Consider the following 72,089-nt stretch of genomic DNA (forward strand, 5'->3'; position numbering starts at 1 on the left):
AAAATGAGAAATCCCATAGCATATTCAGTTGGAGCCCTACCTAATATGTTGAAATAATTCAAATAAATGTGTTTAGTTGTGATAGATCTATACTTACTTTAGGCACTAATAATAATGTTTTTTTATGAAAGCCTATCAAAAATTCGATCGTGACTGCGGTTATCTTGAAATTTTAAGGCGACATACAACCACGAGAAATAAACAAAACCAGCAAATAAATGACTAAATAATAACCAATATTTTTCGTTAATAATAAGATGTAAGCTTTGAAAAGGCAAATGATTTAATTTAATATGATATTACTAGTTTTATATACTATATTTAATTAAAAATGCATTTATTAAAAGTTTTTGGTAAGATCGCTTTTCACAAAATATTTCATAGTGTGTTAATTACGTCAATTTATTAAAACAGCAGTTGATGGCCTTATTTATTTGGATATATAAGGATGCATAATTTGGATTTTTTCATTAATAACAAATTTAAATTTTACAGTGCAGGCATTACTTGGATATCAAACTACAAGCAAATAGTGCTTTCAAAACCTAAATATTCCAGACAACACTTGGACAATTTAAGAGCGGTTATTATTGGAGTATTAGGTAATTTCAAGTTGAATAAAATAATTTTAAACTTTAATTACAGATCAAAATTAAAAATCTAAGGAACCGGTATTTTAAAAATATTTTGCTGAATTTAAGAAGACATAATCAGATTTTGACCTTACTGCAGAAATGTCAAATTTAGACGACTGTTCAAATCCAGTTGTTTCTAGTATTGCCGAGTGTCGGAGTTTGAATGCAATGAATATATTTGAAGAATATGTGTACTAAATTTTTTTAATATATATGAAATATGCTTTAAGAATTTTCGTTGTTTTTAATGTATTAAATTACTTAATTAATATTTAAAATATGTTTGTCATAACTGAACCAAAACGCTGCAGCCTCATAAGTATATTTAAATAATTTTTTGAATATTTAAATTTAGCCAACATTAAAAAATATATTAAGCATAACATAAAATTTTTATACTCGGGCAACCAGTTGCTGTATTATAGTTTTTTACCTAATGGCTGTACGTATAAATAATCAGGGTGACGAGAGACGTTGAAATCCGGTTGATTGTCTGTCTGTCCGTCCGTCCGTCAGTGCAAGCTGTAACTTGAGTAAAAATTGAGTTATTTGGATGAAACTTGGTATGCAGGTGCCTTAGTACAACAAAACTATTGAGTTCGTAAATGGGCGCAATCGGAATATGGCAACCTCAGTCCCTACAGTTACTTTTTGTTCGAAAATATCGATCAATGTGTGAGATATACAATAGGAATTTAGACTGAATATTTTTCCTGCAGTAGTAATTCTGTGTATCCAAAATGGGTTGAATCGGGTCAATACTTCCCTGAGCCCCCATATAGCTAAATAAAGATTTTCGAACTTCCTGGTGACTTTATGCTGAATATATCAGCCAATATTTGTGCTATCTCAATGAAAATTTCAGAACGTATTTGCCTCATAATAGTATATCACTGTGCCCTTGTACAAAACCTTCACCTAGCCCCCATATGACCATTACCAGGTTTTTTAAACATCCGGCTGATTTGGGTTTTTCTAACAAATCTTATGGCGAATATATACGTAGGTCAGTGTATAAGTTACTATATATGGTGTATGTATACATATATAAAATTTCTTAGATTCTGATCTTCTGGTTGACGTTTTACATCGAAAGATATTTCCCTGACTTTGATTCCAGCATGTTGCAAGAGTATAAAATATTCGGTTGCACCCGAACTTAGCCCCTTCTTACTTGTTAATTTTACCGTATTTGTTTTCCATTTATTTATCTTTCGTTTTTCGATTTCCACCAAACATTTTAATCAGTACTTTACAAAAATATAAAATGAGATTTTCAAGTATACTAGCTTCAGTAGACATTCGTAAAACAAAAATACTGATAAAGCCACCAGGGCAACTATACCGGCAACTGCAACTCAGTAGCATTTCTCAATTTTATTAAGTGCTTGAATATGTACGTACTTATATAGGACCAGATAAGAAGTAAATTATGTAAACCAATTTAACATAATCCTCTTAAAATGTTACAGTGTATTTGGCACATAGTCGAGACGGATCTTGTATTCTTTGTGCATTAACTAATGTTTCTTCAAAATAATGGATTCTAGTGAAATTCATAATGTCAATCACTTTAGCCACCAAAGAACGAGTACGAGCATCGAGGCCAACCAATAATACCAAAAAATATACAAAATCTGTTAGAGATTGGAACCCCACAGTCTTTTTAAAATATTTTTAAACCATAGATGCCTCTCCTCACCTTAAACCCCTGTACCATTGCAGAAGAATGAAATCATAGCATTGCCACGCCTTTAGGACTTGACGCTGCTCAGATTTAGGTGAAGACTTTTCGGGACCTACTCGACGATTTGAATCAAATTTAGTAGGTAACATTAATTGTATGTTCCGCTCTAATATGGGCGAAAAAGAACTACAACCACGCCTACTTTTCATATAGCACAATTTTATCAATGCATCCGCCCCCAAAAGTTCTAGTCCTGGTGGCAAAGGCTTTTCGTACCATCTCGAGTGTCAAATTATAATTCTTTGACTTCTTTAGTTAAAGATTCATCGTACTTTAAGTAATTTTTAAGGAAACCGTTATATGGGAACTGGTTATATTTGGGTGACGTTAATCGTTATGAGGATATACTTGTATAGTGACGTATTCTGCCATACCCACACGGTTTACAAAATTTGTTTACAGTATTTCGATCTTAATGCTCTAAGTGATCTGAGTACGGCTGTGGCAAACCTGCTTTGCTTGCAGTTTTGGTAGCAACATTTGTTTACAGTATTTTGATCTTAATGCTCCATTGCTCTGAGTGCGGCTATGGCTAAACTGCTTTGTTTGCAGTTTTGATTTATATTTCAACAGAAAGAATTAAGATTCATTGCTGCGGATGATAAAATGTAAATTTAGTCTTAAGTCACCATCTAACAAATAAAGACGCACTCAAATTTTAAACAATTTCGAGTTTTTTTATAGCATAGGGTAAGTGGCGCAGTCGGTCGTGATAACTTCAATGTTATCAGAAACAAAAAAATTACGCTTATAGACGCCCACGCAATGGTTAATATCGTGCTACATACGCTGACGACACTGCTCTATTGTCGTCAAGCCAGTGTCCTGTTGAAGCAACTAATTTGGTGCAAGAAGAATTGAATAAGATACAAACTTGGTTAGATTGCTGGAGAATGAAAGGAAACGTGAATAAATCAATGCATATTTTATTTACATTAAGGCGAAGCGATAGCCCTTCCTTGCTTTTAAATGGCAATGCAATACCTAAAAGTGATTGCGTTAAATACCTCGGCATGCACTTGGACAAACGGTTAACATGGAAACAGCACATACAAGCAAAAAATAAGCAATTAAAAACAAAAATCAATCAACTGTATTGGCTACTCCGATATAAATCGCCGTTACATCTTGAAAATAAATTGCTATTACATAAAAGCATATTAAAACCTATCAGGACCTACGGTGTGCAGCTTTGGAGCACTGCTTGTAATTCAAATATTGAAATTTTACAAAGATTTCAGTCAAAAACCTTAGGACTAATTACAAACGTGAGAACGTTACAAGTTCTAACAGAATCTTTGACAATAGTGCGACACTGTATAACGCAAAGTCTATTACGGCATAGATAAAACCTGAATAAAAATCAGGAAGACGCTACAGAATTCGGGAGAGGACGTAAATCCAAAAGGTTACCTAAATAAAACCGCGAAAGTGCTGCGGTGCAACCAAATTAAAACATAAAATAAATAAAATTAAAAATTTCAACAAAGTAAAACAAATTAAGAATAAAACAAATAAAATTAATAAATCATCAACTAGAATTTCAAAATAAATAAAATTAAGAAATCAACAACTAGAAATTTCAAAAAAGTAAAACAAATTAAGAATAAAATTGTAACGAAGCTTTTTTCTGCCCCTGCTTCTTTCAAGTATAAATTGCTGTAGATACTGGGGCTCCTCTGCGAATCGTACTTTATTTCATTCAACTTATATTAATATGTAAAATGTAATATACATATATTAATCTATGTTACAGAATAGTCTTCTGCGTCGCCCGGGGACGACGCTGTCAGGGTAACGGTTCTGTGTGGCCCGTTAGGGCAATACCGTTTCCCGCTCTGTTGCGCTTCTGGGCGCTAGACGACTTACTGCCCTGTACCGCGACGATCACACGCGGCTACTTCTGCCGGCGCTCGCGTTGGCTTCGCTGACACTATCCTCTGATTTACGTTGACGCTCCCGTGTAGCCTTCCTTGCGTACACGTTGACACTCCTCTGTTACGACGACTGCGCCCGGCTATTTCTGCCAGCGCTCCTGTAAACTTCGATGACGATGTCCTGGCTTATACGTTGACGCTCGCGTGTTACGACGACTACGCTCGGCTACTTCTGCCGGCGCTCGTGTAGGCTTCGATGACGCTGTCCTGATGTACACGTTAGCACTCGCGTGCTACGACGACTACGTCCGGCTACTTCTGCCGACGCTCGTGTAGGCTTCAATAACGCTGCACTGTTATACCCGTTTACGCTCCTCTGCGACGCTGGAGAGGTCCTTTTAATCACTTTGCCGCGTAAAGATCCCGGATCACGGAAGACTGTGTTAGCGACCGCGATGTTAAAGGTTGAGTTGGCCAGAGGATAAACTCACTACCAAGCTCACCCTCAACAGACGGCGTTCACAAGTCAGGGTACCAAGACTAGCCAGAGGATAAACTCACTGCGTAGTCTGATGCCAAACGTGCGTACGCTGTCACAGTCCCGTGCTGACTCTCTGATCATCCGTCTCCTAACTCCCCAGCAAGCCTGTGCTGCGTGCTAAAACATTCGCAACATGTTGCGTTGGGATGGCGTGTGTTGCTGGGACGGCGTATGTTGCTGGCAGTGGCGTGGTTTTACCGCTGCGTATGCGTTGTTGTTGTCATTTCATCTGCATGTCTGGTTTCTCGATCTTCTTATGTTTCTGGAAGTGGCGTGGTTTTCCCGTTGTGTTGTGAACAATAGGGTGTGCCTTTGTGGGTTGTGTGGGTTAAATTCTGTATAGATATTTAGTTCTCACAAAATAAATAAAATAAAGAAATCAACAATTAAGAATTTCAACCAAGTAAAAAAAAGTAAGAAAACACATATAACAACATTAAATAAAACAAAATACCAGACCCTGAAGCAGCACCGACGGCTCTCTCAGACAGCAACATGAGCCAGGTCGCATACCAGATTGCTAATGTTGAGAAGTTCGAATGAGATCCAAACACGTTGTACACCTTTATTAGCCGAATCGACTACATATTGGGTCTTTATGTTACCGGAGACGCACGCCAACAGCAGATCCTGTTCGGACATATCAAGCGCGGTATCAGTGGAGATGTTATGCGCTGCATGGGAGTTAATGACATGAGAACTTGGGCAGACCTCATACGACAGCTAATACTCAACTACAAGCCCCAGACCCCAAACCACATCTTTTTGGAGGAATTTCGCCGGACCCCATACAAAGGCAATGTATGAGCATTTTTGGAAGAAGCAGAGAACCGCAGGCAAATACTAACCAGTAAGCTTGAATTAGAACAAAACTTTGAAACAAAAACATTATACTTTAGATTAATCAAATCAAGCATAGAATCTCTAATAGATAAGTTGCCCCCGCACATTTATTTAAAATCAGCAATCATAACATACCAGATTTGAGAACACTTATAAATCTCTTACAGGAAAAAGGCATTTATGAACAGCCTAATTATTCAAATAAAAATTTTCAGAAACAAAACTCTTCTGATAAGGCGAAAAAAATTTCAAAACCATAACACCAATCAGATCAACTATAACACCCAAAAATATCCAACACTTTTCCAACCAATTTATCATTCACCAATATCATACCCTACTTGGCGAATGCCACCATTTTATCAACAATCATATCAACACCCAATACCCATCTAAATTATAATCCTCAAACAACCACCAAACACACCTCGAACTAACCCAATCAACAATCGACAAGCTACATTTGACCAGAACCGTTTTAGACAACAGTTCCAATACCAAAATCAACATCCATCATATTCAAATTCTGTTGTACCCAATCAACCCACTAACCGAGTGAGACCATCCAATAGCGATCAGAGTAGGATGAGTATTGAAGAGTTAAGACATCAGCAACAAATATCACTTTACTATCCGACTTATGACTATTCGAGTTATTATCCGGAACACCATGACCAAACAGACAACAGCAACCAGAATTTACCATAATTCCAACATACCGATATAAACGTGACAGATGAGGACACACAAGAACCAGATACCGAGCAAGCAGAAAATTTTCGGCTACCAGCCCCGGAAGCCCCCAATATATAATAATAATACAATACAAAGACACAACCTCAAAGTGCCTTATTGACACCGGTTCCACGATCAACATGATATCCCAGAACATATTCGTTCAGAATACAACATGTCTGATGCACACCAGCAACAGATCACTTATCTTAGATAAAAGCATAACCATACCATCAAAATTTTTGTTCCCAACCCCAGAGACATTTTTACTGCACCCTTTTTCTGAGAATAACGATTTTTTGCTGGGAAGAAAGTTGTTAGCACGGGCAGAGGCCGTGATGAATTATCATAAGCTAGAGCTGACTCTTTATAATAACATATATCCAATGATAAACCACAACACAATACCGGAACAAAACCACTTCCAACACACACCTAATAATATACTAAACCAGCAGGACAATAATACACCAACTCCAATTTTCTTAGGGCATGATGCACAATTCACAAAACTGAGCCCATTCAGACTGGAACATCTTAATTTCGAGGAAAAACAAAAATTGTGCTCACTTTTGCAGAGGCACCATCATATACAATATCATGAAGGTGACAAGTTGACATTTACCAATCAAACCAAACATACTATCAATACCAAACACAAGTTACCCATTTATTCTAAATCATACAGTTATCCTCAATCCTACGAGCAAGAGGTTGAGACGTAAAGGACATGTTGAATCAAGAAATAATACACACAAGTAACTCGCCCTATAGTAGCCTCAAAAAAACAAGACGCATCAGGCAAACAAATATATAGAATTATAATAGCAACCGAAAATTAAATGAAATATTTTAACAGTTAGTGACAGACATCCAATCCCGAACATGGACGAAATCTAGGGAAGTTGCAATTATTTCATCACTATTGATTTGGCCAAGGCTTTCCACCAAATGCAGATGGACCCGGAATCTATTTCATTCATATTTTATTTCAAACGGCCTCGTCCACTAAACACGTCAATTACGAGTATTAGCGTATGCCATTCGGACTTAAAAATGCTCAATCCACCTCTCCACGTTGCATGAATGACATTTTACGCCCACTTTTAAATAAACACTGTCTCGTATACCTAGACGACATAATATTGTTTTCAGCATCCCTCGACGAACACTTGAGGTCACTCGAGTTGGTTTTTGAAAAACTAGCCGAAGCTACAACTCGACAAATGTGAGTTTTTAAAACAAGAAACAAAATTTTTGGGACACATTCTGACACCAGGCGGTATAAAACCTAACCCCGAGAAAATTAAAGCCATACAAAAATACCCAATCCTCACTAAACCAAAGGAAATAAAAGCTTTCCTGGGACTTACAGGGTATTACCGCAAATTCATTCCGAATTTTGCAGACATAGCCAAACCCTTGACTAGGTGTTTGAAAAAAGACACAAAGCTTGACTTTTCAAACGCGGAATGTGTCTCTGCATTTAAAAAATTAAAATGTCTAATTTCAGAGGATCCTACTCTTAAGGTACCCGATTTTTCGAAAAAAATTCATTCTAACCACAGACGCCAGTAATCTTGCTTTGCGAGCAGTGCTCTCACAAGACGGACATCCAATCATCTACATTAGTCGAACTCTTAACGAACACGAAATCAATTACAGCACAATTGAGGAGGAACTATTGGCAATTGTATGGGCCACAAAAACTTTTCGTCACTATCTACTGGGATAACACTTTGAAATATCTAGTGATCACCAGCCTCTAAGCTGGTTATGCAGCATGAAAGAGCCAAATTCAAAGCTAACCCGATGGAGGGTCAAACTGTCAAGTACGATTTTGACATCAAGTACATAAAAGGAAAAGAAAACCATGTGGTGGACGCTTTGTCTCGAGTAAAATTGGAGGAGACATATTTTAGTGAACAGACCCAGCACAGTGCAGAAGAAGACAACGGGGACTTGATTTTTATAACAGAAAAACCAATTAACTTATTTAACAGATAAGTAATACAGTGAAACTTCGATAACTCGTATTTGCAAGGGACCACAATTTAAATACGAGTTATGGAGTTTTTCAAGTTATCAAGTTATGCAACTTATAGAAGCAACATACAGAATATACGAATTATAGAGTTTTTTTTTATTTATTTTTTCAATTTTACATAAAAACAAGAAATGATTGTACATATGTACTATGTTTTCGTCACGCACGGTTTTTTGTGGAAAAAAAATACGAGTTGTAGAGGCTTTTGAGGAAAAAATACGAGTTGTAGAGGCTTTTGATACACATTTTTCAATTTTTGTCTCAAGAAAAATACGAGTTATCAAAGGGACCAAAATACATGCATTTTTCGCGAATTTTTCTAGGGACCGAAGAAATACTATGAAATATCAAGGTTTTTCGCTTATCGAGGTTACGACTTATCGAAGTTTCACTGAATTTTCTAAAGGCTCACCAAATATCAAAACTACAAAATATTTCAGAAACCACATAACGCAAATCTTTTATGACACTATGACCAAAGAAAAAGCTAAAGAGTATTTGATCAACTATTTTTGTTGCAAGAATAGCGCGTTGTATATTGAAAGCGACGCAGATTTCGAAATCATTCAAACCGCACACAGGGAGATCATAAACAAGAATTATGCAAAAATTCTTCGCAGCCTGATTTTGTTGAAAAACGTAAATACTTAGGCAGAATTCAAGGAGCTGGTCCTGACTACTCATGAAAAACTTCTACACCCCGGAATTCAGAAAACCACTAAACTTTTCGGTGAAACTTACTATTTCCCTAACAACTAATTACTTATCCAAAACATTATAAATGAATGCCACATTTGCAATTTGGCAAAGACAGAACACCGTAACATAAACATGCCAATGAAAACTACACCTTAACCAGAACATTGCCGCGAAAAATTCATGATAGATATTTATTCATCCGAAGGCAAACATTATTTGAGCTGCATGGACATTTATTCGAAGTTCGCTACGTTGGACCAGATAAGGACGAAGGACTGGATGGAATGTAAAAATGCACTTATGCGCATATTTAACCAACTGGGCAAGCCTAGATTATTGAAGGCAGACAGAGGCGGCGCATTCTGCAGCCTGGCACTTAAGCGATAGCTCGGAAGTGAGGAGGTTGATTTACAGCTCAACACCTCATAGTCAGGGATAGCAGACATAGAAAGACTTCATAAAACAATTAATGAAAAGATCCGCATAATTAATACATCTGACAATGACGAAGCCAAGTTGAGCAAGATGGAAACAACACACAACAAATTCAAATAAATGACATTATCACCGGCTACGGATATCTCCTTTTTCGGATAAACCAATCCAGATACCATCATCCTTTGAACACAAAGCATGGAAAACACTATAAACATTCAGAAGCGAATTAACGCACTTTTATACGAACTAATGCAATTTTTGGAATACATAGAAATGGGAATGCAACACTCTGGACTAGGACTGTTTAATCCCAAACTATTGAATTACGACAAACTCGAAAACGTTGACAGCCAAACTATTTTAAGCATTAAAACATCCACTTGGATAAATTACGATGATAATCAATTATTAATTATATCGCTAACCTACTAACTATTTATTAACAAACACACTTAAAATAATCCCCTATCCCAGGGATGGGCACATTTTTAGCCCGCAAAGTTAGCAAAGTGCGCACGAGGGCTAGATGAGGGGAATATCAGTTTACGGAGGGAAGGGCATAAAATGTTGCGAAAAAAATCAATTACATTCATCCTTAACTTAATGTTCATCGCAGAATTGTTGCGGCAATACTGACATTGTATGTACACAAATTAAAGAGCGGAAGTTTACTTCGTATCGGAATTGTACAGTTGTGTGAACAAAAAAAAGGTAAACATAATTTGCAGGTTCTAATCACTTTCACGATGTTAAATAAAAATGCGCACTTATTTAAAGTATAAAATAATTTAACATTTATTTAGATCTTATGAAAAATATAATGTTCTGTTTGAAATCCGAGTACACGTATACGGAGCGGGGAGGATGTAAACCTTAACGCTGAGCTTCGGAGGAGGTGATGTTTCAATAACCCCAGTGCGCAAGAGTTGTAGAAAGACGTTGAGTTCTGGCGAATTTGGTACAACGAACGAAAGCTGCTCACAGCGCAGTATAGAGCGGAATGTTGATGGTCGAATTATGAGGAGCGAATTGTGTTGAAAGGTGTCGACGCGGCGCAGTGTAGAAGCGAAAGTCCTGCAGATGAAAGTTGATGTACGGCGTGTATTGGTGTGTGTGTAGGTGTAGACTTCTGCTTCCAGTCGATGAGTGTTGTTTCCAAGTGTGGTGAGTGTGCCAGTGTTGCTTTGTGAGTGGTGTGTTGTGTGGTGTAGTGGTGTATGAGGGCGGGAAGCTTAACTAATTTAGCCATCCCGGCCCCCCTAGGCGAATGTTCAGCCTAGCAATCGCTGGAGTTGTTGCAACGTTGCAACCTGGTGAGTGCTGCGTCTTTCTGACGCCATCGACGGGACTCAGGAGGTGGTGCCCGTCTTCGTCGTCGTGCCACAAGGTTGATTTGCTGCGGTTTGCTGTGGTCTCACGTCTTGGGGTGCGGTGAAGCAGCGTGTGATGCTGCCTGCCGCACATTTGGCACAAAGCCCCAGAGTCACAGTCCTGAGTCGCGTGCGTGTGTGCCAGACAATTTTGGCAATGCCCATGCGCCTGTGCTACCTGCTGGCGCTGGATAGGTGACATGCCCTTGAAGAGTCCACAGTGTTGCAGTCGATGAGGGCGGCGACAAAGGGGGCATCGTATGCGATGCAGCTCCGCTGGTGGTGACGGTGTGGTTACATGTGCTCGTGTGCCATTACGAGCTGCAGTTGATCGCAGTGTTGGCGTTGGAATTGAAGGGTTTTCTGAATCCATGTTTGCCTGTATGAAGAAAAAGTCGAGTTTAGTTGCAACTCACTTGTATATATTATAAAATTGTGCGATTTGTAACCAACTTTATTTGGTTTGTCAGAGTTTACTAATCTACCCATTATTTTGTAGTATCTTTATGATTTATCATATGTGCGATTGATTTGGGTTTTAGTTATTAACGGATGTTTCAATTTCTGCTTGTCGGTATTATTGTACGGATTGTTCATTACGCGCATTTTCGCTATTATCTGCGGTTAGTAGGAAGCACAGTTTAACGAGCGGTCTGGTCAGCGTTCCGTTTTGAATACGGAGATCAACTACTCGGATATGACCGTCGGAGCCGTGATGTAGCTTCTCTATGCGACCAAGCCGCCATTCTGTAGGGGGGGAGACAATCGTCATGTATAAGGACAAAATCTCCAAGCTTTGGCGCCTTTTCGCAAATTTTCCAGCGGTACCCTTTTGTGAATGTCCTTTATATACTCTTCCTTCTATCGGCGGCTGAACTCATGATGGAGAATTTTAATTCTTTCCCATCTGTTTAGTAACGAAAGCGACTCCACGCCTCGCTCAGGTATGGCCAGAATGGGTGCTCCTTTGAGAAAGTGTCCTGGTGTAAGAGCTGTCAGATCTGATGGATCTTGCGAGAGTGTTGTCAATGGCCGTGAATTGAGAACGGCTTCAATAGAAATTAATAATGTTGTAAATTCTTCAAAGTTAAATTTGTAGTTTCCAGCGACTTTTTTAAAGTGGGATTTAAAGCTTTTTACCGCTGATTCCCATACACCACCCATATGAGGAGCGCTTGGAGAGATAAACTGCCAGTTAATGCCTTGGTAGAACTTGTCAGGCCTCAGGTAAAACTTGTTTGATAAAGTCCACAAACTGTTTTTCAGTGGCTCTTTAAGCTCCTATAAATGTCTTGCCATTGTCGCTCATGAGTTTTGACGAAAACCACGTCGTCCGACGAAGCGAGCAAATGCCGCAAGAAAAGTCTCTTTTGTCAGATTGGTATATAGCTCGAGGTGTACTGCTTTTGTCCTAAAACAGACAAAGACAGCCACGTAGCCTTTCATTAGTGTGGGAGACCTTAACATGGATGCCTTTATTTGAAAAGGCACAGCAAAATCGACACCTGTGACAGTGTAGGGCAGAGCAAAGTTGCAGCGTTCCGGTGGAAGTGCTGCCATAATCTGCGTTCGCATCTTTTGCTTATGCATAGTGCAGATCTTGCACGAAAAAATGCACTTCTTTATCTTTGGCTTGAGTCTTGGAATATAGAACTCTTGGCGGGCTATTTGTTGCATGAGGCGGTGTTCTGCATGTAATAACAGTACGTGGACTTAATTGATTTATAATGTGGCAAGTTGCGATCTCTCTGGTATAACAATGGGATGACGTTCGTTATACGTTAGGCTTGAATTGACAAGCCGACCATTTGCACGACCGGTGCAAGAGGTTTGCACCCTCTTGTACCTAGATCAGCAGGATTGTCAGCACTGGCTACGTGTCGCCAAGTGGCTGATCCCACTAGGTCAAGAATTTGAGACGTTCGATTGGAAATATACGTCTTCCATGCATGTGGTGTTTTTTCCAACCAGGCTAATCAATCTCTGTATCGGACCCGAGATATAATTTATATTTTGCCTTTTTCAGATGCGTTTGCACTATGGCTGCTAGTTTGGCAAGTAGTAGTGCACCATATAGTTGTAGTCGTGGTAGACTTATAGTTTTTAGAGGAGCCGCTTTTGCTTTTGCAACTAATAAGTGGCTTGTGGTCGCCTTGTCGCTTTGCGTGCGAACATATATAGTGGCGCAATATGCCTTTTCAGAGGCGTCACAGAAGCCGTGTAGTTCGACTTTGTCCTCTGGGATATAATTTACCCATCGTAAGATTTGTATTTGTGTGATGTTGTTTAGATTGCTCGCGAACTGGGACCACTTTTCTAAACGAAGTGGTTTTACTTGCTCGTCCCATTCGGTACCATCTAGCCATAATTCTTGTATCAGGATTTTGGCTTGTATCATAATTGGCGAAAGCTATATAATATTTGTTTTTATTTACCTTTGCATGGTGGGAAATTCTAATCACTGGTAGGAAAAATTATATGAGTTATATTTGTATCTAAAAACAATTTTATTTAATAAGAAAACAGCACATTTTAAAAATTCACAACAGCTTATGATTGTTCATATTTTGCTCACACCACTGTACATGCGATAGAACAGTACTGGTGGTGATACCAGTTGTAAAAATTCATTTTAGCTACAATTGGGAAAGCTTTTCTCAAGTTGTGGGCTTTTATACGTACATATGCAAGGCAGTTTTATATACCTGCATATATAAAAAAAGATACTTGTGACCATAATTTACATATTGCAGTTCCATTTAATGAAAATGCTTATATAAATATGTATTAAATATATATAAGTTATGGGTTTACTTGTCAAAAGTAAAACTTATTTTATTTTTCCGGTCTTACGACCTTTATTGTTCAACCGCTCGCTTAACTCTAAACTTAACAAATTTTATAATTCTTATGGTAACTTAATGCGCCTGCAGTTCTGCTGACATCAGTTCCCACGTTCCGCTATATTTCCAGAGAATCACGCCACACTGCGCTAGACGCATCGTCAGCATTTTTGCGAGTAGAACGGATGCGCGTGTCTTTTGGTTGCTTTAAATGTTATTGTTGCTAATCAAAAATATGGTAAGTTGTCAAAATTGAAGTATGTTATGGGGTTTGCTGTTTTTGGTACTATTTCTGGTACTGCTGGGTCCTTACCCTTGGACGATGTTTCTGATGTAAAGCTTGTTTGCAGGATTATCTTCTTTCTCCTATGGCAGAAGAATATTATTGAAAAAGCTGCTAGTGTGAGAATGGCCATGATTGCCACAGAAGTTTGAGTGGTATTCGTATTATTCTGAAGGCAATCCAATCGTTTTATGTTGTCTATGAATAACTCGTGGATTGATTCCAATGACAAAAGATTTATTCTTTCCTTTTCCGCTGGAGCAAATCAATAATTGGTTGTAATTTGCTATTGTGATTTTTAAGATTTTGCTGTTGTTTATCTTTTATTCTTTGAATATTATCTAATCTAGCTTTTTCGAATTGTTCGGGGTCTGTGCTTACCGTACGACCGAAAAAATTTTCTATTTGTCTATTATTAATTGTGCTGTGAATTGAGTAATTATATTCATAGACAGCTCTGTCTAAAAGTTGTGCAAATGATTGATCTCGATTTTCGGCTTTTAGACAACGCATAATATCGGAAAGTGTTGAATGGTATCTCTCGATTTGGCCATTCACTGCACTTTTATATGGCGGGGATTTGAATGTTTAATATGTCTTCCAACATAAAAGTAATAGTCGCTGAATTGAATGCCCTTTCGTTATCAAAAATTACGGTTTTGGGTACTCCAAACTGAAAGAGAAGTTCCCTTAGAGGTTCTTTTATGTCTTGAGTAGCTTTTGATTTTATTGGTTTTATCTGCGCGTATTTTGAGAATTTATCGACAGCAGTGGGCACGAGATTGCCTTCCGTTTTGTTAATATCTATATGCACTATATGTCCTGCATATGAGGGGATAGGTGTCTCTTTTAAGACGGGATTATTAAGGTGTCTATCGTACTTATTTGTTTTACAAATACTACATTGTTTGACTATTTTATTTATTTTGTTATTCATGCTGGGGAAAAAATATTTCTCTAGTATATGATTTATTCTCTCTACCATTACGATGAGCTCTTCTGTGTGTTTCTATGATAATTTCTTCCTTCCTTTGTTCTTCTAATACATCTTCTACCTTTCTTCGTGCAAACCTAATACGATATTTATTGAAGTGGATTGAAAAAACTTCTTGTATTATTCCCATTATTGGTTCGGGAGCGCTGATCCCATTTATTACTGAAGGGTTTAAATATTTTTTCAATAAAGATATGATTGTCTCCTCGGAAAATTCTATTTCTGTTATAGTGTGACGGTGAATAGTTGGAAAAACAATTTGAAATTTATAGCTTGATTCTGTAAACCAATTGAAAAATATCTGATTTTTGAAGACGTTGATAGGTACATCCACGAATTGAATCAAGTTTTGACCTGAACTGTCATCGCTATGCGTCATAACCGACATTGAATTTATTTGTTGCTGTGCTGTAATTCTTGATAGTGCATCAGCCACAACGTTAGTTCGACCAGTTTAATGAAATATTTCGTGATTATACTCTTCTAGTTCTGCCTTCCATCGTTTCATTTTACTATTTGTATTTTTGTTGCTTAAAGCAAAAGTTAGGGGCTGATGGTCTGTAAAGATTTTGACCTTAGCGTGCCCGTACAAAAAATTCCGTAAAGTGGATAATGCGCAGACAATGGCTAGCATTTCCTTCTCGTTTGCGGCGTAATGTTCCTCCGCCTTGCTTAAAGTTCGCGAAATAAAAGAAATAGGTTTTCCACTTTGGGAAAGAACGGCACCAAGTGCAAAATTTGAGGCTTCAGTTGTGAGCTCAAAATCGTTATTGTAATTTTGAAAAGATAAAATTACCTCATCCGAAACCAATGTATTTTTAATTTTCTGAAATGCTTCTTTAGTTTGTTCATTGAATTCAATCGGTACTTTTGCGGACTTGTTTTTTGAAATTCGGCCTTCTTCCTCTCTTAGTAAGATTGTTAATGGCTTTGCTAATTTCGCGTAATCGCGAATAAATCTACGATAATAGCCGGATAGGCCTAAAAATGAACGCAATTCTTTAATATTTTTGGGTTCGGGAAAATTAGTAATTGCTTCTACCTTTTTTGGGTTAGTTCTTATGCCCTCATGTGATACTATAAATCCTAAAAATTCCACATCCTTTTGAAAAAAGTGACATTTGTCCAGTTGAATCTTCATATTTGCTTCCTCTAAAGTTTCGAAAACTTTTCGAAGATTCTGTATGTGTTCTTCTTCAGATTTTCCGAATATTATGATATCATCTATATACACATAGCAAATCCTGCCTATATGTTCATGGAGGATATCGTCAAGTGTACGCTGGAAAATGGCGGGCGCATTTTTCAGCCCAAATGGTAGCAGAGTAAACTCGAACTTCCCATTATTCACCGAAAATGCCGTTTTTTCTATGTCTGACGGCCTTAGTGGGATCTGATGGAACCCACTTTTGAGGTCTAGCGTGGTAAAAAACGAATTGTCGCCTAAATGCGATAACATAAACGGCTATATGCGCATCAGCCCGACCACCACATTGGACTCCGACCTAGCAGCCCCATACTCACACATCAAGCTGGCGGATCCAAACTTCTATAAGTCATCGCCGATACTCTTGGTGCTCGGCGCGGATGTGTATTCCCGCATCATGACCCAACAGGTCATGCCACACACATTTGGGCAGTTCCTCGCTCAGGGCTCCATCTTCGGCTGGGTGCTCTCGGGTACGGCCCGGTACTAGATTAAGATATTTTAGTATTTTATTTTGTTTTTTTTTTTAACTTATTCTATTGTTTTTTCTTGAATTCTTACATAGAATATGTATTGTTCTTTTTTGTTTAAAAAAAAAAAAAAAAATATATATATATAATTATAATAATGAATAAACTATTTTCTATCTGTACTCATATTGTACCATAAATTTGTACATCGTTGTGGTGGTCGATGGACATTTAATTTTTTTTTTGTTGCTCACCGCAAGGGGGCCGGTATGTTTAGGCCAGCGCCTAATTTCTTTTTACCACCCCTAGTGAGTGTATAACAAACCATTGCCAGTTAGCTGTTAATAGCTTTCACTCAACGGTTAACAGCTTTCACTCAACTGGCAATGGTTTCGTTAAAATTCCCGGTTAGCAAGCGATCCTGCTAATCAGCTAGGGACACTTTTGGTTTCAGAATCGAGACGACGACGTGCACTTTTCCACCGGCCACCACAACAACCACCACCAATACTCAGGTAATCTATCATTTAATAAAGATCCAATTTAATTGGCAAATACCACACACACATTTCGTTTTTCTTTTTTATATATTAATACACTTTAACTTTCCCGTTTTCTTTCATATTCTCAACGGTCGACGCATCGTCCAAAAATTGACCCGTCGATCGTTCGAGAAATATTCATCCGCGGAAAAAACAAAAAAAAAAAAAAAATATTACCGCACAAAATCCAAAAATTAAGAAAATCGAAAATTAGTGCCGCGAGTGATATGTGAAAAAATATATTACCGCACAAAATCCAAAAATTAAGAAAATCGAAAATTAGTGCCGCGAGTGAGATGTGAAAAATATATTACCGCACAAAATCCGAAAAATTGAAAAAATAGAAAATTAGTGCCGTGAGTGATATGTGAAAAGATATTACCGCACAAAATCCGGTACTTAACCGTGCACTTACGGATTATTTTGTCTTTGTACTTATGCCACTGAAACACTAAAAAAAAAAACACTAGTCACTGTGTCACTTTTCTTTTGCAAGCGATTTAGTCACCAATAAAATGCGATTAAAAACAACTATTTTTATATATATCCTTTTTTTTTTTTTTTTAAAAAACGATTGGTATCCAAGTGATATTAAAGCAATCACGTACCTGGTTTGCCTGCGTTGGTTGGAAGTGCAACAAGAATTGGTGATATGTGTCCGTTGGTGTGCAACGCCTCGTTTGTATTTGTGCAATGCCAAAAAAAAACTGAGGATTGGTGTTTTGAGGAAACTTGCTGAGTATTGATATTCCGCTGGTGTACAGTGCCAAAAAAACTGAGTAAAAATATATTTGTTCTTATCCGGCTCGAAGGACCATGAATATTTCTCGAACGATCGACGGGTCAATTTTTGGACGATGCGTCGACCGTTGAGAATATGAAAGAAAACGGGAAAGTTAAAGTGTATTAATATATAAAAAAGAAACACGAAATGTGTGTGTGGTATTTGCCAATTAAATTGGATCTTTATTAAATGATAGATTACCTGAGTATTGGTGGTGGTTGTTGTGGTGGCCGGTGGAAAAGTGCACGTCGTCGTCTCGATTCTGAAACCAAAAGTGTCCCTAGCTGATTAGCAGGATCGCTTGCTAACCGGGAATTTTAACGAAACCATTGCCAGTTGAGTGAAAGCTGTTAACCGTTGAGTGAAAGCTATTAACAGCTAACTGGCAATGGTTTGTTATACACTCACTAGGGGTGGTAAAAAGAAATTAGGCGCTGGCCTAAACACTCTCTATTTCGGGTATCGGATATTTATCCGCTGTAGTAAAACTATTTAATTTTCTATAATCGATCACTAACCTATACTGTTTATTTCCACTGGAATCGGATTTTTTTGCCACGATCCACACAGGGGAATTATAGGGGGATCTGGATGGTCTTATAATGCCATCGTTCAGTAGTTTTTCCATCTGTTTCTCTACTTCGCCTCTAAGCGATGCTGGATATGGATAAAACTTACTATATATTGGAGAATCGGATGACATTCTGATCTCTCCCACTACTTTGGTAGTATAAGTTAACCGTTCATCCGGTACTGAAAATAAGTTAGGATGCCCTGTAACCAATTTCTGTAGAGCTATTTTTTGATGGGGAGTAATGTTGTCATCGTGTATTTTGATAGCATTTACTGCATCTGTTTTTAATTCTTTAATTAATATTTTTAAATTATTTTTAATTGTCACGGTTCCCTCTCTAATGTTAATTACAGAATCTAGCTGCCGAAAGCTATCATAGCCCAAAATGCCATGAAAAGTTCTTAAAAGGGGTAGTATAAAGAATTTTAAAGTTTCTGTTTGATTAAAAAGCTGTAAAAATGTGTGGTGTTTTATTTCTATATCACCAGCAATAGTTTCCGCTAAAAATATGTCTTTGTTTTCTAGTACTTTTTTTGCTAAATTGGGTTGAATATAATTCTGGCTGGAGCCAGTGTCAATTAAAAATTTGAATACTTCGCCGCTCTTCGTGCGGCATTCAAAGTAAGGCAACGAAGAGCTTTTTAACCTAAAAAATGAATATCGCTATATTCGTAATATTGTCCTTCATCCTGTATATTGTCGTCCGCCACACCCAAATAATCATTCAGATTATCTTCTGAGTTAGTGTTCGAGGTAGCGCTTGGAGTATTACTTATATGAAAATTGCGTTGTGCCTTTTGTGGCTTGAGATTTCTTTCAGAAGTGGTCTGTGGTGGCCTTTTGCCGAATAATTGATTATTTTGTGGCCGGTTCATATAGTTAGTGCGGCGCGAGCGCAAAGTTTCATCTACCTCCATAGGCACCGGCAGTTTTGGGGGGCGCATAGGCGGTTGGTTAAAGTGTGTTTGTGCATTTAAGTTCCGATCAAATCTTTGATTTGGAAAGTTATGGGAAATAAGTTGTGGTTGTGGCTGTGGTAAGTAAGCAATTTCGGGGAAGAAATTTTGTTGGTTTACTTGCCTCCGAAAATTTCTTGGAGGTAAAGGTGGTGCGGTGTTTCGCTGCATCCCTCTACGATTCATATTGGTGTTGTGTGCGTACCGTGTGCGGAATCCCTGATTTTCCAACTTCAAGCACAAGTGTAATGCTTGGTTCAGATCCATTGGTTCCTTCATGCCCAATAGTTTAGGCAAGTCGCCGTTGAGGCCGCGCACAAACGTATCTAGCGCCTTGTTTCTGTATGTGTGAGTAAGAAGATTACGAGCCTCGCTACCCACCTCCATACAGCCTAGCTTATTAAGTATTAAAGATAAATTGGAATAAACGGCCTGGTAAAATTCTTCAATTGACCTATTTCCCTGAACTAAAGAAGTCATTTGGTATTCTAGGGTGGATACATCACCCTTGTCGGCGTAATATAAAGTTAGACACTTACAAATAGCACCCCAGTCTAAGGGTGTATTGTATGACTCAAGGGCAGCATCCGCGTTGCCGACGATTTTATTCCTTATCACGTTAAGGATTCCGTAGAATTTAGGTGTGCCCTTACTCGCTTCGTAAATATTTAACATTCGATTTACACTTTCTTTCCATGAATTGAATTCGGCGGGGTTTCCCGAGAATTCGCGTAAACATTTTACTACGTCAGGTATCTTGTCTAAATCTGATAAGTTGCTTGCATGTTCTATCGGGTGATTTTTTAAGAGCTTGATAACTTTTTAAAAAAAAAAACGCATAAAATTTGCAAAATCTCATCGGTTCTTTATTTGAAACGTTAGATTGGTTCATGACATTACTTTTTGAAGATAATTTCATTTAAATGTTGACCGCGGCTGCGTCTTAGGTGGTCCATTCGGAAAGTCAATTTTGGGCAACTTTTTCGAGCATTTCGACCCGGAATAGCCCGAATTTCTTCGGAAATGTTGTCTTCCAAGCTGGAATAGTTGCTGGCTTATTTCTGTAGACTTTAGACTTGACGTAGCCCACAAAAAATAGTCTAAAGGCGTTAAATCGCATGATCTTGGTGGCCAACTTACGGGTCCATTTCTTGAGATGAATTGTTCTCCGAAGTTTTCCCTCAAAATGGCCATAGAATCGCGAGCTGTGTGGCATGTAGCGCCATCTTGTTGAAACCACATGTCAACCAAGATGTTAACAAACTTTTTGTTGCCAAAAATGGAAGAACTGAACTTGGTTGACATGTGGTTTCCAACAAGATGGCGCTACATGCATGACACAGCTCGCGATTCTATGGCCATTTTGAGGGAAAACTTCGGAGAACAATTCATCTCAAGAAATGGACCCGTAAGTTGGCCACCAAGATCATGCGATTTAACGCCTTTAGACTATTTTTTGTGGGGCTACGTCAAGTCTAAAGTCTACAGAAATAAGCCAGCAACTATTCCAGCTTTGGAAGACAACATTTCCGAAGAAATTCGGGCTATTCCGGCCGAAATGCTCGAAAAAGTTGCCCAAAATTGGACTTTCCGAATGGACCACCTAAGACGCAGCCGCGGTCAACATTTAAATGAAATTATCTTCAAAAAGTAAATGTCATGAACCAATCTAACGTTTCAAATAAAGAAATAAAGCCAGCAACTATTCCAGCTTTGGAAGACAACATTTCCGAAGAAATTCGGGCTATTCCGGCCGAAATGCTCGAAAAAGTTGCCCAAAATTGGACTTTCCGAATGGACCACCTAAGACGCAGCCGCGGTCAACATTTAAATGAAATTATCTTCAAAAAGTAAATGTCATGAACCAATCTAACGTTTCAAATAAAGAACCGATGAGATTTTGCAAATTTTATGCGTTTTTTTTTAAAAAAAAGTTATCAAGCTCTTAAAAAATCACCCGATATATTGATGGTTTGGTCGCAAGTGTCTGCTAAGCCCGCATTCGGGTTAAGGGTTCCCCAACCTATGCTGGCCCCCTGCCTGTTTAACACGTCTAAAGCTCATCATCTTCGCTTATTGTAACGTTAGCTGATCCTGAATTTCCTGCAGGATCGTTCGCCCTGATTACTGGTGGACCAACCAGATTATTTGTGGTCGATATTGTTTATTTTGTTGTGTCTGTTAAAGAGTTCGTTTTATATTTTTTCTCACTGTCCACTACTCTTTACGTATCGGTTTCTTTTCTACTTCAATAACGTTTCAGTTTTTGCACTTACAAATTAATGCTTAAAGGTTTTATTTTAATTTTAGTTTGGTAAAAAAAAAATTTCACAATCTGGGTTTCACTTAATGTTCTTAATTAGTAATTACCACTTAACTTACAATACAATAACGACTTTCATTCTTTGCCTCTTGATATTGTTGGTTGTTAATGTTGATAGGTGCTGATGAGTTGGCTTGCGTCCAACGCGTCCTTTTTCCTCTGCTACTAAGGGGCCTGATCTCACACTAGCACAGTTGCTTTTATTATCACTCCACGTTCTCCGAAGAAGGATTCTTAACGCCTTTCTTAACGGTCTACGGAAAGGGGTCTTAGGTGTCAAAAAAAAAGGAGAACAATTAATGAGATAACGAGAAACTGACAATTATTTTTAACAGCTTTTCCCAGAAAACTAGTTTTCGCACGTTAGCTCCCTTTTCGTAGACCAGGTCACATATATATAAATATATATATATATATATATCTAAATATACTATATTAACATTTGTGATATTTTCAATTTGGTTGTTTTATCAAAATATTCAAAGAATTGAGGTTTTTTTCTATAATTGTTCTGTTAAATTTTAAAAATCTAAGTTGCTTCTGGAAATGTATTAAAATAATAATACGCGCTATAGAGAGGGGATACATATTTAAAAAAATATAAGAAAGCAACAAATAAAAATATATTTGCGCGGTATGGCATTATTACTTGAGAGTGGCTAAGCATACAAATAGGAGACAAACGCTAATGGCAGAAGCTTCGTATTTCGATTCTCCCTCCGCTACGAGCGGCAAGCGTTTTGTTCTCGTTTTCATGCGAACAATGTTGCCATTACTCAATACGCATATGTAGTTTTGCACACATCTAACTTTTCATTTATAATTTTTCTTAATATAAAATATCAAAATTGAAATCAAACTAGTAAAACTAGTTTCTTTTTCTTCTTAATTGGCGTAGCCACCGCTTACGCGATTATAGCCGAGCTAACAACAGCGCTCCAGTCGTTTATTCTTTTCGCTACGTGGCGCCAATTCGATACTCCAAGAGTAGCCAGGTGGAGAAGGTCTCCACCTGGTCCTTCCAACGGAGTGGAGGTCTTCCTCTACCTCTGCTTCCCCCGGCGGGTGCAGCGTCGAATACTTTCAGAGCTGGAGTGTTTTCGTCCATTCCGCTGTCCATAGCCGCTGTCTTTTAATTCGCTGAACTATGTCAATGTCCTCGTATATCTCGTACAGCTCATCGCTCCATCGAATGCGATATACGCCGTGGCCAACTCGCAAAGGACCATAAATCTTTCGCAGAACTTTTCTCTCGAAAACTCGCAACGTCGACTCCTCAGTTGTTGACATCGTCCAAGCCTCTGCACCATATAGCATGACGGGAATTATAAGTGACTTATAGAGTTTGGTTTTTGTTTGTCGAGAGAGGACTTAACCTATTCAGTCCGAAGTAAAACCTGTTGGCAAGTGTTATTCTGCGTTGGATTTCTAGGCTGACATTGTTGGTGGTGTTTACGCTCGTTCCAGGATAGAAGAAATTATCTACAACTTCAAAGTTATGACTGTCAACAGTGACGTGAGTGCCAAGTCGCGAGTGCGACGACTGTTTGTTTGATGACAGGAGATATTTCGTTTTGCCCTCGTTCACTGCCAGACCCATTTGTTTTGCTTCCTGGTCCAGTCTGAAGAAAACAGAACTAACGGAGTGGGTGTTGAGGCCGATGACACCAATATCATCGGTATACGCTAGCGGCTGTACACTCTTATAAAAGGTGGTACCTTCTCTATTTAGTTTTGCACCTCGAACTATTTTCTCCAGAAGCAGGTTGAAGAAGCGGGTCATAGAAGGCATCTTTGGTCACATCGTCCTTCTCTTCCGTCGGAACCTCGCTTTGATGCGGATTGTGGCTAGACGTTCATTCACTGGAGTGAATGATAGTACTCGGCGAAGGAGTCTTTCTCCTACCACGAATCTAACACCAAACTTGCGCTCCTTCATATGGCCACTGTAGTAAATGCCACAAGGACCTACTTGTCTCTGTCCTTGTCTCGTCCATCGCATTTTTTGGACGGCGGTGATGTCAGCCTTTATTTTCGTGAGGACGTCAACCAGCTGGGCAGTGCCACCTTCCCAATTAAGGGACCGGACATTCCAGGTGCATGCCCTTAATTCGTAGTACTTATTTTTTTTGCCATGGTCGTCATCAAAAAGGGGGTCTCTCATTCGAGGCTGGTTGCTATTTTTCATTGGGTGTGTTTTTTTACGTGGCGGGTCCCAAACCCAGCGCACAACCCTATGCAGGGGATGTTTCGCCTTCTCACTTTAGCTCGCCTTCAAACGGATGTTATTAGGCTACCCATAGGGTACATGGTCAAAGACCGGAAGTCGTGAGCTGCTTGAGTCATATGTAAAAGAATCGTTTCTGGCCATTCCCAAGTGAATGGCGATCAGAGAACTTTCCTCACTTGCGTGAACTTCTACACATGACTCCATTCTCCCACATACATGCATATGTGTAAATAAAATTTTATATACATACATCATATATATACCGCATATATGTATATATAACGTTCAAAGAGTATAACTTGCTCTTTTATATACTATATAACATAACTGATTACATATGTCTCTACCCTGAGTGTATAAAAAATTAACTGTTTTATCGATTTTCTTTGAAACTCATACTTACAACAGGGTCTTCGAAACTTTTTATAAAGTTCTACCAATCAAGTCTTTACTAAAACATTTTTTATTTTTTCGTCACATCTTTTAAATAAGCTCATGCTCAAAAGAATCTACACCAACTCAATTGCAAACAGCTAAATTAATTAAAGCAATTGCACCTACTCCACCTCCGAGAGTAGAGCTGCCACAAATTAAAAATCAAGAGGCAAGTTCGGGTATCCACCTCAAGGTACCCGTATTTGACACTGAAAGTTTTCATAGTGGTTATGAACAAGGGCCGTTCTTCCGGGACATGTTCACAGCCATTTATAATACATTAGCTGTCCAAAATTATCAAATGCACAAAAGTTGTACCATCTGCGATACAAAACAAAAGGTGAAGCAGGCGCCATCGTAAAACAGTTCGCAATAAATGACGACAATTTCCATGTGGCTTGGGAAGCTCTGAAATCAAGGTACGAAAACGAACGAATACTGGTAGATAAGCAAATAAAGATATTAATGAATTTGCCAAAAATTCAAAAGGAAACAGGTGAGTAATATATGATACTTCAATCCTTTGCTTCCAACTGTTTGTCAGTTTTATCGACAATTCAGGTAAATATCCAAGTAAGTATGTACCGCCGCATTACCAGAAAAATCATTATGGTTATGGGAGCAATTTTCATCAAGGAAAAAATTCCCCACGTGACAGCAAATGAAAGACTTCCTAACTACCCAGTATTAAATCGCAGAAAGGGTTATCAACCCTTAAAAAAAAATTAATAAACCAAAATGAATTTCCATTACTTTAATAGAAGCTTCCAAAGACCCCAAGCCAGTACAATTTAAATAGAAGTTTCTTCAAAAATCAAACGTTCACATCTGAACAGCACAAACAAGTGTCATGCGAACTATGCACAGAGGGGCATTAACTTAAATCTTGCGAGAAATTTAATAAATTAAATATAATTTACCGAAACAATTTTGAAAAGCCAAAAGACTGCACAAACTGCTTATCACATGCACACATGCTTATAGACTGTGAAAGCAAATTTAATTGCGTTTATTGCCATAAATGACATCATTCGATGTTATTATACTATTACCAATTTTTTCAGCTCACCCCCAAACAGCGCAAACGTAAAAAGAGCAACAGGTGTAGTTGCAAAAACAAATTCAGAAAACTGCCAAGAAGCACCATGCTTCTCAAAGGCGTTAAAAACCCATACGCTACAGCGAAAATCATAGTAGGGTACTACTACCCACAGCAGTCGTCTCCATCGAACACCGAGGAGAACTTTTTAAACCCAGGGCCTTAATAGACCAAGGATCTTTTATAGCGTCTAGGGCACAAAATAGGCTACAACTGCCTACAAAATTAGCCAATTTGAAATTACGGTAAAGGGCGGAAGAGTAGTTCAAAACTCGAATAAAATCTGACACATTTTCCCCCAAGCGGATAATCGCATTCAAGCAGAAGCTATTGTCTTACCGAAATTAGCAAATATGCTTCCAAGCTATCACATAGATAGCAGATATTGGGGGAAGGTAACACACCTTCACCTAGCAGATCCCAACTGCAACACTCTCGCTCAAATAGATCTTCTATTGTATTGTGGGAGTTTTTACAAAACCACAACTACGCGATCAGATGATGGCCGGTACGTCGTATGACTAGCACTAAAGCCAGAATTTCCGCACACACTCGCCTCTGCTATTCAGTTTTTAAGTACAGAAAAACACCTACCTATCTATCTACTATCATGCAGTAGTAAAGCCAGACAAAAAAAAACCACAAAGGTAAGAGTTGTCTTCAATGCGTCAAAATCCACCAGTTGGGGAAATTCCCTAAATGACGTTTTATTTACGGGACCCACGCTTCAGCCAGACCTATTGCAGCTTATTTTAAATTGGCGTATCTGCAAATACGTATTTAACGGGAACGTCGGAAAAATGTATAGACAAATAGTCATACATAAAGACGATCAAAATTTCCAACGAATTACTTTCAGAAAATCCCCAACTAGTCCACTACACGACTTAGAGTTAGAGAGTTACCTTTGGCGTCAACTGTGCTCTATACTTAGCCATCCGAACAATGCACGAATTGCCAGAAAACAAAAAGTCAAAATTTCCTCTGGCAACCCAGGTGTTGCTATAGCTCTTGTCAGTTATACAAAAAAATGCGAATTTCGTGGAAAAATCAGGTTTAGATACCTCGCCGGTGTGAGTTTCGACTTTGTTGCTCTGGGCACTTTTGTAGAGTGAACAATTCTGAGAAACATGCGTCTAAAGCAGTGGCACGCCTCAATACTACTACATTTTACGTTTGCGCTGCACAAACATTGCTATAGATTTTCGCTGCCATGTACGCTGAAGAAATTTCTACTGTATTTTTTTTTATTTACATTAAGGGAAAAAATGATTGGCAAATTTGGAAAAAATATCAGAAATGTTTATTGAATTCTTTTTGTGTAATACTTGAAAATTTATAAAGTCGTTGACTAAATGGCTTGTTTCGATAATACATCATCAATATTGATTTCCCCTTTATACTCCTTAATGCGTAGAAGATCGGTAAGCGTGTTGTTTTGTAACGCAATAAGCATTGCGCTTCTCCTTCATCAGTTTCAATAAAAAAATAATTTTCTTGCCATTCGCTTGAAAACATGTTCAGCCGCTTTCGTGTGCGTGTGATATGTTTCGCAGTAGCAGAATTATCAGTCAAACACGCGTGTTTGGAGTTTTATTGCGTTATTAGTCAAAGCGATGCCATAAAATACCTCTGATCCGTAGGAATTTAAAGATAAAAAATCAGGATTGTAGTGTATTTTTTATGGAAAATTTTTACATGCCTCGGTCCAGTTCTTAATGTTAATATTTAGGGCTAAAATTTTCAGGGAAATTTTTTTTGGGGTATTTCCAAGGAAATTTCGTGACGGGACTAAAAAAAATTAATAGTTCAAAAAAAAAACACCCTTATGTATATAAAAAGGGGGAAAGTATATGTATGTAGTTAAAATTAATTTCGAAAATTCATAGTAATTGAGTATTGTAATACATTTTGAATAGATGATGTTTTTGGTAATATAAAAATGGTAAATATTTTACATAATAAAAAAAAAATTTATAATTTATTCAATTATTATCTAATTAACTTTATTAATATATTTCTTAAATATTTGATTTTTGATTTATAAAGTCACTTGAAGCAACAAGTGCCAAAATGATTTGCATAACATTTTTTTGTTTGAATTATTCAATTAATTCAAATATTATGACAGAAAATAGCAAAAAAGAAAAAAAAAAACAACAAACACATGCGGGAGCTGTAGCACATGAAAATCTTGATTAGCTCTGCTGTGCTACCGCTCCCAATTCTTTGCTACCGCTACGCCAGAGCATAGCGCAGAATTTAATTTTTTGCTCCCGCTCCAGTTATAGTTTTTTACCTAACAAAACTCGGAGCAGAGTAGAGCACATACTTTTACATTGTTATGCTAAGGCTATGCTGTGGTTCCCGGCAAAGTGAGAGCGGTAGCAAGAGTAAAATGAAATGCTACGAGAGTAGCGTAGTTTTTCAAACGCTGGTGAAAACCTTTTAAGACTAGAAATATGTAGACTTAACCCCATTATATACACCGATAAACATAACAAAAATCAAAACTGTACAACACAACGATATTGTCGAACTCAGTTCACAAAACAACACAACACTTTATATACTAATAATTATTATAACCACTGCAATTTTTTTTATTATTCTTATACTCAAAATATGTTACTCAAAATCCATTTATAAAACTATATGCAAAATTAAGAAAACAAAATCAGAATATGGCGCAGGAAATTGAATTAGAAGAGGCACCATTGCTCACATTGTACCCATCTATCTCAACCCAAGTATAGGCTTCTCTTTAAGGGAAGGGCAGAGACGTATTCTGCCATCCATACACACACGGTTTACAAAATTTGTTTACAGTATTTTAATCTTAATGCTCTAAGTGCTCTGAGTGCAGCTCTGGCAAAACTGCTTTGTTTGCAGTTTTGGTAGCAAAATTTGTTTACAGTATTTTGATCTTAATGCTCAAGTGAGTGCGGCTATGGCAAAACTGCTTTGTTTGCAGTTTTGGTTTATATGTATTTCAACAGAAAGAATTTAGAATCATTCCTGCGGATGATAAAGTGTAAATTTAGGCTTAAGTCACTATCTAAAAAAAAAAAATACAGACTCTAAATTTAAACAATTTTGAGTTTTATTTTTTATTTTTATGGCATAGGGCCATAATAACGTAAGTATATACATTAAACACGACCACTTTTGAAAAGCTTTTAGTTCTGCTAAATTTAATTTCTGTAATTTAATTTAAGCCCTTATTTTCTGAACTTTACGCATTTTCCATTAATGACGTTTTGTGTCCGTGTCAGTGGTCCGATAGACAATATCAAATTTCTTAAGGTGCCAAGAAATATATGCACAGTTTCTTCAAGATATCTTGATTTTTGTTCAACTCTGCGCAGACGGACAGACATTAGTGGATATATTTTTTTTTTCAAGATTGTTATGACTGTCAAATTTCACATCAAAATAATCATTAGTGTTTAATAGACGCTTATCTTTCTGAAGTAGATAAATTATACAACAAAAAAGTTGCATTGAATTGTGTGTACGAAATCCAATTTCTGCGGCTGAAACGTTCAGAATGTTGAAAAATGCCTGATTGGTACAAATTATTCAAAGAGGGTCGAGAACGCGTTGACGACGAACCACGGCCGGGACGGCCATCAACATCAACTGATGGCACTGGTAAACCACAATTCACTTGGTTTTTCTGACATGAACAGAACAAAGTGTTTATTATGTAAAAATTGCCACAAGTGCAGAAAATAGCCACAGATTTCTTCTATCACCTATAGTTTTTTTGCTATGAGAATTTTGTTTAAAAAAAACAGCGATAGATATATTATTGTCATATTATTTTATTATCCAAAAAGTTTCTTAAAATGTTATGTTCATGATTCTCGGCGTTATTTTGTTTTTGAAGCAACCCTTAACAATGACCAACAGTAATCGGCAAGCAAACTGGCACTCCACTTGTCTTGGTCAGAGAACATAAAACATAGAGAAGGTGCAAATTGAATTCTGTATGATGTTCGATTGGACGGCTAGCAGAGCTTATAAGATTGAAGTAAGGAATTCACCATTCTCGCTGCTATTTAGCAGATATGAGCACGTTCAATGGCAGAAATATATGTAAAACGACTGAATTCTTGCGAGAATGAGTAAAGAGAAATGCTTTGATGAAAAATATACAAACTCACACAAAGAATGTAAAAAAGCATTCTCATAGTAACATATGCATGTATTATATGAACCATTGTCACATAAGTATGCGTGATTATTTTGTGTTATAAGAACCATTGTTTTCCGAAAAATGGTAAAAAAATTTTATGTTATAAAATTTAACAAAAAATAATTTTCTATAAATTATTATTTCAAAAATGATATTAATTTCGACTATTATGAAATGAACTTAAATGTGATCATATAAACACTTCCATTCATTCCTTCCATTTCTTAAAAAAAATTAATGACCTTCATGAAATATGCATATTCGCATTATTTCGTTATCATTTAAATATTTGTACCAATAGAATTTCTATTGTACATATATTATTTCTTTGGCACATTTGTCTGTATGTTTACGAAAGCAAATGCGAGCCACATACATACATATGTACATACATTCATAATAACAAGTGTCGCACGCTTCTTTCGCATCTCCGTTTTCATGGTCAGCAATGGCCGAAACTTGCGTTTTGTCAAAGAGTCAAGTGCTGAACAAATTGAGCGACGACAGACTGCAAGCGACATCTGTCAAATATTAAAATACACACGTTCTTATGGACACAGTTTTGTAGTTGTGCAGCTGGCTTAATAACTGTGTCCCTAAGAACGTGTGTATTCTAATATTTGTCGCGCTCATTGGTTCAGCACTTATGTGATGATAGAAAATCCGAGCTGTGCCTTGCTGCTCGAACAGCGACGCCCACAAGCTAGCGTAAATATGTATGAAGATGTATGAGCGTGCATACATATCGACGCAGATTTTTGCGAGTCACGGAAAAATATTTTAGACAAATATTGTAAATCGACAACGGCTATGTTGCCACTTTTGTCACTTCTTTCTGTGAAGAATCATCAGAAAGTTGTTCAATTTATGATTTTTAGCTTTGCCATCGTCGCGAAAAGACGCTTGTGGGCAAAGGCATGCTCGGGGAGATGTTACGGCGTCTGTTTCTATGAATGAAGCGAGGTTGCTTGTGGAATTTGCGCCTGCGTTTATGAATGAAATTGTTATTGCTGTAAAATTTACTACATTTGGGCTTCGCCAATTCGGCTGCCATATTGACTTGCCATGCTTATGCTATTTAGGCAATTGTTGTTTTTGTAGAACAATGTTTTAATTTTTTGTTGGTGACATATTCACATGTGTACGCATATGTATGTATGTTTGTATGCTTATGCATTAGTTGTTCGGAAGTGTATACAAATAAATGTACATATAAATATATATGAATGCATGAACATGCAAATTAATGCGCGCGCATGTAATATACATATGTATGTACTGATAAGTGATAAAATCATGATTTGAATTTCTGAATGCGCACATGCGTATACATAAGTACATATGTATGTACATGCAATCATATGGGTAGATAGTAAGATTAATATGATAGACGATATGTTTATATATTGTTGTGATAAATTCAATTTCTATTACTAAGAAACATAATACAAAAATATTTATTAGTATAGTATATTATGTAAAAATCAAATAAAATTATTGAATATACAAGTCTAAATAGACTGTAAATAGTACTATGCATGCATTCATACAAAACTATACTCATATCATAATTATTACATGCCAATATGGAAATGCCGACAGCAAAACGCAAAAGCATACATACATATTTGCATACATTGCGAAAGAAAAAATTGAAGCATGGAAATATCACAACGCTGTTGTAGGGAGTATCATAAGGAGCATGCATACATATGTATGTATATTTATATCTCTTCATATTCATGAGTATGTGAGAGAGCTGTATTTGTACACATTTTTCGCTGTTAAAAATGGAATATCAAAGAACTTATTTTTCTTCGATATTCCCTGATTGCGCATATGGACATGCTATGGCATCATAAGCCGTACGTATATTATTTCTCTTCATATTCTCTGTTTGAGTATGTGGAAACTGTTAAAAATGTTAACATTTCACATCGTGAATTCTGAAGTTGTGAGGTGAATTCCTTACTCCAATCTTATAAATTGTTCGACATCGAACCTGCACCTTCTCTATGTTTTATGTTCTCTGTCTTGGTACTGTTTCTCCACAGCTGAAATGTCTTGGTGAATGGGGAACGGCCCCATGTTCGTCACTTACGGCCCCTAAATTTTGGAGGAAAAAGTCCAGATGGGAGTCCAGAAAGTGAATTTTAAGGGACATGTTGTAACTAATTTTTTTATAGGACTAGACTAAGTCATTAAGTTCACCCTGGGAAATTAGATGTGGTACTGTTGAACATCCTGGTAAATCAAATAAAGGATCGGTTGTCATATCCTTCGCGTTTTCTGTAACATCACTTGAAGAGCTAATCGATTCTAGTTCTTCTGGTGCTTTTGCAATAGGAAGTTGTTCACTGTGTTTTACACATTTACTGATGGTAAATTACAGTATTGAACTGTATGTTTAGACTTCGGTCCAATACCTTTAATGTTTGTGAGGTAAAAAAAGCAGTCTGTAATATAGTCTTTAGGTTCTCTCCAAATCATTAGCACTTTAAAGGGCATTTTACGATTTGAACCTTTTAACCAAGCTATTAACAATGTTACACAAGTTTTATAACAGGTCCCCAAAATTAACACCAAAATTTCGTAAGCTTTTAGCACAAGCGGAGTAAAATTACAATTTAAAAGTTAGTTCTCTGCACACATAACAAAAACTGTTGGCACTATTTACGCATGCCTAGGCATTGTACCTAAAAATCTTAAACACAGTAATTTCAAAAACGTAAAAAAATGTGAACTCAAAAACTTTTTGCTATCCAAACATAGAGCACGTAACCGATTCGGACACCGTTAGTCTACAGATACATTTTGTAAAATACGCTGTTTACTTCAAACAAGCAGGCAGAACCGGTCTAAACCGGGTAAATTCCTGATCGTATGAAAATAGGAGATGATGCAATATAATGAAATTTTATGTATTGTAAAATCTATAAAATATATAAAAGCAGTATCCCGTTGTCGTCTGTGAAACAATGTTTCCAACTACCCGGATGCCATTAAACGTATTATTACTTTGATCATTGCTTACGATCTAGGAATAGATGATCAATCGGCCGAATATCGTGGCAAAGATGAGCCGAAGTCGAATAAGCACGTCAACACAGGTCAAAAATCAAGGTTATTTTGGCAGTTTTCTAGGTTATCGAGATGTGGTACACTTCGAATTCTTCCGACTAGCCAAATTGTCAACAAGGAATACTGGTTAAGTGTTATGCGTCGTTTATACGAATCTATTCGTAAAAAGAGACCGGAATTATGTGCAAACTCAAACGTTTGAGTCCACTGAAAACATGGAGGCTATTCCGGAAATTGACTTTAACAACGGTTGCGAAGTTTGGAGCGAACGTTGACACAAGTGTATTGTAAGCAAGGAATTAGTTTGAGGAGGACGGCATATATTTTGAAGACTAAATTAAGAATTTTAAAATTATGAACAAAGTCTTACTATTTTTTGCTCATAATAGTATAACCAACTCGACTAGTTTTAAACGATAAAAACAACCGTTAGCTGAATAAAACGTTTAAGTTTCGTAGAAACATATTCTTAAAGTACAAAAAATTCACTCCCCAAATTCGCGAAATTTAAAAATCTATATATATAAAAATCAATGCCACTTTCTTTGTAATTTCATCACTCATAAACGGCTGAACCGATTTGGCTGATTTTTTTTTGTTGTATTTGTTATTATTAGGAGAAGGTTCTTATGTAAGAAAAAATTACGAAAGTTGCCGGAAAACCCCTAAAAACAGCCCTTTTCTTTTTCCCATACAAACGTTTTATTTTGTATGTACATACATACATATGTATATACATATGTACCATCATACATACATACGTGACTAGTAACATATGTATGTAAGTAAAAATGATTGTTTGTTTGTTAGTAACGCTAACGCTCGAGAACGGCGGAACCAATCTTCATGAAATCAGAAAGTGTTCGCTGTGGATCTGGAAAGGGTTAGATATAAGAAAACCATATACTTTTCATAAGGAAAAGTCGAAAAATTGGAAATTTCCAAAAGTGACTTTTCATACAATTCCTTTTTGTTTTGTTTTTCAATATTTTGATTTGTAAATTATTTGAATCGTTCAATTTCGGTCGCTTGCTTTTTTATTCCGGCTCTTTAAAAGAATAATTATTGAAAATTATTCAGTGAAAACTCTTTATGTGTGTTTCAAACGAAGTGATCATATAAGAAATTATTTTAAAGAAAGTGCCGGCACTTCCAAAATCAAACATAGGTCGACGTACTCGAAATGTTCGGGGCGTGTTGTCACAAAGAGTATCACAAACTGCAGTGCGACGTCCACGAAATAGATTTGAAGAAGCTCATCATGCAAGAAATTCAGCAAGACCTACGCGAATACGTCGTCGTGTTTTGGAAGATATGTTCCGTGCTGCATTTGATTACGACCCTTCAATCGACTATAATGTACATGGATATATTGGAATGATGGATGTTATATCCCCACATTGTGAAGCGGCTAAATTCTCGGGTGAAACGGCTGGAATGTGTTGAGCTAACGGGAAAGTAAAATTGCCGGAAATTGAGCCGCCTCCTGAACCATTACAATCATTAATTTTTGAGACATCACCAGAATCGAAACATTTTTTAAATCATATACAAGAGTACAATTCGTCTTTTCAAATGACTTCTTTCGGCGCTACAAAAATTATAAGAGATCAATTTATGCCGACATTTAAGGTGATTGCATGGAATATTTGATGGTTTTTTCAATGAATAGGGAAAAATTTATTCCTATAACATTGCATACATATTACAGATCCAAGGTCAAATTTATCACCTAGCGGGTTCATTGTTACCGCTCCCTGACGCTAACCATCAATTTTTACAAATATATTTCATCGGAGATAAAAATCGTGAATTAAATCAACGCTGCACAATTGGTTCTCACACAAAAAGAGAAATTCTTTGCGAACTAAAAGATTTTTTTCATCAACACAATGAATGTGGACAGAGTTGTTCGTTCTTAAGTAATAAATTTGGTGATTCAATACATCTATGGGTAGCTATAACATTTTTTTCATGCCTGCTAACTATTGGAGGGGGAATCTTGACAGGCAATTTAAAATTGCAAAAGATCTGGCAAATTTGAGATATACAGAAATCTTTTCGAAGCATTGCACAGAGCAATGCAATATTTAAACGGTAACGATGAAGTACATATATGCGTACAATTTCAAACTGATCCTTCCTGAAAAATAAAAAAATTGCTAAATATTGGGAATGGTAGAATATAACTGCAATCAAATACACAGTGCAATGAATTAAAACTGGCTCATTTATCATTCGATGCCATAACTTTGCCTGCTTTGTCTTTCTTGAGCTTGAGAACCGTTTCTTAATATGCAGTCTACTAGGCTGAAAATCGATTGGACTCGATTGATTTCACTGATGCACAGCCCAAATTCAGTAGTATTTTTACGCCAAAAACCAATTCTTTCTTAACGCACGAAATGCTTTTTGATTCACTTTTTTGTAAACTAACACAAGTTGCTTCACCAAAAATGCGATTATTCCTTAACTAATACTTATAATCTAACCAATAGAAATCATATAGATGGTATTAGTAGTACTACCTAAGTATGTATCAGCCACAGTAAAACGTGGGCGGGTCCTCTAGTTCTGTATAAATTCCTGAACATATATCATATAACAGCCTATAACAAATGAAAAAGAAAAACATTTTAAATTATTGCTAATAACACCATTAAGCGACTCAATTAATGTTGTTCAGGCGTAAGTCTCTTCATAATCAAAAGCCAAAAAATACTAAACAAAAATAACATGACAGCTTGACACGGACTCACGCGTGATCTGTCAAACGAAGGCAATTGAAACATGTAAGGAAGGGCCAAGTGAATTATCTTAAGGTGTAAAACGTCAACAAGAGGATCGGAATCAAAGCTATACTATATATAATATAACTCATACACTGACTGACATTTCGGTATATACTATATATCTGTAGTATATGAGAGTTGAGATAGTACCAACCCGATTTTATCTATTAACTATAGTTAACCATATCTCAGGAACTACTACACCGATTTCAATGAAATTCGGTATATAATAATTTCTTAACACCCTGACGACGTGTAGGAAATATGGGAGAAATCGGTTCACAACCACGCCTTCCTCCTGTTACAACTAAGCGAAAAAACATCAAGATAAGGAAAAAATTTAAAAGGTTTACTATACTGACCTAGTACCATCACCCTGACTTGGAATTTCTCGAAAATCCTGATATTACTTACTATGAGGCTAGATCAAGTTTTAACCCAGTTTATCTATTTTATGCACAAAAAACACTGTTATGAGTAAGATACTGTAATTTACGTTGAAATATCGCAAATATTGGGCGATATATGCAGTATAAAGACACCTGGAAGTTCGAAAATCTTTATAATGTAATTGCTATAAGACTCAGGAACGTATTGACCCGATTCAACCAGAAAGTCAGGAAAGAATGCTGTCTTAATTTCAATTGTATATCTCACACACTGACCGGTATTTTCGGTCAAAAGTCAACCATAGATACTGGTCCACTTATTCGGTAACCTGAGCAGTTTTGATTCGATTTGAGCATGGTTTGGACATAAGGCTTTACTAAGCTTTTTAAAGGAACTATTAGTGCAAATTCTTAACCCGTTATATCAATTTCTTCCTGGTTTGTGTCGTGAAAAGTGAAAAAATCAAATGGAATTTAAAATGGTGCAAATGGGATTTCGTCAAAAAGTGGGCGATGCCACGCCCATCGTCCAATTTTCATTTTGTCATAATATTTCGTGTATAGAATTTAATGTCCGTATTTTTAGTTACAAATTTCTCGCGCTTTTAGTAGTTTTTAACAGAACCGTTATGGGGCGTGAGCGCCGTTATCTTCCGATTTCATCCATTTTCATGATATCGATACGAGTTCTTATAATATGAGTGCTAGGCAAATTTTGTTGTTGTACTAGTTAGGAGGAATGTGCATTACACTTATTAGAGAACGGGCCACGCCTTCTTTTTCACAATTTTTTGCATACTTGCTATTACCATTCTATGTGGCGCCTTTCATATAGGTTTTAGGTTATGGCAGTGATCGATCTACGATTTCGTATGCCTATCTAGGGAACCCGCATACGAACGTCATCAAGATATGTATCTCAATTTTTACTCAAGTTACAGCTTGCACGGGAGGACAGACAGACAGACAGTCTCACGGATTTCTCTCGTCATCCTGATCATTTATATATACATAACTCTATATCTATCTCGATTCATTTTAGGTGATACGTACAACCGTTAGATGAACAAAATCGTGTTGCAAGAGTATAAAGAGTACCTTTACTTCGATAACCCGTTATCATGAATTCCGTTCGATTTTTTGCTCATATACCCAATACTTTTAATTTAGTCCCTTTAGTTGAGTTTGTTTCAATTAACAAGGTGATTTTAGTATTAATATCCCAGAGCAGCAAACTATTTTAGTGAGCTTATGACTATAAGTTAATAAGATACCAAACTTGATTTTAATCTTTTAATACTTGCGTCGAAAATGCATGTTGAATTTTTTCACACATTCCTTAAAACAAAATTTTGCAAACAGTTGTAGGTATTTTGTCGGATTTGATCCTTGCGATAGTATAAAGTATTTGGTTACAATGTTAATATGTTAAATAAAACATTAAACTTCTATATTTATTGAATATATATATCTATATATTTATTGAAAATATTAAGTGGACCTCAGCGGTTGGTATGGCCAAGTCGTAAATACGTCACTTCTCTTCCCTTAAAGAGAAGCCTATACCGAAGCTGATACTGCTGTTTATTTAATTTTGTACAATTTCTATTTCTTGAGATTGTTCTGAATTTTTTTCTACATTTTTTGTATAAAAGTTTAATTAGGTTTAGAATTACATATATGTTTTATATAAAGGAACAATATAATAAGCACAAGACTAAAGATTTCTATGATTATGTAGATTGTTTTTTTTTTTTTAAATTAATTTAACTATATCATTGGGTTTTATCGATATGTTTTATTTACTAGCTGACCCGGGAAATGGTGTTTTTTTTGGAAATATTTCATTAAGAAACTCTTTCAAAGATAACTAACACTACTGGAAAGGGAATGAAGACTAAATACATATATGTATATTAAATTGCAAATATTGATATCTAAATATACATCGAAAAGAGGTCATATCTCTACTACTAATTACTTCAAATAATAATAAACAAAGATTAATCCTTTTCCATAAGAGTGTACAATACATCAGTCCGGTTTTAACGGCACACACACAGCATTAAACTGACAACGTTCAGCCTTGTGACTTATCCATCGTCATTTTGAATGTCAATCTAATTGGAAATTGATATATAAATGATTAGGATGACGATAAAAGTTGATATCCGGTTGACACTATGTCTAACCGTCCGCGCAAGATGTAACTTAAATAAAAATTGGGATATCTTAAAACTTGGTATGTGGGTTAGTACAAAAAAAAAATACGAGTTCGTAGATGGACGCAATCGAACCGCTGCCACATCCACAAAACGGCATTAGCCGCAACCCTATAAAGTGCCATAACTAAACACTAAATTAAGATAAAAAATTGTCTAATGAGTTAAATGTACATATGCCCTAAACAACTAAAGCTAAAACAAAACTACAAGTAAATACGCCAGAGACAATAAATTTTAACTCCGAGATGGGAACCAGTATAGCGACAACTTTGCATTTTTTTTGCTGTTCATGGGATCAGAGTCCCATACTTTTGAACACTGATTCTTATGTAAAATTTAACGAGGAATCGAATGGGATTTTTGAAAAAAAAATGTTTTTTTGGAAAAAAAATATTTTTTTGAATTTTTAAAATTTTTTTGGATTTTGAAAATTTTTTTTATCAGAAAGCTGAGATTTTTTTACATAGAATTGGATAACTGCAAAATTTTTTTCACTCAATTTTGAGGTCGTCAAAAAATAAAAGAAATAGTAATTTTTTTGTTTGATCTCTATTTGAATTGCGCGCCAAAAAACAATGGAGCAACTTTGACCACTAAAAAGTTTACAGATATTCTTATATTGGTCTATATTATGATATTCTAAAGTTTTGTCAAATCCGAGAACCACGGGTACAAAACCATGTCGCCAATTGATGGAATGGCCCATATAACGAAATGACTGATTGCTAAATTTCCAATGACAATAAAGCGATCCACGATAGAAATCAATGCTTCATTCTACATTGTATTACTGAATCGTGAGATCGCACCTTGTCCGACGTCGATAGAATATGTACATAACATTTGTGATCGAGCATGGTAAATATTAGAAGAATATGTGTTCCTGCGACCGATTTTTTTCATCGCTACTGTGATGTTTGTTTGATTGAGAGGTGGCAACGGGTAACACTTGGCGGAGATGACTGATGATAAAACGTATACATGACAAGGGCTAAGTTCGGGTGCAACCAAACATTTTATAATCATGCAATAATTAGAGTAAAGTCAGCCGGATGTCCGAAAGTCATGATATTAGTTTTATATATGGGCTAGGCCAAGTTTTCGCTCATAAACTTGTATTAAACATATGGGGACTAAGAAAAGTATTGGTCCGATTCAGACATAATATTATAAGAGAATGATTATCCCTTAATTTAAATTACAAATATCACACATTGACCGAAATTCACGATCAAAAGTCAACTAAAGCTACCGAGGTCCTTGCATTCGGTACCTACATACTTGTTTAACCAGTTTTTATTGGATTTAAAACAGTTTGTGTATTAAGGTGGCACGCGGAGGATGGAAATATGTATAGAATTTGACGCAAGTGGTGATTTCCATTCACTTGAGAGTGGCCAGAAACGATTCTTTTATATATGGCTCAAGCAGCTCACAACTTCCGGTTCTAGGCCAAGTATCCTCTGGGTAGAAAAAAAACTTCCGTTTGAAAGCGACCTAAAGTGAGAAGGCGAAACGTCCCCTCCACACGGTTGTGTGCTGAATTTGGGACCCGTCACGTACAATTAAAAAGCATAAAAAGCTTCGGATGAGAGACCCTTCTTTTGATGATGATCATGGCAAACGCACAAAGGATAAGGATTTAAGGAATGCACCTGGAATTTCCGGTCCCCTAATTGGAAAGGTGCCGCTGCCTAGCTAATTGGTGTCATAGTGAAAATAAAGTCTGACATCACCGTGGTAGGCGTGTAGGTCCTTGTGACATATACTATGGTGGCCATATAAAGAGAGAGACTTCGTCGCCGAGTACTGTCTTTTACACCGGTGTATGAACCTCTAGCCACAATCCGTATCAAAACGAAGTTCTTAAACATATCGCTAATTTGCACCCACGCCTAGACGGAAGAGAAGGACGATGTGACCAAAGATGCCTTCTATGGGCGCTTGGAGCTCGCTTATGAGAGCTGCCCCCACCACGATGTCAAAATCGTGCTTGGCGAGTTTTCGGGAAATGCAAACGAACAGCTGATACGACGAGGAGTGCAGTGTCGCAGCGGAACGAAAACAGACTGCCTACCTCCCAACGTTACGATCGACCACAACACGTGCGAGTTGGGATAGATACCGAGAGTTGAAGCGGGAAGCGGGACGCATTTGCAGAAAGAAACCGAAAGAGGCCGAAATACGTGAGTATGAAGATTTTGATAAGGTAATGCTCGAAAATTCTACGAAAAGATGCGGCGCTAACAGAAGATTTCAAGACCGGAGCATAATCTTATAGAACCCCCAGATGTGATCCAGCGACCGATGCCCAAATCATACTAAAATTATGAAGGGAACACTTCTCCAGCCTGCAAACGCGATTCCCCAATCGATGACGATAGAGAAGGCGTTCCATTGCCTGACCATGAACAAGTTCGAACGGCTATTACCCGTCTGATGAACAACAAAGCGGCGGGGGTCGATGGATTGCCGGCCGAGCTATTCAAACACGGCGGTGAGGCACTGGAGGAGCATGCAACAGCTTCATTTTAGGGTACGGTCGGCTTAACGATGGGATTTAAGTGTGCTCTGCTCAATCCACAAACCCCCACAATCTGCGCCAACTACCGTAGGATAAGTCTCCTAAAGATTGCATATAAGGTTCTATCGAGCGTATTGCGTGAAAGATTAATGCCCACCGTCAACAAACTGATTGAACCTTATCAGTGTGGCCTTATTCCTGGAAAATGAACAACCGACCAGATATTCACCATGCGCCAAATAATAGAAAGGACACGTGAAAAGAGAATCGAATATCACCACCTCTTCCTCGATTTCAGAGTTGCTGTCGACAGCACGAAAATGAGATGCCTTTATGCCGCGATGTCAGAATTTGGTATCCCCGCAAAACTAATGCGGCTATGTAAATTGGCGTTGAGCAATACTAAAAGCACCATTAGGATCGGTAAGGACCTCTCCGATCCATTCGATACCAAACGAGGTTTCAGACAAGGTGACTCCCTCTGGTGCGACTTCTTCAGTCTGTGTTATGTGAACAAAACTTTAATACTCTATAGCAACTGGTTGCAATGTATAAAAATTATTAACTGTTCTGCTTTTTATACCCTTGCAACCAGAATTATTCAATTTGGAGATTCCATACGAAAGATATCACAATTTTAAAAGTGTAAGTTATTTGAAAGTTGTGGGGTGGTCGTCGTTCAAGCTGCTAGGTTAGACGGCACCATAATGGGGCAACTCGACAGGCAAAAGTTTATAGCATACTAACGGTCAAATCGATTGGTATTGCATTTGGGAAATTTTTTATGTGGGTATTTGATATCTTGATATTTCATTTTCAAAATGACGACGAGCAGGTTCGAACTCTTGAACCTCTTTGAAGAGCATGAAAAAGTTTAGGATTATTATTATTTTGTATTCTAACTACTGCATTTTTAATACAAATATACTTATATAAAATAAACATTTATTATTATTTTATAGGATTCTTCTTCTTCTTAATTGGCGTAGACACCGCTTACGCGATTATAGCCGAGTTAACAACAGCGCGCCAAGCGTAGCCAGGTCCTTCTCCACTTGGTCCTTCCAACGGAGTGGAGGTCTTCCTCTTCCTCTGCTTCCCCCGGCTTGTACTGCGTCGAATATTTTCAGAGCTGGAGTGTTTTCGTCCATCCGGACAACAAAAGCGTAGCCGCTGTCTTTTAATTCGCTGAACTATGTCGATGTCGTCGTATATCTCGTACAGCTCATCGTTCCATCGAATGCGGTATTCGCCGTGGCTAACGCGCAAAGGACCATAAATCTTTCGCAGAACTTTTCTCTCGAAAACTCGCAACGTCGACTCATCCGTTGTTGACATCGTCCAAGACTCTGCACCATACAGCAGGACGGGAATTATGAGTGACTTATAGAATTTGGTTTTTGTTTGTCGAAAGAGGACTTTGCTTCTCAATTGCCTACTCAGTCCGAAGTTGCACATGTTGGCAAGAGTTATCCTGCGTTGGATTTCTAGGCTGACATTGTTGGTGGTGTTTACGCTCGTTCCAGGATAGAAGAAATTATCTACAACTTCAAAGTTATGACTGTCAACAGTGGGTGAGTGCCAAGTCGCGAGTGCGACGACTGTTTGTTTGATGACAGGAGATATTTCGTCTTGCCGTCTGGAGAAAGCAGAACTAACGGCGCGGGTGTTAAGGCCGATGATATCAATATCATCAGCATACGCCAGCAGCTGTACACTCTTAAAAAAGATGGTACCTTCTCTACTAAGTTCTGCAGCTCGAACTATTTTCTCCAGAAGCAGGTTGAAAAAGTCACACGATAGGGAATCGCCTTGTCTGAAACCTCGTTTGGTATCGAACGGCTCGGAGAGGTCTTTCCCGATTCTGACGGAGCTCTTCGTGTTGCTCAACGTCAGTTTACACAGCCGTATTAGTTTTGCGGGGATACCAAATTCAGACATCGCGGCATAGAGGCAGTTCCTTTTCGTGCTGTCGAAAGCAGCTTTGAAATCGACGAAGAGGTGGTGTGTGTCAATTCTCCTTTCACGGGTCTTTTCCAAGATTTGGCGCATGGTGAATATCTGGTCGGTTGTTGATTTGGCAGGTCTAAAGCCACACTGATAAGGTCCAATCAGTTTGTTGACGGTGGGCTTTAATCTTTCACACAATACGCTCGATAGAACCTTATATGCGATGTTGAGGAGGCTAATCCCACGGTAGTTGGCGCAGATTGTGGGGTCTCCTTTTTTATGGATTGGGCATAGCACACTTAAATTCCAATCGTTGGGCATGCTTTCGTCCGACCATATTTTACAAAGAAGCTGATGCATGCTCCTTATCAGTTCTTCGCCGCCGTGTTTGAATAGCTCTGCCGGCAATCCATCGGCCCCCGCCGCTTTGTTGTTCTTCAGACGGGTAATTGCTATTCGAACTTCTTCATGGTCGGGCAATGGGACGTCTGCTTCATCGTCATCGATTGGGGAATCGGGTTCGCCTTCTCCTGGCGTTGTGCAAGCCGAGTAGAAAACCGTTCGGCAGTCTGTTGTGATTGCAGCTTTTCGACGACGAACCTTCCTTGTGTTTGTTGGCGTGCGTTTTTTGCTGCACAGAGGCGGGTGCGAATCTTGGCTGCAACAAGACAGTGGTCCGAGTCGATATTAGGACCTCGGAGCGCACGCACATCTAAAACACTGGAGACGTGACTTCCGTCTATCACAACATGATCGATCTGGTTGGTAGTTTTTCGATCCGGAGACAGCCAGGTCTGAAGAGGAGTCAGGAGAGGAGTAATTATTTAACCCAAAATAAATAAAATAAACAGAGTTGTTTTCAGAACTAAACATCAGTTCTTATCAGAACTAAATCCATTTTTTAAATTTTTCAGCAAATAATAAATATATCGTAATGTATCGCTATCGCGTGCCGGAGAGTCGAGTATCGAGCGCTCGCAGAAGCTTGCTCAATAAAATTTAAGGACTTCTCAAGCACGCGAGTTAAGTGTGTAGAGTAAATAAAAACACAAAGTTATATTTAATTTCACTCTTCTTTATTGGTTCTTCTGAACTAAACTGACAATGTCAATGTCACTGCTATTTATAATAAATATTGTTCAGCTGTTAAGCTGTTACACGATAACATATTAGGGGTATTCGCTTGCTCTTGCAAGATTGCAGATTGCAAAACTACTATACCGAAATATACAAGGGCACGAGATCACCCTTTGCAGAATCTAGTGATATATGAACGGCTGATTCGGTCAATTTATTGTGAATGATTATTATGCATGGCTATTGTGAATTGGCGCACATTCTGCATACATTTTTAACAAAAAAAAATGTAACAAATCTTTATAATTTGAATAGAAATTATGAAATCTATTTAAAACTTACATTCCTCAACAATTTAACGACCTAGTATGTCTTTATGTAAAATGACAGCTAAAACAGGGTTGCAATTATATTTTTGTGTGACATTGCACTCAAATATACATGGGTTTTGGTCTGACATATTTTACAGCCATTGCAAATAATTTTCTGCGTGTGTCTGTTGTTGTGCCGGTGCACCAAGAGGAAATATATGCAATTCTTGCACCGTGCAAGGGTTTTGCAAGAGCAAGCGAATATCCCTATTGTGTATTTGTTTGTGTACAAATTTTGTATATGCAGAATTTACTGGTCAATGCTCGAAAAGTAATATAAACAATAATAAAGTGAACGACCCTTATGCAAGCAAATTGCTTAAGTGTCGTTTTGTCGATAAATTGTGTAAGTGTCGCAACAAAGTAATAAGCGACAATAATAAAAACTGCTGTTTATGCTTAATCGGCATATTTCATTTTTGATTGTTTATATGAATTTTCGTGCATTGGTTTTTTTAATTGTGACGGCTAAGCCTTAGCTGTGCTTTTGGAGTTTTTGGAGTTGGAGATAACGTCGTTGTTACTGACGCGCGAGTTAATAATTTAACCTTTAACCACAACCTTATGTTTCAGTAAACTTAAAAAAAAATCATCAAAACAACTTTATCTTAGAACAATAGAAGCGCACTATCAGTACAATTAACAATAAAAACCCAAATAGTTATTTACCAGTAAACAACCAGCATCTCAATAGTATGAGCAGCGATAAGCATAGTCTATATAAGCAATTGGAACAATAGCCTCGAGGTCACTTTATCATTATCGACTGCCGAGTAACAAGCTACCACTTGTAACACTTATACAGTTTAAGTGTAATATATTCAATATTGAAGTACATGTGTATACGGTGAAATATTATACAAATAAAGGATCAGTCAGAACCAATCTCATTGGCTGACTTAAAATTATATATTTATTTAATTCCTAACGAGTAAATAAATTAACTGGCGTCCAACGTGGGGCAGCAACAAAAAAGGATCATCAATAATACCCTTAGTCAGTCTGCCTGAAAGGGAAAAAATGATTCATTTAAACCATCCAAGAAGTTTACCAGTGCAACATCCCACACAACGTCAATCAAAAGGGATTCACATAAAAATTCTAATACGACAACAAATTGAAAGTAAAGGATCAATATACCATCCTTGGCAAACAACACGCTTTCATAGAAAGAATACCATATCAAGCAGCACTCCAAGAATGCAACTGAAGACCGATATTTAGTAAAATAAATCAACAAATAAATCAGCAAGATGACGGACCAAGCAAATTTAATTGCATTAACCAACGTCGTCGCCGATCTGCAACGACACTTATCCGAACTACAATTAGGAAGAAGTGCAACCATTCCACAACGAACAGAACAAATATGTTCTTACACCAGACCGGAAGAAGTGGATCTGATTATGTTTAAAGCAATAACACAATTTAATGGAGTAATTGGAGGAAAGTAGCAACCACATTAATGGAAGACATACGACAATTCGAAGGACATAATATATATGCCCAAGCATTAATAATGATCAGAGGAAAAATTACTGGCAAAGCAGCACAGATCCTGATCAACCACAACGTAAAGAGAAACTTCCAAGGCATCATCTATAGGATAGACGATTCCTATGCCGACAAACGACCAATATACGTTCTGGAGGAAGATATGATGAAAATACAACAAAAAGAACTACCACTGCATGTATATTATGACAATCTGAACCAAGCATTGAATGTAGTGCTATCCAAGATTGAGATGACACACAAGGAAGAACGAATAATCCAAGTATTGACACAAGAAATCCAAGCTAAAGCATTCGGAACATTCGTCACTGGACTGAGAAGTGTAGCTATCAAGAATGCCATCTATGCACGAGCCTGCACAACATTAGCAGATGCCTACAGTATCGCCCGTACAATGCAACATGATTCACGCCATCAGAACCTCGAGTACATTCCACGATACAACCATCATCAGAATCATAATTTCAGCAATCATCATCAGAATAATTATTCTTATCAACAACAACCCCCAGTTGAACCAATGGATATCGATTCATCTACCATATTCCGTAGACCAACGAGACAAGGTTACCACCAGAATCAGCAACAACCACCACGAAATCCGCAGCCTCGACAGAATTATCAAAATCCATTTAAGAAGGTAGCAGGTGCATTGGGATACAAACGAGTACGAGATAATACAAGTCATGCTAATATACAACCGAAGAATCAACAGATCAACCAAATTACACACGATCAACAATCAAATACAGAATACGAACAGGAAGAATATTTTTTATTCTAAGGCATGGGTTGCCAACGCTTGTAAGGACCACAGAAGAAGGTAACTCAGTGTATATTTTAATTGATAGTGGTGCAGAAGAAAATTATGTTAATCCAAAATTCCCTCACGCAAAAAGGATAGAAGTAGAAGGTAAAAAACAAGCCGCTACTTTACACGGTAAATCATTAATTAAATATAAAAAGAAAGTGAATATAATAGGATTCAGTATGGAATTTTTAGGACTCGATACCTCACAAGATTTCGATTTCTTGATAGGAATTAAAGGTTTAAAGCAAATGAAAGCAATGATAGATACCGAAAGAAATGTATTAATTGTGAAAAAGAATAAATTAACAAGAATAAATTATATGATAGGAGAAGAAATGTATAAAAAAGAAATAACTGAATTAATGAAAAGAAATGACCAGAGTAAAACATTACCTACGTAACTACAGTAGAGGCAGAAATCAGAACAGAAACCAATAATCCTATTTGGGTCAGACAGTATCCATACCCCCAAGCGGATAGAGCATTTGTAGAAACTGAAATAAAAAAATTATTAGATAATGAAAATAATACAGCCAAGCAAAAGCCCGTACAATTCACCCATATGGACAGTTTCTAAAAAAGGGAATGACGAGCAAGGCAACCCAAAAAGACGCATGGTTATTGACTTCCAGAAGTTAAATGCGCAAACAATTGCTGATAGATATCCCATTCCGGACATCACCATGATGCTCCAAAACCTAGGAGAAGCACAATACTTCACGACGCTAGATTTAGAATCAAGATTTCATCAAATTAAAATAAAAAAAGAAGACAGGGAAAAAACAGCATTTTCAATAAATAATGCCAAATATGAATTTCTACGACTACCATTTGGACTGAAAAACGCACCGTCGATCTTTCAAAGATGCGTTGACGACATCCTCAGACCAAAGTGTGCTATATGGGAAGTAGGCGCAGTTATTGTCCAATTTCGCTCATTTTCACAAAGTGACATTGGAATATAAAAATAATGGCACGTACCAAATTTTGTTGAAATCGGTTGGTCAAGTACCGAGACATGGGATTTCACCAAAACGTGGCCGGTGCCACATCCATCGTTCAATTTTTTCTTGTAATTTGAACAGTACCGTTATATGGAGAGTGAGCGATGTAGCTTTAGTGGTTTAGGAGATATATGCATTAACCTTATTAGGGGGCGGGACCACGCTACTTTTTATATATTTTTTGCACACAGGTGGCCCTGACTACTGCTATCTCCTATGCCAAATAAAAGTTTTATGTATCTTAATTTAGTCCTGAGTTATGGCACTTTATAGGTTTTCGGTTAATGGCGTTTCGGGCGTTGCACTACTCCGATTACGCCCATCTACAAACTCGAAATTTGTTTTTGTACTAAAGAACATATATATGACCCTGTATTTATCTCGTTTAGCTTTAGGTGATACTTACAACTGTAAGGTGAACAAAACTATAATACTCTGTAGCAAATGGTTGCAAGAGTATAAAAACGCGGTAAGTCTCACTTTTTAATTAAAAAAAGGATTGCTAACGCCGTCAGTGCGAATTTTGTAAAGAGAGCCTCAAGACAATTTTATGCATTAGATTTTTAAAGTATATAAGTAAACATTAATGAAATTGTAACAAAAGACTTTGCAAAAATAGAGTTCTCAAGGTACGCGCTAACTTTTGAAAGACCAACACACAAAATATGTGGATCCTAGTGTATTTGACTCATCTTTTCATATACATATTACGTAAAATGATTTTCATTTGTCCAAAATGAAATTGGATTTTCTATCCCTTGGTTTATAGTTTCCTCATAGGCACTTTGATTAAGTTTATATCAAACACAAATATCTCATTTCAGTTATACATAAGTTAATATTTTACCTAATTTTGTCGAACAATGAATGTTTAACTCTCTCGCAATTTTTTTAAAATGCAGTTTTGGAAACACCTGAAGGCATGTTCGGTTACAACCGTTCTTTACTTGTTTTTTAATAAAGTTTTACCAGCACCTGTTTTGATCCTTGCGATAGTAATGGTTGCGTCAAACTAACCCCAATAGTATCCACGTATTACTATAAGTAAAACAAGAGGTAAGGAAGGGCTAAATTCGGGTGTCACCGAACATTTTATACTCTCGCATGATAAAGTGATAATCGAGATTTCATTATCAGTCATTTAAATATTTTTCAAATACCGTATTTGTGTAAAATTTTATTCCGCTATCATCATTGGTTCCTAATGTATATATTATACAGAGAAGGCATCAAATGGAATTCAAAATAGCGTTATATTGGAAGAATGCGTGGTTGTGAACTGATTTCCCCCATATTTCGTACATGTTATAAGGGTGTTAAGAAAATATTACCTACCGAATTTCATTGAAATCGGTAGAGTAGTTCCTGAGATATGGCATTTTCAATTTTTAAAAAAAGCCTGGGTGCAGCTTCCTTCTGTCATTTCTTCCGTAAAATTTAGTGTTTCTGACGTTTTTTGTTAGTCGCTTAAAGGAAGCAAACAACCTTATAGAGTTTGGTTGACATAGCTGTAGTAGTTTGCGAGATATGTACAAAAAACATAGTAGAGGGCGAGGCCACGCTCACTTTTCCAAAGAAATTACGTCCAAATATGCCCCTCCCTAATGCAATCCTTTGTGCCAAATTTCACTTTAATATCTTTATTTATAGCTTAGTTATGACTCTGTATAGGTTTTCGGTTTTCGCCATTTTGTAGGCGTGGCAGGGACCGATTTTGCCCATCTTCGACCTTAACTTTCTAATGGAGCCAAGAAATACTTATACCAAGTTTCATCATGATATCTCAATTTTTACTCAAGCTACAGCTTGCACGGGCGGACGGACAGACAGACATCCGGATTTCAACTCTACTCGTCACCCTGATCACTTTGGTATTTATAACCCTATATTTGACTCTTTTAGTTTTAGGACTTACAAACAACCGTTATGTGAGCAAAACTTCAATACTCTCCTTAGCAACTTTATTGCGAGAGTATAAAAATTACTTTTGATCGTTCACCTGTTCGCCACAAGTAAAATTAACAAGACCAATGAGGAGTAGAGACGCAGCAACAGCGGCGAGGCGACCTGTTGTTACAGGTACTTTCTTATCCGAAGACGCTCAGTACGTGCTTTTCAGCGACAAAGCACCAGGCATTCCTGTCACAGACAACAGACTATCTAGTGCAAATATTAATTTCAATGCGGTACAAGGCAACTTTAACAATCACTATCCGCATCGCGCCGTCCAGCCTAATAACGATGCACAAATTAACACATGACTTGCATTGCTTGTTGGAATGGGCTTCGTCCTTGAGTGTGAAACTCCTTTCGCTGATAGCTGCTGGTATCGTCGATTTAAAGTGGCTTCGCAGTCCTTCCACAGTGGTAGTTTGTCATAGTCCAGCGTTTCTTCCCATTTGGATTCGGTGGTAGAGTCAACCTTTGCCATCACAGAGTGTATGATTATTGCCTTCGTTATTTGTTTATCATCGCCCAGCGATAGGAATGAATCATATACCGCTGACACTTCGTCAATCATTGAACGCAATGAAGGTGCGGATGGCTTTGGGATGGTTGGCAGCTCAAAAAGTTTAGATATTGTATAGAAATAAATCAAACATTTATTATCACACACCTTTTTGAGACTTGCCAACACTTTCGGGTAATTTTCATCCAACATCTGAAACTCTTTAACTGTTTCCAAGGCCTCTCCAGATAGACAATTTACCAATGACTGTGATATTTGGATCATTATGAACCTAGTTCTCAAACAAACTCATAAAGTTTTAAATTCTGAATATTCTCCTTTGAATTTTGGCAAATACATTTTAGGGAGCCTTGAGCTGTGAGAAGCTACAAAAGATGTTTCGGCAATTGAAGATTTATTTTTTGCCACAATTGACTTTATTATGGACTTCGTTTCAACGTTTATGTCCTCAAACTCCCCTCGGACCATGTCGTCTTCATCAAATTCTTTAAACTTTGATTGGCATTTCATTAGTTTTTCACCATGTGAATTTAATATGTTGAGACGATATTCCAATTCGATTGAATCTAAAGACACAGTCTTTTCGAGACGGCCCGTTTTAATGCGCAAAATACTACTTTTCGCATCCGTTCTTTTACGTCTTAACGACTTTAAGTCCGTCGAGGACGATAAAGGCTGGCAACAGATATATTAGGAATCGATTACGAAAACGAAAAAAAGTATATCGATTCCCAATTATACGAAAGTCAAACCGACAAGGTATGAAAAATGAGCAATAGCACAGTTCAACTATTTTAAGCGAAAAATGCCTGCAAGAGAATCGATAAAAATTGCGGAAAATCGGACGATAAATCGGGAAAGTGAATCGAAAAAATTGCAAATAAAATCGAGTAATTTTGATCTTAAAGTATTTTCTTTTATTGGTTTCGGTTATCAAATTTATTTAAGTTAAAAGGCTACCGCAATCCCAAAATCCCTTATTGTTTCACTTCAAATTTATACATTTAGATATAAACATACGTGGGGTTCAAATATATTAATTGTATATGCGCATATTGTTATACAAGTATACAGTGAAAAAGAGAGAGTCAAAAACTGAAAGTGTGCACTGTGTTGTTTATTTAAATTTTCTTTTGTTTGCACCACTTTCAATAATCCGCACTCGTTACTTGTTGTGAATGCGTAGGCGGTACATTATACATATGTATACGTTCATTATATTTTTCTCTACTGCGGCATTTCACACTGCACTTTCGACTCAACGGACATCTAGCGGCACTAGAGGTTTTAGGGCTTTTTTATACTCTCGCAACAATGTTGCTAAGGAGAGTATTATAGTTTTGTTCGCATAACGGTTGTTTGTAAGTCCTAAAACTAAAAGAGTCAGATATAGGGTTATATATACCAAAGTGATCAGGGTGACGAGTAGAGTCGAAATCCGGATGTCTGTCTGTCCGTCCGTCCGTCCGTGCAAGCTGTAACTTGAGTAAAATTGAGATATCATGATGAAACTTGGTACACGTATTCCCTGGCTCCATAAGAAGGTTAAGTTCGAAGATGGGCAAAATCGGCACACTGCCACGCCCACAAAATGGCGGAAACCGAAAACCTATAAAGTGTCATAACTAAGCCATAAATAAAGATATTAAAGTGAAATTTGGCAAAAGGATTGCATTAGGAGGGGCATATTTGGACGCAATTTTTTGGAAAAGTGGGCGTGGCTCCGCCCCCTATTAAGTTTTTTGTACATATCTCATAAACTGCTATAGCTATGTTAACCAAACTCTACACAGTCGTTTTCTCCAGGCATTTCCATATACAGTTCAAAAATGGAAGAAATCGAATAATAACCACGCCCACCTCCCATACAAAGGTTATGTTGAAAATCACTAAAAAGTGCGTTAACCGACTATCAAAAACGTCAGAAACACTAAGTTTTACGGAAGAAATGGCAGAAGGAAGCTGCACCCAGGCTTTTTAAAAATTGAAAATGGGCGTGGCCTCGCCCACTTATGGACCAAAACCATATCTCGGGAACTACTGGACCGATTTCAATGAAATTCGGTATATAATATTTTCTTAACACCCTGATGACATGTACGAAATATGGGTGAAATCGGTTCACAACCACGCCTTCTTCCAATATAACGCTATTTTGAATACCATCTGATGCCTTTTCTGTATAATACGAGTATATATGTACATTAGGAACCAATGATGATAGCGGAATAAAACTTTACAAAAATACGGTATTTGAAAAATATGTAAATGACGTATAATGAAATCTCGATTATCACTTTATCATGCGAGAGTATCAAATGTTCGGTGACACCCGAACTTAGCCCTTCCTTACTTGTTTTACAGTAGCGTTAGAACGGCACTTTTAATTTTAATAATTAATCACGGTACTTCCAGTCGAAACTGGTGTGTTAACACAGGCCCCGCGTCCTTATGCACACAATGTACATAGTAAGTATGGGGTATTCAAATAAATCGACCACTTTTGAACCCGATCCCTTTAGATTTCGCTGAAACTTATCCATCCTTTTCTACCATTTGAAAAACATTTTTGAGAATTTTTTCAAAATTTTTTGTCCAACTTCAAAAAAGTTATGAATTTAAAAAAACGGCTTTTTAATTTTCAAATAGCGATAACTTTTATAGAAAATGACTTTAGGGAAACTTTTTCTTTTTTAAATTTTTGCTTTTGAATGAACTTTTCGAAAATATACACGAAAAAAATTTAACATGATCAATTATATAAGATAATCGCTTTTTTAAGTAAAATCGTCATTTTTTTTTTGATAAGTTCGCCATTTTTATTTTTATTTTTTTTTTTCCTCGAAAAAAATTTCAATTAATTTGATAACTATCCCTGCTAATATATTATTAGATATTTTCTTTGGCAACATTTTCTTGACTTGAAAATCGACAAATAGACTATGTTGTCAATTTTATTCTATACTTATATTTGTGGGTTGTCGCTTTTATTTCTCATACAAATATCAGAAATTGTTCAATTTTTGATTTTTACCTTTTGCCATCGTCAGCGGTAAAAAGACGCTTGTTGGCAAAAGGCATGCTCGGGGAGATGTAATGGTATTTGTTTTTAAGAATGAAGCAAGTTTGCCTGTTGAAAGTGTGCTTGCGTTCATGAATGAAAATATTGTTGTTGTGTGTTTTTCTACAAATTTGGGCATCGACTTGGCTGCCATATTGACTTGTGACGCTGTTGATGCTACTTGAAACCATTCTTGTTTTTGTAGAACAATATTCGTAGTTTCTGCGGGTGACATATCTACATGTGAACGTATGTATAAGTATGTATGTTTTGTATGCATTATTTGTGTGGGAATGTCATGCGCACATATTTACATGTGTACTCATATTTGTATGTTGGTTGGTATACATTATTTGTTCGGCAATGTCGTGCACATATGCATTTACATACATACATATGTGCATATGTAATTATGCGCTGATATGTAGATGCGTATGAAAATTAAATGACATATTATTGTAATATGTATATTAAGTTTTTATGATATTATGATAGTATCTCATATACATATACATACATATGTATATTATATTTACAAACATATTCATATTATAATATATTCTCAAACATAAGTAATATTTTAATAAATAACTCCTAATTGCACATTAACTACAAATATTGTTTTGAAAATCGCATAATTTAATTAGAATGATATATGTAAATTATGCATATATTCATAGAAATACGCAAAATGATAGTCACGTCAATTAACATGATGGCATGTGAGCATATAAAAGTATAAGCAAAAGGCCAACATACGTCTGTAATAGCAATGCATGTTTCTGAGCATAATTTTCATTAAATGCTCAGCACTGTTCACGCGCCACTGTTAAGATTTCTCCTTCTTAGCTAGCTGTGTTGAAATGCACTCATCGCATTTTGTTAGCTTTTGACAGTTTACACGCCTGTCCGTTGTTGGACCTTCTCTATAAATTTACGTTCTCTGTTTCGAACTTCTGATTCTTTGTGCGAAGCGCTCAAAGAGGAATTCGAGATAAAGTTCAACAATGCTGACGTACATCAGAAGTTAATGCAAAGGCAAAAGAAGAACGACGAGAACTTTTACGAATATATTCTGCAAATGAGAAAGCTGGCAGCACTGGGGTCGATAGAAGACGAAGTAGTTATTCGCCACATTGTGGACGGAATAAAGGTGCGTTACGATCTGAAATATCCATTGTATAGTTCTAAAACATTTAAAGAACTAAAAGAGCGTTTCGGGATTATACAGCAAATGAGTTACAAGCAGAGCAGCAGCAGCGCAGTACAAAAGCGAAACTACACGAAGCTTGTGCAAAATATTAAAGACGATGAGGGCGAAAATCGCGCAGTAAGTAGAGATTGTTTCAATTGTGGGTCATCTACACACATATGTACGTGCAGAATGTAATGCAGAAACAAAATGCTTTAAAGGCAACGGCAATGGTCATATCGCAAAAAATTGTGAATATCAGAAGAGAACGGTGAACATGCTAACAAGTGATAAACGAAGTAAGCGAATGCGAATTAGCAACAAGTACATCTCATGTTTAATAAACACAGGTGCAGATGTGTCACTTATGCAGCAATGTGTTTATGAACAAAATTTTGGCAATCAAAGCCTACAAAAAAGTTTTGCGAAATTGTATGGTTTGGGAAATATTGCGATTGCGGCGAAAGGTGCGTTATCGTTAGAAGTTGAAGTTGATAATATAAAAACTGAGCATACATTTCTTGTTCAGCTGAAAATAATACCAAAAGACGATTTTATTAATTTCAATGAAAGTCCGACCCGATTATCTGCATATTAACAGTTAAAGTTTGATTATTTTTGGGAAAATTTTTTATTTCTTATGAATTTTATAACTCAATGAAAAAAAATTATTATGAATAGATTTTTGGAGAGGCTTTCTTAGGGTGTCTAGGAACCTATTTTTCAGAGTACCAAACGAAAAAAAAAAAAAAATTTTTTTGATCCACCCTAATATGCATTGATGTTTGACGATGAATATCTCGTAAACGCTTAACTTAATCGAAAATTCAAATAAGACCATTTTTATAGAGAAGTAAATTTCCTACAAAACTGTGAATTTCATCATTCATAATAATTTTTTTTCATTGAGTTATATCTTTTAAACGTTTGGGTTTACGAAAAAATCATAATAGACCTTTTTTGTAGAGCATTCAATTTCCTACAAAATCTAAGGAACAATATATTTTTTTTAAGTAGTTGGAAGCGAGATATAAATTTTTCTATCTGATAATAAGAAAAAATAGAAAACTGTATGTAGGAGGACCTTCTAGTTACAATTAAAAACTCATATTTGGAGAGGCTTTCTTAGAGGTGTCTAGGAACCTATTTTTCCGAGTACCAAACGAAAAAACAACAATAAAACATTTTTTTTGAATCACTCTAATGTACATATTTACATTCATTTGTTGCATGTAGACAAATTTACAAACATTATGCGTATGGTTCTTTTATATTTGTTTACATGCACACATACTTATATATGTATGGGCAAATGTGCGGCCGCTTGGTCTTTTAACATGTTATCAAAACTTTTAAAGACCTGGCCTGTAAATAAATATGTATGTATGTATATATCTTATCAAACCTACATTAATTAAAGATTTACATACATAGGTAATAATGCATGTATGACTTTATTATATATTTCCCAAAGATTTTAAGGAAGTCATCATGAAATAGTTCAATTTGTAATGCGTATACATACATGCTTGTGTGCTTTGATATAAAATATGTATATAGAAAATATAAGTACATATGTACATATGTATGTATGTATATAAATTATATGCAGTCGTTTGCGCATTGTAAACATACGAATCTGTAAGCGTACATTTCTAAACATTGAAATTAACATATTTTTTCCCATTAGCTCTAACAACTACTCAGTTCTGCTATTGTCATTGCCCCTGATGATAAGTGGTGAAATGCGCTAATAATTTTCGGTGGTGAAATGCACTAATCCAAAACAGTAAATATCCCAAAATTGAAATATCCCTAAATTCTTGATATCGTGAACCTTCTCTGTAATATACAGAGAACGTATATTATAGAGAAGGTCCAACAGCGGACAAGCGTGTGAACTGTCAAAAGCTAACAAAATGCGATGAGTGCATTTCACCACAGCTAGCTAAGAAGGAGAAATCTTAACAGTGGCGCGTGAACAGAGCTGAGCATTTAATGAAAATTATGCTCAGAAACATGCATTGCTATTACAGACGTATGTTGGCCTTTTGCTTATATTTTTATACTCTCGCAACAATGTTGCTAAGGAGAGTATTATAGTTTTGTTCACATAACGGTTGTTTGTAAGTCCTAAAACTAAAAGAGTCAGATATAGGGTTATATATACCAAAGTGATCAGGGTGACGAGTAGAGTCGAATTCCGGATGTCTGTCTGTCCGTCCGTCCGTCCGTGCAATCTGTAACTTGAGTAAAAATTGAGATATCATGATGAAACTTGGTACACGTATTCCCTGGCTCCATAAGAAGGTTAAGTTCGAAGATGGGCAAAATCGGCACACTGCCACGCCCACAAAATGGCGGAAACCGAAAACCCTATAAAGTGTCATAACTAAGCCATAAATAAAGATATTAAAGTGAAATTTGGCACAAAGGATTGCATTAGGGAGGGGCATATTTGGACGCAATTTTTGGAAAAGTGGGCGTGGCTCCGCCCCTACTAAGTTTTTACATATCTCATAAACTGCTATAGCTATGTTAACCAAACTCTACACAGTCGTTTTCTCCAGGCATTTCCATATACAGTTCAAAAATGGAAGAAATCGAATAATAACCACGCCCACCTCCCATACAAAGGTTATGTTGAAAATCACTAAAAGTGCGTTAACCGACTATCAAAAAACGTCAGAAACACTAAGTTTTTACGGAAGAAATGGCAGAAGGAAGCTGCACCCAGGCTTTTTAAAATTGAAAATGGGCGTGGCCTCGCTCAACTTATGGACCAAAAACCATATCTCGGGAACTACTGGACCGATTTCAATGAAATTCGGTATATAATATTTTCTTAACACCCTTATGACATGTGAAATATGAAACATGAAATCGGTTTTACAACCACGCCTTCTTCTTCCATATTAACATAACGCTATTTTGAATATTATCTGATGCCTTTTCTGTATAATACGAGTATATATACATTAGGAACCAATGATGATAGCGGAATAAAACTTTACAAAAATACGGCATTTGAAAAATATGTAAATGACGTATAATGAAATCTCGATTATCACTTTATCATGCGAGAGTATAAAATGTTCGGTGACTTTTTCTTGAACTTAGCCCTTCCTTGTACTTGTTTTACAGTAGCGTTAGGAACGGCACTTTTAATTTTAATAACCTAATCACGGTACTTCCAGTCGAAACTGGTGTGTTAACACAGGCCCCGCGTCCTTATGCACACAATGTACATAGTAAGTATGGGGTATTCCAAACCAAATCGACCACTTTTGAACCCGATCCCTTTAGATTTCGCTGAAACTTATCCATCCTTTTCTACCATTTGAAAAACATTTTTGAGAATTTTTTCAAAATTTTTTGTCCAACTTCAAAAAAGTTATGAATTTAAAAAAAAAACGGCTTTTTAATTTTCAAATAGCGATAACTTTTATAGAAAATGACTTTTGGGAACCTTTTTCTTTTTTAAATTTTTGCTTTTGAATGAACTTTTCAAAAATATACACGAAAAAAATTTAACATGATCAATTATATAAAATAATCGCTTTTTTAAGTAAAATCGTCATTTTTTTTTTTTGGTAAGTTCGCCATTTTTATTTTTATTTTTTTTTCCTCGAAAAAAATTTCAATTAATTTGATAACTATCCCTGCTAATATATTATTGCATATTTTCTTTGGCACATTTCTTGACTTGAAAATCGACAAATAGACTATGTTGTCAATTTTATTCTATACTTATATTTGCGGGGTTGTCGCTTTTTATTTCTCATACAAATATCAGAAATTGTTCAATTTTTGATTTTTAGCTTTTGCCATCGTCGCGAAAAGACGCTTGTTGGCAAAGGCATGCTCGGGGAGATGTAATGGTATTTGTTTTTAAGAATGAAGCAAGTTTGCCTGTTGAAAGTGTGCTTGCGTTCATGAATGAAAATATTGTTGTTGTGTGTTTTTCTACAAATTTGGGGCATCGACTTGGCATGCCATATTGACTTGTGACGCTGTTGATGCTACTTGAAACCATCTGTTGTTTTTGGTAGAACAATATTCGTAGTTTCTGCGGGTGACATATCTACATGTGAACGCATGTATAAGTATGTATGTTTTGTATGCATTATTTGTGTGGGAATGTCATGCGCACATATTTACATGTGTACTCATATTTGTATGTTGGTTGGTATACATTATTTGTTCAGTAATGTCGTGCACATATGCATTTACATACATACATATGTGCATATGTAATTATGCATATTGATATGTAGATGCGTATGAAAATTAAATGACATATTATTGTAATATGTATATTAAGTTTTTATGATATTATGATAGTATCTCATATACATATACATACATATGTATATTATATTTACAAACATATTATATCATATTATAATATATTCTCAAACATAAGTAATATTTTAATAAATAACTCTTAATTGCACATTAACTACAAATATTGTTTTGAAAATCGCATAATTTAATTAGAATGATATATGTAAATTATGCATATATTCATAGAAATACGCAAAATGATAGTCACGTCAATTAACATGATGGCATGTGAGCATATAAAAGTATAAGCAAAAGGCCAACATACGTCTGTAATAGCAATGCATGTTTCTGAGCATAATTTTCATTAAATGCTCAGCACTGTTCACGCGCCACTGTTAAGATTTCTCCTTCTTAGCTAGCTGTGTTGAAATGCCGCACTCATCGCATTTTGTTAGCTTTTGACAGTTTACACGCCTGTCCGTTGTTGGACCTTCTCTATAAATTTACGTTCTCTGTTTCGAACTTCGATTCTTTGTGCGAAGCGCTCAAAGAGGAATTCGAGATAAAGTTCAACAATGCTGACGTACATCAGAAGTTAATGCAAAGGCAAAAGAAGAACGACGAGAACTCTTACGAATATATTCTGTAAAATGAGAAAGCTGGCAGCACTGGGGTCGATAGAAGACGAAGTAGTTATTCGCTACATTGTGGACGGAATAAAGGTGCGTTACGATCTGAAATATCCATTGTATAGTTCTAAAACATTTAAAGAACTAAAAGAGCGTTTCGGGATTATACAGCAAATGAGTTACAACAGAGCAGCAGCAGCGCAGTACAAAAGCGAAACTACACGAAGCTTGTGCAAAATATTAAAGACGATGAGGGGAAAATCGCGCAGTAAGTAGAGATTGTTTCAATTGTGGGTCATCTACACATATGTACGTGCAGAATGTAATGCAGAAACAAAATGCTTTAAAATGCAACGGCAATGGTCATATCGCAAAAAATTGTGAATATCAGAAGAGAACGGTGAACATGCTAACAAGTGATAAACGAAGTAAGCGAATGCGAATTAGCAACAAGTACATCTCATGTTTAATAAACACAGGTGCAGATGTGTCACTTATGCAGCAATGTGTTTATGAAAAAAATTTTGGCAATCAAAGCCTACAAAAAAGTTTTGCGAAATTGTATGGTTTGGGAAATATTGCGATTGCGGCGAAAGGTGCGTTATCGTTAGAAGTTGAAGTTGATAATATAAAAACTGAGCATACATTTCTTGTTCAGCTGAAAATAATACCAAAAGACGATTTTATTAATTTCCATGAAAGTCCGACCCGATTATCTGCATATTAACAGTTAAAGTTTGATTATTTTTGGGAAAATTTTTTATTTCTTATGAATTTTATAACTCAATGAAAAAAAATTATTATGAATAGATTTTTGGAGAGGCTTTCTTAGGGTGTCTAGGAACCTATTTTTCAGAGTACCAAACGAAAAAAAAAAAAAATTTTTTTGATCCACCCTAATATGCATTGATGTTTGACGATGAATATCTCGTAAACGCTTAACTTAATCGAAAATTCAAATAAGACCATTTTTATAGAGAAGTAAATTTCCTACAAAACTGTGAATTTCATCATTCATAATAATTTTTTTTCATTGAGTTATATCTTTTAAACGTTTGGGTTTACGAAAAATCATAATAGACCTTTTTGTAGAGCATTCAATTTCCTACAAAATCTAAGGAACAATATATTTTTTTTAAGTAGTTGGAAGCGAGATATAAATTTTTCTATCTGATAATAAGAAAAAATAGAAAACTGTATGTAGGAGGACCTTCTAGTTACAATTAAAAACTCATATTTGGAGAGGCTTTCTTAGAGGTGTCTAGGAACCTATTTTTCCGAGTACCAAACGAAAAAACAACAATAAAAATTTTTTTTTGAATCACTCTAATGTACATATTTACATACATTTGTTGCATGTAGACAAATTTACAAACATTATGCGTATGGTTCTTTTATATTTGTTTACATGCACACATACTTATATCGGGTGATTTTTTTGAGGTTAGGATTTTCATGCATTAGTATTTGACAGATCACGTGGGATTTCAGACATGGTGTCAAAGAGAAAGATGCTCAGTATGCTTTGACATTTCATCATGAATAGACTTACTAACGAGCAACGCTTGCAAATCATTGAATTTTATTACCAAAATCAGTGTTCGGTTCGAAATGTGTTTCGCGCTTTACGTCCGATTTATGGTCTACATAATCGACCGCGAGCAAACAATTAATGCGATTGTGACCAAGTTTCGCACTCAGTTTACTTTATTGGACATTAAACCAACCACACGAATGCGTACAGTGCGTACAGAAGAGAATATTGCGTCTGTTTCTGAGAGTGTGGCTGAAGACCGTGAAATGTCGATTCGTCGCCGTTCGCAGCAATTGGGTTTGTGTTATTCGACCACATGGAAGATTTTACGCAAAGATCTTGGTGTAAAACCGTATAAAATACAGCTCGTGCAAGAACTGAAGCCGAACGATCTGCCACAACGTCGAATTTTCAGTGAATGGGCCCTAGAAAAGTTGGCAGAAAATCCGCTTTTTTATCGACAAATTTTGTTCAGCGGTGAGGCTCATTTCTGGTTGAATGGCTACGTAAATAAGCAAAATTGCCGCATTTGGGGTGAAGAGCAACCAGAAGCCGTTCAAGAACTGCCCATGCATCCCGAAAAATGCACTGTTTGTGTGGTTTGTACGCTGGTGGAATCATTGGACCGTATTTTTTCAAAGATGCTGTTGGACGCAACGTTACGGTGAATGGCGATCGCTATCGTTCGATGCTAACAAACTTTTGTTGCCAAAATGGAAGAACTGAACTTGGCTGACATGTGGTTTCAACAAGATGGCGCTACATGCCACACAGCTCATGATTCTATGGCCATTTTGAGGGAAAACTTCGGAGAACAATTCATCTCAAGAAATGGACCCGTAAGTTGGCCACCAAGATCATGCGATTTAACGCCTTTAGACTATTTTTGTGGGGCTACGTCAAGTCTAAAGTCTACAGAAATAAGCCAGCAACTATTCCAGCTTTGAAGACAACATTTCCGAAGAAATTCGGGCTATTCCGGCCGAAATGCTCGAAAAAGTTGCCCAAAATTGACTTTCCGAATGGACACCTAAGACGCAGCCGCGGTCAACATTTAAATGAAATTATCTTCAAAAAGTAAATGTCATGAACCAATCTAACGTTTCAAATAAAGAACCGATGAGATTTTGCAAATTTTATGCGTTTTTTTTTTAAAAAAAGTTATCAAGCTCTTAAAAAATCACCCGTTATATGTATGGGCAAATGTGCGGCCGCTTGGTCTTTTAACATGTTATCAAAACTTTTAAAGACCTGGCCTGTAAATAAATATGTATGTATGTATATATCTTATCAAACCTACATTAATTAAAGATTTACATACATAGGTAATAATGCATGTATGACTTTATTATATATTTCCAAAGATTTTAAGGAAGTCATCATGAAATAGTTCAATTTGTACGTACATACATACATGCTTGTGTGCTTTGATATAAAATATGTATATAGAAAATATAAGTACATATGTACATATGTATGTATGTATATAAATTATATGCAGTCGTTTGCGCATTGTAAACATACGAATCTGTAAGCGTACATTTCTAAACATTGAAATTAACATATTTTTTCCCATTGACAACTACTCAGTTCTGTTATTGTCGTGCCCCTGATGATAAGTGGTGAAATGCGCTAATAATTTTCGGTGGTGAAATGCACTAATCCAAAACAGTAAATATCCCAAAATTGAAATATCCCTAAATTCTTGATATCGTGAACCTTCTCTGTAATATACAGAGAACGTATATTATAGAGAAGGTCCAACAGCGGACAAGCGTGTGAACTGTCAAAAGCTAACAAATGCGATGAGTGCATTTCACCACAGCTAGCTAAGAAGGAGAAATCTTAACAGTGGCGTGAACAGAGCTGAGCATTTAATGAAAATTATGCTCAGAAACATGCACTGCTATTACAGACGTATGTTGGTCTTTTGCTTATATTTTTATACTCTCGCAACAATGTTGCTAAGAGAGTATTATAGTTTTGTTCACATAACGGTTGTTTGTAAGTCCTAAAACTAAAAGAGTCAGATATAGGGTTATATATACCAAAGTGATCAGGGTGACGAGTAGAGTCGAATTCCGGATGTCTGTCTGTCCGTCCGTCCGTCCGGGTGCAATCTGTAATTTGAGTAAAAATTGAGATATCATGATGAAACTTGGTATACGTATTCCCGGTTCCATAAGAAGGTTAAGTTCGAAGATGGGCAAAATCGGCACACTGCCACGCCCACAAAATGGCAGAAAGTTCGAAAACCCATAAATGGTCGGCATGGGTGAACTGGGGCTTGCAAATAAAGATATTAAAGTGAAATTTGGCACAGCGGATCGCATTAGGGAGGGCATATGCTGGACGCAATTTTTTTGGAAAAGTGGCGTGGTCCGCCCCCTACTAAGTTTTTTATACATATCTCATAAAACTGCTATAGCCATGTTAACCAAACATACACAAGGTCGTTTCTCCAGGCATTTCCCACATACAGTCTAAAATGGAAGAAATCGAATAACCACGCCCACCTCCCATACAAAGGTTATGTTGAAAATCACTAAAGGTGCGTTAACCGATTATCAAAAACGTCAGAAACACTAAGTTTTACGGAAGAAATGGCAGAAGGAAGCTGCACCCAGGCTTTTTTTAAAAATTGAAAATGGGCGTGGCCTCGCCCACTTATGGACCAAAAACCATATCTCGGGAACTACTGGACCGATTTCAATGAAATTCGGTATATAATATTTTCTTAACACCCTTATGACATGTACGAAATATGGGTGAAATCGGTTACAACCACGCCTTCTTCCAATATAACGCTATTTTGAATACCATCTGATGCCTTTTCTGTATAATACGAGTATATATGTACATTAGGAACCAATGATGATAGCGGAATAAAACTTTACAAAAATACGGTATTTGAAAAATATGTAAATGACGTATAATGAAATCTCGATTATCACTTTATCATGCGAGAGTATAAAATGTTCGGTGACACCCGAACTTAGCCCTTCCTTACTTGTTTTACAGTAGCGTTAGAACGGCACTTTTAATTTTAATAATTAATCACGGTACTTCCAGTCGAAACTGGTGTGTTAACACAGGCCCCGCGTCCTTATGCACACAATGTGGCATAGTAAGTATGGGGGGGTATTCCAAACCAAATCGACCACTTTTTGAACCCGATCCCTTTAGATTTCGCTGAAACTTATCCATCCTTTTCTACCATTTGAAAAACATTTTTGAGAATTTTTTCAAAATTTTTGTCCAACTTCAAAAAAAGTTATGAATTTAAAAAAAAAACGGCTTTTTAATTTTCAAATAGCGATAACTTTTATAGAAAATGACTTTAGGGAAACTTTTTCTTTTTTAAATTTTTGCTTTTGAATGAACTTTTCGAAAATATACACGAAAAAAATTTAACGTGATCAATTATATAAGATAATCGCTTTTTTAAGTAAAATCGTCATTTTTTTTTTGATAAGTTCGCCATTTTTATTTTTATTTTTTTTTTTCCTCGAAAAAAATTTCAATTAATTTGATAACTATCCCTGCTAATATATTATTGCATATTTTCTTTGGCACATTTCTTGACTTGAAAATCGACAAATAGACTATGTTGTCAATTTTATTCTATACTTATATTTGCGGGGTTGTCGCTTTTTATTTCTCATACAAATATCAGAAATTGTTCAATTTTTGATTTTTAGCTTTTGCCATCGTCGCGAAAAGACGCTTGTTGGCAAAAGGCATGCTCGGGGAGATGTAATGGTATTTGTTTTTAAGAATGAATGCAAGTTTGCCTGTTGAAAGTGTGCTTGCGTTCATGAATGAAAATATTGTTGTTGTGTGTTTTTCTACAAATTTGGACATCGACTTGGCTGCCATATTGACTTGTGACGCTGTTGATGCTACTTGAAACCATTGTTGTTTTTGTAGAACAATATTCGTAGTTTTTGCGGGTGACATATCTACATGTGAACGTATGTATAAGTATGTATGTTTTGTATGCATTATTTGTGTGGGAATGTCATGCGCACATATTTACATGTGTACTCATATTTGTATGTTGGTTGGTATACATTATTTGTTCGGCAATGTCGTGCACATATGCATTTACATACATACATATAGAGAGTGCGCGCACACTTTTTACTGATAAATAATATTACGATTTGAATTTGAATTGTACTTACATACATATGTGCATATGTAATTATGCGCTGATATGTAGATGCGTATGAAAATTAAATGACATATTATTGTAATATATATTAAGTTTTATGATATTATGATAGTATCTCATATACATATACATACATATGTATATTATATTTACAAACATATTCATATTATAATATATTCTCAAACATAAGTAATATTTTTAATAAATAACCTTAATTGCACATTAACTACAAAATATTGTTTTGAAAATCGCATAATTTAATTAGAATGATATATGTAAATTATGCATATATTCACAGAAATACGCAAAATGATAGTCACGTCAATTAACATGATGGGCATGAGCATATAAAAATATAAGCAAAGGCCAACATATGTCTGTAATAGCAATGGCATGTTTCTGAGCATAATTTTCATTAAATGCTCAGCACTGTTCACGCGCGCCACTGTTAAGATTTCTCCTTCTTAGCTAGCTGTGTTGAAAATGCACTCATCGCATTTTGTTAGCTTTGACAGTTTACACGCCTGTCCGTTGTTGGACCTTCTCTATAAATTTACGTTCTCTGTTTCGAACTTCGATTCTTTGTGCGAAGCGCTCAAAGAGGAATTCGAGATAAAGTTCAACAATGCTGACGTACATCAGAAGTTAATGCAAAGGCAAAAGAAGAACGACGAGAACTTTTACGAATATATTCTGCAAATGAGAAAGCTGGCAGCACTGGGGTCGATAGAAGACGAAGTAGTTATTCGCCTAGCATTGTGGACGGAATAAAGGTGCGTTACGATCTGAAATATCCATTTGTATAGTTCTAAAACATTTAAAGAACTAAAAGAGCGTTGCTCGGGATTATACAGCAAATGAGTTACAAGCAGAGCAGCAGCAGCGCAGTACAAAAGCGAAACTACACGAAGCTTGTGCAAAATATTAAAGACGATGAGGGCGAAAATCGCGCAGTAAGTAGAGATTGTTTCAATTGTGGGTCATCTACACACATATGTACGTGCAGAATGTAATGCAGAAACAAAATGCTTTAAATGCAACGGCAATGGTCATATCGCAAAAAATTGTGAATATCAGAAGAGAACGGTGAACATGCTAACAAGTGATAAACGAAGTAAGCGAATGCGAATTAGCAACAAGTACATCTCATGTTTAATAAACACAGGTGCAGATGTGTCACTTATGCAGCAATGTGTTTATGAAAAAAATTTTGGCAATCAAAGCCTACAAAAAAGTTTTGCGAAATTGTATGGTTTGGGAAATATTGCGATTGCGGCGAAAGGTGCGTTATCGTTAGAAGTTGAAGTTGATAATATAAAAACTGAGCATACATTTCTTGTTCAGCTGAAAATAATACCAAAAAGACGATTTTATTAATTTCAATGAAAAAGTCCGACCCGATTATCTGCATATTAACAGTTAAAGTTTGATTATTTTTGGGAAAATTTTTTTATTTCTTATGAATTTTATAACTCAATGAAAAAATTATTATGAATAGATTTTTGGAGAGGCTTTCTTAGGGTGTCTAGGAACCTATTTTTCAGAGTACCAAACGAAAAAAAAAAAAAATTTTTTTGATCCACCCTAATATGCATTGATGTTTGACGATGAATATCTCGTAAACGCTCAACTTAATCGAAAATTCAAATAAGACCATTTTTATAGAGAAGTAAATTTCCTACAAAACTGTGAATTTCATCATTCATAATAATTTTTTTTCATTGAGTTATATCTTTTAAACGTTTGGGTTTACGAAAAAATCATAATAGACCTTTTTTGTAGAGCATTCAATTTCCTACAAAATCTAAGAAACAATATATTTTTTTTAAGTAGTTGGAAGCGAGATATAAATTTTTCTATCTGATAATAAGAAAAAATAGAAAACTGTACGTAGGAGGACCTTCTAGTTACAATTAAAAACTCATATTTGGAGAGGCTTTCTTAGAGGTGTCTAGGAACCTATTTTTCCGAGTACCAAACGAAAAAACAACAATAAAAAATTTTTTTTGAATCACTCTAATGTACATATTTACATACATTTGTTGCATGTAGACAAATTTACAAACATTATGCGTATGGTTCTTTTATATTTGTTTACATGCACACATACTTATATATGTATGGGCAAATGTGCGGCCGCTTGGTCTTTTAACATGTTATCAAAACTTTTAAAGACCTGGCCTGTAAATAAATATGTATGTATGTATATATCTTATCAAACCTACATTAATTAAAGATTTACATACATAGGTAATAATGCATGTATGACTTTATTATATATTTCCAAAGATTTTAAGGAAGTCATCATGAAATAGTTCAATTTGTACGTACATACATACATGCTTGTGTGCTTTGATATAAAATATGTATATAGAAAATATAAGTACATATGTACATATGTATGTATGTATATAAATTATATGCAGTCGTTTGCGCATTGTAAACATACGAATCTGTAAGCGTACATTTCTAAACATTGAAATTAACATATTTTTTCCCATTAGCTCTAACAACTACTCAGTTCTGCTATTGTCGTGCCCCTGATGATAAGTGGTGAAATGCGCTAATAATTTTCGGTGGTGAAATGCACTAATCCAAAACAGTAAATATCCCAAAATTGAAATATCCCTAAATTCTTGATATCGTGAACCTTCTCTGTAATATACAGAGAACGTATATTATAGAGAAGGTCCAACAGCGGACAAGCGTGTGAACTGTCAAAAGCTAACAAAATGCGATGAGTGCATTTCACCACAGCTAGCTAAGAAGGAGAAATCTTAACAGTGGCGCGTGAACAGAGCTGAGCATTTAATGAAAATTGTGCTCAGAAACATGCATTGCTATTACAGACGTATGTTGGCCTTTTGCTTTATTTTTTATACTCTCGCAACAATGTTGTTAAGGAGAGTATTATAGTTTTGTTCACATAACGGTTGTTTGTAAGTCCTAAAACTAAAAGAGTCAGATATAGGGTTATATACACCTAAGTGATCAGGGTGACGAGTAGAGTCGAAATCCGGATGTCTGTCTGTCCGTCCGTCCGTCTGTCCGTCCGTCCGTCCGTGCAAGCTGTAACTTGAGTAAAAATTGAGATATCATGATGAAACTTGGTACACGTATTCCCTGGCTCCATAAGAAGGTTAAGTTCGAAGATGGGCAAAATCGGCACACTGCCACGCCCACAAAATGGCGGAAACCGAAAACCTATAAAGTGTCATAACTAAGCCATAAATAAAGATATTAAAGTGAAATTTGGCACAAAGGATTGCATTAGGGAGGGGCATATTTGGACGCAATTTTTTTGGAAAAGTGGGCGTGGCTCCGCCCCCTACTAAGTTTTTTATACATATCTCATAAACTGCTATAGCTATGTTAACCAAACTCTACACAGTCGTTTTCTCCAGGCATTTCCATATACAGTTCAAAAATGGAAGAAATCGAATAATAACCACGCCCACCTCCCATACAAAGGTTATGTTGAAAATCACTAAAGGTGCGTTAACCGATTATCAAAAAACGTCAGAAACACTAAGTTTTACGGAAGAAATGGCAGAAGGAAGCTGCACCCAGGCTTTTTTTAAAAATTGAAAATGGGCGTGGCCTCGCCCACTTATGGACCAAAAACCATATCTCGGGAACTACTGGACCGATTTCAATGAAATTCGGTATATAATATTTTCTTAACACCCTTATGACATGTACGAAATATGGGTGAAATCGGTTACAACCACGCCTTCTTCCAATATAACGCTATTTTGAATACCATCTGATGCCTTTTCTGTATAATACGAGTATATATGTACATTAGGAACCAATGATGATAGCGGAATAAAACTTTACAAAAATACGGTATTTGAAAAATATGTAAATGACGTATAATGAAATCTCGATTATCACTTTATCATGCGAGAGTATAAAATGTTCGGTGACACCCGAACTTAGCCCTTCCTTACTTGTTTTACAGTAGCGTTAGAACGGCACTTTTAATTTTAATAATTAATCACGGTACTTCCAGTCGAAACTGGTGTGTTAACACAGGCCCCGCGTCCTTATGCACACAATGTACATAGTAAGTATGGGGTATTCCAAACCAAATCGACCACTTTTGAACCCGATCCCTTTAGATTTCGCTGAAACTTATCCATCCTTTTCTACCATTTGAAAAACATTTTTGAGAATTTTTTCAAAATTTTTTGTCCAACTTCAAAAAAGTTATGAATTTAAAAAAAAACGGCTTTTTAATTTTCAAATAGCGATAACTTTTATAGAAAATGACTTTAGGGAAACTTTTTCTTTTTTAAATTTTTGCTTTTGAATGAACTTTTCGAAAATATACACGAAAAAAATTTAACATGATCAATTATATAAGATAATCGCTTTTTTAAGTAAAATCGTCATTTTTTTTTTTTTGATAAGTTCGCCATTTTATTTTTATTTTTTTTTTTCCTCGAAAAAATTTCAATTAATTTGATAACTATCCTGCTAATATATTATTGCATATTTTCTTTGGCACATTTCTTGACTTGAAAATCGACAAATAGACTATGTTGTCAATTTTATTCTATACTTATATTTGCTGGGTTGTCGCTTTTTATTTCTCATACAAATATCAGAAATTGTTCAATTTTTGATTTTTACCTTTTGCCATCGTCGCGAAAAGACGCTTGTTGGCAAAGGCATGCTCGGGGAGATGTAATGGTATTTGTTTTTAAGAATGAAGCAAGTTTGCCTGTTGAAAGTGTGCTTGCGTTCATGAATGAAAATATTGTTGTTGTGTGTTTTTCTACAAATTTGGGCATCGACTTGGCTGCCATATTGACTTGTGACGCTGTTGATGCTACTTGAAACCATTGTTGTTTTTGTAGAACAATATTCGTAGTTTTTGCGGGTGACATATCTACATGTGAACGTATGTATAAGTATGTATGTTTGTATGCATTATTTGTGTGGGAATGTCATGCGCACATATTTACATGTGTACTCATATTTGTATGTTGGTTGGTATACATTATTTGTTCGGCAATGTCGTACACATATGCATTTACATACATACATATAGAGAGTGTGCGCACACTTTTTACTGATAAATAATATTACGATTTGAATTTGAATTGTACTTACATACATATGTGCATATGTAATTATGCGCTGATATGTAGATGCGTATGAAAATTAAATGACATATTATTGTAATATGTATATTAAGTTTTATGATATTATGATAGTAGCTCATATACATATACATACATATGTATATTATATTTACAAACATATTCATATTATAATATATTCTCAAACATAAGTAATATTTTAATAAATAACTCTTAATTGCACATTAACTACAAATATTGTTTTGAAAATCGCATAATTTAATTAGAATGATATATGTAAATTATGCATATATTCATAGAAATACGCAAAATGATAGTCACGTCAATTAACATGATGGCATGTGAGCATATAAAAATATAAGCAAAAGGCCAACATACGTCTGTAATAGCAATGCATGTTTCTGAGCATAATTTTCATTAAATGCTCAGCTCTGTTCACGCGCCACTGTTAAGATTTCTCCTTCTTAGCTAGCTGTGTTGAAATGCACTCATCGCATTTTGTTAGCTTTTGACAGTTTACACGCCTGTCCGTTGTTGGACCTTCTCTATAAATTTACGTTCTCTGTTTCGAACTTCGATTCTTTGTGCGAAGCGCTCAAAGAGGAATTCGAGATAAAGTTCAACAATGCTGACGTACATCAGAAGTTAATGCAAAGGCAAAAGAAGAACGACGAGAACTCTTACGAATATATTCTGCAAATGAGAAAGCTGGCAGCACTGGGGTCGATAGAAGACGAAGTAGTTATTCGCTACATTGTGGACGGAATAAAGGTGCGTTACGATCTGAAATATCCATTGTATAGTTCTAAAACATTTAAAGAACTAAAAGAGCGTTTCGGGATTATACAGCAAATGAGTTACAAGCAGAGCAGCAGCAGCGCAGTACAAAAGCGAAACTACACGAAGCTTGTGCAAAATATTAAAGACGATGAGGGGGAAAATCGCGCAGTAAGTAGAGATTGTTTCAATTGTGGGTCATCTACACACATACGTGCAGAATGTAAGGCAGAAACAAAATGCTTTAAATGCAACGGCAATGGTCATATCGCAAAAAATTGTGAATATCAGAAGAGAACGGTGAACATGCTAACAAGTGATAAACGAAGTAAGCGAATGCGAATTAGCAACAAGCACATCTCATGTTTAATAAACACAGGTGCAGATGTGTCACTTATGCAGCAATGTGTTTATGAACAAAATTTTGGCAATCAAAGCCTACAAAAAAGTTTTGCGAAATTGTATGGTTTGGGAAATATTGCGATTGCGGCGAAAGGTGCGTTATCGTTAGAAGTTGAAGTTGATAATATAAAAACTGAGCATACATTTCTTGTTCAGCTGAAAATAATACCAAAAGACGATTTTATTAATTTCAATGAAAGTCCGACCCGATTATCTGCATATTAACAGTTAAAGTTTGATTATTTTTGGGAAAATTTTTTATTTCTTATGAATTTTATAACTCAATGAAAAAAAAATTATTATGAATAGATTTTTGGAGAGGCTTTCTTAGGGTGTCTAGGAACCTATTTTTCAGAGTACCAAACGAAAAAAAAAAAATTTTTTTGATCCACCCTAATATGCATTGATGTTTGACGATGAATATCTCGTAAACGCTTAACTTAATCGAAAATTCAAATAAGACCATTTTTATAGAGAAGTAAATTTCCTACAAAACTGTGAATTTCATCATTCATAATAATTTTTTTTCATTGAGTTATATCTTTTAAACGTTTGGGTTTACGAAAAATCATAATAGACCTTTTTTGTAGAGCATTCAATTTCCTACAAAATCTAAGAAACAATATATTTTTTTTTTAAGTAGTTGGAAGCGAGATATAAATTTTTCTATCTGATAATAAGAAAAAATAGAAAACTGTATGTAGGAGGACCTTCTAGTTACAATTAAAAACTCATATTTGGAGAGGCTTTCTTAGAGGTGTCTAGGAACCTATTTTTCCGAGTACCAAACGAAAAAACAACAATAAAAATTTTTTTTTGAATCACTCTAATGTACAT

General features: G+C 36.2%; 1 long non-coding RNA gene and 2 pseudogenes across 1 annotated transcript; 2 read left to right on the forward strand and 1 right to left on the reverse strand.

The window, feature by feature from the left end:
- Positions 1–82, forward strand: part of LOC120780375 — a 1,725-nt pseudogene extending 1,643 nt beyond the window's left edge.
- A 17,738-nt stretch (positions 83–17,820) lies between these two features.
- LOC120780584 lies at positions 17,821–18,345 on the reverse strand. Its single transcript, XR_005705915.1, has 2 exons — positions 18,257–18,345; positions 17,821–18,046 (listed from the first exon to the last, which is right to left on the reverse strand). It is a non-coding gene; the product is annotated as an uncharacterized LOC120780584 (long non-coding RNA).
- A 15,682-nt stretch (positions 18,346–34,027) lies between these two features.
- On the forward strand, positions 34,028–43,837 carry LOC120780376 (annotated as a pseudogene).
- The last annotated feature ends 28,252 nt before the right edge of the window (positions 43,838–72,089 follow it).

Source organism: Bactrocera tryoni, unplaced genomic scaffold, assembly GCF_016617805.1.
Source record: "Bactrocera tryoni isolate S06 unplaced genomic scaffold, CSIRO_BtryS06_freeze2 scaffold_25, whole genome shotgun sequence".
Taxonomy (NCBI): domain Eukaryota; kingdom Metazoa; phylum Arthropoda; class Insecta; order Diptera; family Tephritidae; genus Bactrocera; species Bactrocera tryoni.